Source organism: Gorilla gorilla, chromosome 4 (assembly GCF_029281585.2).
Source record: "Gorilla gorilla gorilla isolate KB3781 chromosome 4, NHGRI_mGorGor1-v2.1_pri, whole genome shotgun sequence".
Taxonomy (NCBI): Eukaryota; Metazoa; Chordata; class Mammalia; order Primates; family Hominidae; genus Gorilla; species Gorilla gorilla.
Genome location: NC_073228.2, coordinates 161,771,266 through 161,843,354, shown reverse-complemented (window position 1 = coordinate 161,843,354; position 72,089 = coordinate 161,771,266). Strand labels below are relative to the sequence as shown.

At 43.6% G+C, this 72,089-nt stretch overlaps 1 non-coding gene and 1 pseudogene across 1 annotated transcript; both read left to right on the top strand.

Annotated features, from left to right (window-relative positions):
- Nucleotides 1-24,355: 24,355 nt before the first annotated feature.
- LOC101135635 (hsp90 co-chaperone Cdc37-like) lies at nucleotides 24,356-25,501 on the top strand (annotated as a pseudogene).
- Nucleotides 25,502-35,095: 9,594 nt separating this feature from the next.
- LOC115934901 (U2 spliceosomal RNA) lies at nucleotides 35,096-35,284 on the top strand. The gene has a single exon (XR_004070634.3). It is a non-coding gene; the product is annotated as a U2 spliceosomal RNA (small nuclear RNA).
- Nucleotides 35,285-72,089: the final 36,805 nt, after the last annotated feature.

The following is a 72,089-nucleotide window of genomic DNA, read 5'->3' as shown; positions in this document are numbered from 1 at the left end:
TAATAGAGTTCAGATAGAATGAACCCAGCGGAGAACATTAAGAAAAGAAGGAAGGCTGGCCGGGTGTGGTGGCTCATGCCTGTAATCCCAGCACTTTGAGAGGCTGAGGTGGGTGGATGGCTTGAAGCCAGGAGTTCGAGACCAGCCTAGGCAATACGGCAAAACCCCATTTCTACTAAAAATACAAAAATCAGCCAGGCGTGGTGGCAGATGCCTATAATTCCAGCTACTCTAGAGGCTGAGGCTAGAGAATCGCTTGAACCTGGGAGGCAGAGAGCCAAGATCACACTACTGCATTCCAGCCTGGATGACAGAGTGAGACTGTCTCAATTTAAAAAAAAAAAAAAAAGGAAAATATTTTAATAATAATAGTAAAAGTATCAGGGAAGAACAAGCCTAGATAATTTTGATTCATTTATCACCCTACAATCATTATTGACCATCTTCTATGTGTAGGCAGGATTCTAGGTGCTATGGAAACAACAATGAACAAAAAAGACAAAATTATGTGTTTTCATGGAGCTTACATTCTACTCTGGGGAGACCAATAGTAAACAATAAATATAATAATGAATCATGTGGTATGTTAGATGGTGATGAGTGCTATGGAAAATAACAGATAGGAGTAATGAAGGCAATCAGGAAGGGCTTGCAATTTTAAGTTGAAAGTTCAAGGTAGGTCTCATTTCAGCAAAGACTTAGCAGAAAAGAAGGAGTGAGCCTTGCAGATTTCTGAGAGAAGAGCATTCCAGGTGTGACTGGCATTTTGAGGAACAGAGAGGAAGCTTGTGTGTCTGGAGCAGAATGATAGAACAGAAGAGGAGAAGGAAAGAAGGTCAGCCAGGAAATAGGAGTGTGGATTAGGTAAGGCCGTGTAAGCTGTTGTAAAAACTTGAGCTTCTACTGAGTCAGATGGGATATCAATGGGGAATTTTGAGCAGAAATGTGACACAATCTAACTTATATGTTTCAACAGGACAACTCTAGCTGCTGTTTGAGAATAGGCTCTTCGGGGTAAGCAAGACTGGAAGCAGAGAGATCAATTGGTAGATTTTTGCAATAACGTAAGTAAGAAATGACAACAGCTTGGACCAGGGTGGTTGAAGTGGAAGGGGTGAGAAGTAGTCAGATTCTGGATAGGTTTTGAAGATAGTGTCATCAAGATTTGTTGATGTTTTGAATGCAGGGTATGGCATAAAGAAAGAAATCGAGAATAATACCAATGTTTACAGCTAAGCAACTGAAACATTGGGGAATATGTAAGTGTAGCAAGTTTATGGGAGGAAGATCAATAGTTTGTTTTGTACACATTGGGTTTGAGAGGTCTATTAGACAGCCAGATGAGGATGCCAAATAGAAGACTTCAGAGTTGAGGTCCTGAGCAAGAGATATAAACTTGGGAGTTGATGGCATATGAAGGTACTTTAAGGCCATGAGATTGAACAAGAATCCCTAGAGCAGAAGTAGAGATTGATAAGAGAGCCAAAGATAGCCTGAGGCCCTCCAAGAAGAGGTTGTGGAGAGGAATGACTGGAAGAGGTTGAGAAGGAACAACCAATGAGATAGGAAGAGAGCCAAGACCCAGCCAAGCAGGACGAATCATTTTATTTGTCCATTTTATGGCAAGATAAAATGTTGAAGAATTAATCAGTGGACTGTTTCATTTTATTTCTGTTTCTCTGTATCAGAAGGTTGATGTTTTCCCCTTTTTTACTCTTCTGTTCAAACAAGACCTTAACCTTTACTCTTGAAGGGAAGGATGGTCACAGAAGAAACACTATGAGAAATAAAGTTCAGCTTTAACCTTCCAAAAGCAAAGATCCTGACATAAACAAGTGTTTGGGGAGGGGTGTATTGCTTGGCTACTTTTTCATTGACACAAAGAGAGGTGAAAAACTTCTCTGTGCTGGGGCAGGGCAAAGAGTTCGAAGGGATGCAAGAAATATGGAAGCTTTCGAAGAGTTTGAGTGCCAGTTCCATAACTTACTGGTGTGTAACTTGGGGGAGGCACTTGACTTTTATAGGCCTTAGATTCCCCATCTCTGGGAAGCAACACTGCATTCAGTCCCTCCCACTGTAGTCCAAAAGTGAAGAAATTATAGAGACACATACACACCAGATAAGTCTGGGAATTTGGGAATAAATAACATCTATGCCCCACTTTATGCTTGGAATCCTGGGAGACAGTAGTTTTGCAGTATTTTGCATGCTACCAATGCATGTGAGCTATAGACTATAGAAGGCATAAAGGGTAGTAAGAAAGGACAGATGAATTTTCTCATGCATTCAAAAGAGACATAGAAATTAAGAGACCAATAAAGGGAGCCAGCAAATCTGAACAGGCCTTGCAAAAGGAATAAATGGGCCCGGGTGCGGTGGTTCATGCCTGTAATCCCAACACTTTGAGAGGCCAAGGTGGGCAGATCACCTGAGGTTAGGAGTTTGAGACTGGCCTGGCCAACACGGTGAAATGACGCCTCTACTAAAAATACAAAAATTAGCCAGGCGTGGTGGTGGGCGCCTGTAATCCCAGCTACTCAGGAGACTGAGGCAAGAGAATCACTTGAACCCAGGAGGTGGAGGTTGCTGTGAGCCAAGATCATACCACTGTACTCCAGGCTGGGCAATAGAGGAAGGAAGTCTTCCTCTACTTTTTATGAAGTGTAAAAAAAAAAGGAACAAATGAACATCATAATGGAATGTACCATAGACATTGTCAGTCAGAATAGGCTGTTACGTTGCAATATAATACCAAAATTTCAGTGGCTTAAAACAACAAGAGCATATTTCATACCCATGTTACATGTACATCATGAGTGGGTGGTAGAACTCCGTTCCTTGTAATCCCTCAGAGACCCAAGCTGATGGAGTAGCTGCCATCTTGAACATTGCCACTTACTTTGCAGAGAGGAAGAGCTCTTGAGGGTGTCACCAGCAACTAAATGTTTAGTCCATGGATGGCTAAGTGTTAACAGCTCAGTGAAGGGTCAGGGTGACAGCCTCCTGCACCTGCCCTTTTTGACAGCCGAGTTCTTATTCGGTTTCCAGGAAGAATCAGGTCACATGAACTCTTTGAAGGGCAGTGTATGTGGAGGATTTTACTGGGCAATAAAAGTGACTCTCAGCGGGATGGGGAATTAGAAAGGAGATGCTGTGGGAAGAAGGTGATCTTTACCTGAAGCTGCACTGTCTGAAGTTAGCCACGTCTATCCATAGTCTTCAATGCTCAGCAGCATGTATCCTGATCACTTGCATCAGCCTCTTTTTGTTACTCTGCCAGCTGAAGTCTTTTTATGTGCACAGAATAGGGGTGTAGCAGGCCAAACAGGCAATCATTTGGGTGGAAAAATGGAGTCAGCTGTCTTCACTTAGGGCCGAGGTTCCAGGCTTGAAGGTAGAGTTTAGCATGGAGCCCAGCCCTTCTGTATCAGGGTCAGCTGTTTTCACTTAGCGCTGAGGTGCCAGGCTTGAGGGTGGGGTTTAGCCAGGAGCCCAGCCTTTCTGTATTAGCTTCACGTAATAATAACAGGGCCAAATCCTACCGTGCACCCAGAAGAGAGAACTGGACATATTTAGCAAACAGCACTATTGACAAAACGTCGTTTAGGGACAAAATTAATACAAACAGCTCAGGAAAAGTCATCACAAGGAGAGTGATAAACTGGATAGATGAATATCTCAGCAGAAGCTTGAGACCCAACGATGAAAGAGAGATTGTTCAGAAGCATGTGTTCTTCACATTAGAGCATGTTTTTTCTCATGGTCTTCTTGAAGATCTACCTCTTTTCTTTTAATGACATTCTACTATCACATTGTATGAATCTACCAAACATATTTAATGATCCCCCTTCAAAAAGACATTAGGATGCTAATTTTCTCATCTTGTTGCATACCAAGGGTTCTAATTTTCTACCATTACATGAAAGGTCTTGATGGACATCTTTTAAGTGTATACTACGATTACACAGAAGTTTTTCTATTGGATAGCTTCCTGAAGTAGCTTGCTATATCACACTTTTTCCTTTGACCCTTCAACTCTTGGCATAGTAATTGTAGAATACAAATAAATTGAGAGATATATCACCTTTTGTGATTAGAAGCATTAATATTGTTAAAATGTCCATTCTTTCCAAAGTAATCTACAGATTCAACACAATTGCTATCAAAACTCCAACGGCATTTTTCATAGAAATAGAAAAAACAGGCTGGGCATGGTGGCTCGCACCTGTAATCCCAGAACTTAGGGAGGCTGAGGCGGGTGGATCACCTGAGGTCGGGAGTTCAAGACCAGCCTGACCAACATGGAGAAACCCTATCTCTACTAAAAATACAAAATTAGCCAAGGGTGGTGGCACATACCTGTAATCCCAGCTACTAGGGAGGCTGAGGCAGGAGAATCGTTTGAACCCAGGAGGCGGAGGTTGCAGTGAGCCAAGATCACACCATTGCACTCCAGCCTGGGCAACAAGAGTGAAACTCCATCTCAAAAAAAAAAAAAAAAGAAAAAGAAAAAGAAAAAAATAATCATAAAATTTGTATAAAATCACAACAGACCCTGAATAGCCAAAACAATCTTGACAAAAAGCAAAGCTGGAAGCATCACACTTCCTGATTTCAACTATATTACAAAACTGCAGTAGTCAAAACAGTATGTTACTGGCATAAAACAACAGACACATAAACCAATGAAACAGAATAGAGAGCCCAGAAATAAATCTATGCAAACATGGTCAACTGATCTTTGAAAAGTATGCCAAGATTGCACAATGGGGACAGGAAAGTCTCTTCAATAAATGGTGTCAGGAAAACTGGATATCTACGTGCAAAAAAATAAAATTGGACCCTTATTTTATACCATATGCAAAAATTAATTCAAAATAGATTAAAAACTTAAACGTAAAAATCTGAAACTGTAAAACTCCTAAAAGAAAAATGGCAAACGGCAAAAGCTCTTTGACATTTAGTCTTGGCAACAATTGTTTGGATATAACACCAAAAGCACAGGTGAGCAAGCAACAATGAACAAGCAGCACTACATCACACTAAAAAGCTTCTGCACAGCAAAGGAAACAATCAATGAAATGAGAAGCATCCAGAAGAGTGGGTGCTTCTGTGGCAACCTATGGAATGGGAGAAAGTATTTGCAAATCATATATCTGATAAGGGGTTAAGATCCAAAATATATAAGGAACTCATACGACTCAACAGTAAAAAAAAAAAACACCAAATAACCTGATTTTAAAATGGGCAAGGTTCTGAGCAGACATTTTTCCAAAGAAGACATACAAATGGCCGACAAGTATATGAAAAGGTGCTCACCATCACTAATCATCAGGGAAATGCAAATCAAAAACACAATGAACTAGCACCTTACACCTGTTAGGATTTGATAATGGCTATTATCAAAAAGGCAAGAGATAATAAGGCAAGGGTGTGGAAACAGAGAACTTCTGTACATTGTTGATGGGAATGTAAATGGGGACAGCCATTACAGAAAACAGTACAGAAGTTCCTCAAAATTTTATAAATAGACATGCCATATGATTCAGCAATCCCACTTTTTGTTATATATCCAAAGGAAATGAAATCGGTATCTCAAAGAGATATCTGCACCTCCAATCTAAGTGTCTATCAACAGATGAATGAAGAAAATGTGATATATAAAATATTTCATTGTGTGTATATATATATACACATATACACACATATACATATGTATATATACACCTATACAAACATATATACACATACACACATATATACATATATAATATGTATATAATACATATGCAATGGAATATTATTCAGCCACAAAAAAATAAGGAAATCCTGTCATTTGTGACAACACAAATAAACCTGGAGGACATTGTGCTAAGTGCAATAAGTCAAACACAGAAAGACAAATACTGGATGATCTCACTTACATGTAGAATCTAAAAAGGTCAAACTCACAGACGCAAAGAGTGCAATGGTGGTGACCAGGGCTGGGGAATGAGAGAAATGAGGAGATGTTGGTCAAAGGGTACAAATTTTAAGTTATAAGATAAAACAAGTTGAGGATTTAATGTACAGCATGGGTGGTAATAGGTATGTAATTAATTTGATGGTTATAATCATTACACAATGTTTATCAAATTATACTGTACACCTTAAATATATAAAATCTTTGTCAATTATGTATTTAAAACTAATAAAAGACATGCATATTTAAAACATGTTTTTTTAAAAAAATTTAAGATACTTTTAAAGAGAATACTTTGAACATTTTGCATGCTTTTTTATTTTTACATGTCAATGAGACTGAATTCTTACATCTAAAATCAATTTTTAAAAATTTAAAGCTCTAATTCTATTTTGTAGATGTATATTATACTCGCTTGAGTTTATTAAAAGGCTGCTGAGGGCTTTCCCATCAACAACTTGGAAATTTTAACGTGCTCTCATTATTAATAAAAATCTGTGTTTTAAGGAACAAATGTTCAAACTGGCTTTTGAAAAGGTCCCCAGAGAACTGCTGTGGATAGCTACTGATGTGAGGAAAAACCAACATTGACCATGTAAAATTATCATCTGCATATCCACAGGGTCCCTTTTCAGAGGCTGCTTAGGGACTAAAGTGTTGGACCCTGGCTGGTGTAGGGACCAGCAAGAAAGACGACTTCCTCCATTTCTCCCCTTGAGACCCACTCTGTCTGATGTGGGTGCCAGTTAATGACAAATGAGCCCAACGGGTCTGTTTAATGGGATCGATGTGGGCTATCTCCTATTAAAACACCTATTAAATGTGAATTTTTTTGGTCATTTAATAACTAAGGGGAAGTATGTACTTCCAGATTATGAACAGAACTTCAAAAGCACTCAGTGCTCACCAACCAGATTTTTGCAAAAAGCTTATAAGGTCAGTCAGTGATGGCTGTGAGAAGGCCAAAAAATGTTGCACTTGGGGGCATTTGTGAATTATGAACTTGGAGGATGAGAGGAACTTCCACATATTTAAGAATGCAGCCTCCAGATTAGCTGGAACTACAGATGCATGCCACCAAACCCAGCTAATTTTTACATTTTTTTTGTAGAAATGAAGTCTTGCCATGTTGCCCAGGCTGGTCTCAAATTCCTGGACTCAACTAATCCTGCTGCCTTGGCCTCCCACAGTGTCAGGATTACAGCCTAAGCCACAACACCCAGCCCTTAATGAATATTTTTAAAAGTCAAAATTACTTATGATACTTGGAGATCATATACACAGTAAGAAATTGCCCTCACAGGAGCAAGACTATTTCAACAAGATGGAGGAGAAAAAAAGAGTCAGAGATGGAGCGAAAACAAAGTAGAATTTAACAGGAGCCATGAGACATCCTATATTTAGGTTTTAACAAAGGTATTGGATAAGGTAAACCTGGTTTAAGAACTATACACTTTTTTAAAAAAGGATGTGGGGGTTTCAGTTAAATAACTGTGTGGCTGCTTTAACGACAACAAAAAAAGCAAAGTTAGGTTTCACTGACAGAAGTAGATGCCTGGGAAAAGGGAGATAACAGTCCCAACGGTGCTACATGTAAAGAGAGACACGAATCTACTGTAACATAGTCAAAGAAGAACAGGTTGACAAGGCCTCTAGGCAAAATATTCCAAGAAAAACGTCCACGGAACAGAAAGTAAAGAGAACACGACACAAAGAAAATTAGGGGTTATGTTCTAAATGATTAAATAAGAAAATTGGCCGGGCACAGTGGCTCATACCTATAAGCCCTGCACTTTGGGAGGCCAAAGCGGACAGATCACTTGAGGTCAAGAGTTGGAGACCACCCTGGCCAATATGGTGAAACCCCATCTCTACTAAAAGTACAAAAATTAGCCAGACCTGGTGGTGCATGCCTGCAATCCCAGCTACTCAGGAGGCTGAGGCAGGAGAATCACTTGAACCCGGGAGGCAGAAGCTGCAGTGAGCTGGGATCGTGCCACTGTATTCCTGGTGACAGAGCAAGACTTTCTCAATTAAAAAAATAAAAAAGAAAGAAAATTGTATACAGCCAAAATAAACAACAAAAAATCCTCGAAACCACCTAGAGAATACATACATACAGTTCTACATATAAATCCCTTATACACACTGAAGCTTGAAAACCTCAAAGGGAACAGACACAACCAAAATGTCTTGTCTGTACAATTGAATAAGCTGCCAATCTTGAGGAAAATTCTCAAACTCCTTTTTTTTTTTTTTTTTTTGGAGACTGAGTTTAGCTCTGTCACCCAGGCTGGCACGATCTTGGCTGACTGCAACCTCTGCCTCCCAGGTTCAAGCCGTTCTCGTGCCTCAGCTTCCCAAGTAGCTGCGATTACAGGTGCCCACCACCATGCCTGGCTAATTTTTGTATTTTTAGTAGAGACAGGGTTTCACCATGTTGGCCAGGCTGGTCTCGAACTTCTGACCTCAGGTGATCCGCCCACCTTGGCCTCCCAAAGTGCTGAGATTACAGGCATGAGCCACCGCGCCCAGCCGAAAATTCTCAAACTCCTAGAAGTGAACAAGAGGTTGTATTAGTTTCCTAGGGATGCAGTAACAAACCAGGGGGCTTAAAATAACTCAAATTTATTCTCCCACAGTTGTGGATGATAGAAATCTGAAATCAGAATGGTAGCAGGGCCTTACTCTCTCTGAGATTTTACATAAAATCCTTCCTGGCCTCTTCCTAGCTTCTGCTGGTGGCCAGCAGTCCTTGGTATTGTCTCTGTTGTCACATGTCATTCTCCCTTTGTGTCTCTGTCTTCACGTGGCATTTTCCTTTTCTTAAAAAGACACCAGTCATATTAGCTTAGGGCCCACCCTACCTCTTCTTGACTTGACTACATCTGCAAAGATCCTATTTCCAAATCGGGTCACATTCATAGGTTCTGCGAATCAGGACTTAAATACATTTGGCCAGTGGCACACAATTCAACCCATAATAGAGGTGTATGTAGAATAAATTCCAAAGTAAACTTGCACACAGCAAAGTTTCCACTGTTAGGTTTTAACAGTAAGCCTTTATAACATCAATAGATGCCAATAGATACATTTGTTTATATGATCCTTAATGTTTGCTAGATTTTCATCTAAATTTTGCTTGTTCCAACCCACACATACACACTATGAAACTCTGAAAACCTTTGGAAAGGAACTTGGCCAGCTGCTTTCTGTCTTTCTGAGTTGATCATTTTCTATAGTGACCTCACTGACCTTCTGTCCTTGGGCATCTTTCTTTTTTTTTTTTTTTTTTTTTGAGACAGAGCCTTGCTCTGTCACCCAGGCTTGAGTGCAGTGGCACGATCTCAGCTCACTGCAGTCTGAGCCTCCTGGTTCCAGTGATTCTCCTGCCTCAGCCTCCTGGGCAGCTGGGATTACAGGTGCCCACCACTACGCCTGGCTAATTTTTCATATTTTTAGTAGAGATGGGATTTCACCATGTTGGCTAGACTGGTCTCGAACTCCTGACCTCAGGTGATCCTCTCAGCTCAGTCTCTCGAAGTGCTGGGATTACAGGCGTGAGTCACTGCGCCCAGCACCTTGGGCACCTTTCTAGGGAGGTCAGTTTCTAAAGTCACCAGGTAAGTACCTGCAGTGACATGGGACTATCTTGGCCTCTCTACTTAATAGTGACAGTCCTCAGTCACGTCATATATAAGATGGAGATAATAATAGCACCCCCAACAAGGTCATTGTGCAGAAATGAGGTTATACCAGCAAAATTGCACCAAGAAAAAATGCTGGCCTCTTAGAAATGCTCAACATATGGCAGCCGTGTCCATTGTTAGTATAGAAACATTGCAAGCTCTCTCATGCAAAAATGAGTTAGTAAATTCCATGAATGTTATAATGATTTTAAGTGAATTCTTACTTACAGAAGCAAGCAATTAGAATGATGAATAAGTGGTTCGGTCTACTTTGCAAAGCGGAGAGTTCTCCATTCATAGATACTTGGTAGCAGTGACTACGTCGATCTGTCAGGGATGCCACCAGGTGTTTCCTGTCATCTAAATGTGGGGCGATAATATCTACCTCACAGAGTTATTGTAAAGATTAATAAAATCACAAAGGAAAAGTGCTTCACATATAGGGAGGTATTCGAGGGGTGTTATTACTATGGTAACTATTTCTGTTGTTAAGTCATCGGTAGAGAAGTTTCTTGCCCAGGATAGAATGATCAACCTGATGACTCCCTTCCAATTCTCAGCCAGCGTGGCTTTATAAGATGACCTACTGCCGAGCATATATATTTCTGTTTACCTAAGAATATCTATCTCATTAATATTTCAGGAAGAGATGGAGTCTAGAGGCCTAAGGGCTGGGATTTTGACAACTCATAAACACATGTTTTCTGGGATATTCATCTCAGCATTGTTTATAAAAAGTTAAGACTGAGAAATAAGCAAAACATATAAAGTTAGAGAACTGCATAAAAAACAATCACAGCCAGCCAGCCAGGTTTGAGCTCTATTCAGCCTTTGGCAAGTTACTTAATCACACTCAGCCACACGTTCCTCTTATTCACAGAGCAGTTGTGATTTTGTAGTAAAGCAGGTAAAGCATGTACACAGCACCCAACATAGAAGTCTTGCATGACGGTGATGTGATGATGGTGATAATGGTGGTAGCAATACCACCATAACGAAAAATAATGCTGTAGGTCTCGCTTTTCTTGCCTTAAAAAAAATAGCATATGTTATTAAATGTTTAAAAGCATGTCATACCACAGGGAAACTGGACAATACCTTGACCCAGTGATGAAAATTACCATCATCAATGGACATTGTGTACCCACAGATGTGATTTCCGGGGACAGACACAACATCCTGGCCCAGTAGCATTCTGGCCAGGAAGACCTAACCTGAACATAGCCAAGAGAAAACTTAAGATAAACCCAAGTAGAGGAACATTCTGTAAGATAAATAGCCTTTATTCTTCCAAAATGTCAATGTCATCAAAGGCAAAGAAAGGCTAAAGAACAGTTCCAATGAAAGGAGACCAACAAGACATGACAGCCAAATGTTATGCATGATCTTGGACTAGATCCTGGACTAGGGGTTAAAAAAGTATTATAAGGGACATTATTGGGACAATTGACAAAACTGGAATACAGACCATAGATGTTAAGTATTGTTATCAATTAACTTTCCTCCATTTAGTTACTACGGCTATGTAAGAAAATATCCTTGTTCTCAGGAAATGGACATTGAAGTGTGAAGTAAAGCTGCCTTAGCCATGCAGCCTACTGTCAGATGGCCCAAAAATTAATGAGTTTATGTATATATATATATATATATACACACACACACAAGTATTACACATACAGATATATATATACATATATAGAGCAAATCAGAGACAGAGAACTATAAAGCATATATGGCAAGAGGTTAAAAATTAGTGAATTTGGATAAAGGGCATTTGGTATTTTCTTTTAAAATGGAGTCTCCCTCTGTCACCCAGGCTGGAGTGCAGTAGTGAGATCTTGGCTCACTGCAACCTCCACTTCCTAGACTCAAGCGATTCTCCTGCCTCAGCCTCCCAAGTAACTGGGATTACAGGTGTCCACCACCACGCCCAGCTAATTTTTTGTATTTTTAGTGGAGACGGGGTTTCACCATGTTGTCCAGGCTGGTCTCGAACTCCTGACTTCAGGTGATCCACCCGCCTAGGCCTCCCAAAGTGCTGGGATTACACGTGTGAGCCACCACGCCCAGCTTGGGTATTTTGTTTTTTTTTTTTTTTTTTTTTTTTTTTGAGACAGAGTTTTGCTCTCATTGCCCAGGCTAGAGTGCAGTGGCACAACCTCAGATCACTGCAACCTCTGCCTTCCGGTTTCAGCCTCGCAAAGTGCTGGAATTACAGGCGTGAGCCACCACACCCGGCCCAGCTGGGTATTTTCTATACTAGTAATACTCCTGCAAGTACGAAGCTATTTCAAAGTAAATAATTCCAAAAAATCTATACAGAGGAAAAAGTACTGGAAGTAGAGATGAAACAAGATGAGTCATCAAATTATTATTGAATCTGAGTGACTGGCACATGTGGTTGTAGTGAGTGCTAAAAACTAAACATTCACACTGTGGTTGCATCATTGAAGCCGTGCCTGCAATCTGACCCTGGATAGCAAGGCCACCACAAAGGAACCCAAGCCAGTATTCCCCTTGCTGGTCCTCTTCTTTCTGGGCCTCTCAGGTGCTGGAGACAGTAAAGTTGATTGTTTCACTCAAAACAGGGGTTCATTAAACTCTCCTGCCTACTTTTGTATGTAAAACATGAGTCATGAAGCACTGTATTAGTCTGTTCTCACACTGCCATGACGAAATATCTGAGACTGGGTAATTTATAAAGGAAGAAGGTTTGATTGACTCACAGTTCCACATTGCCAGGGAAGCCTCGGGAAACTTACAGTCATGGCGGAGGGCAAAGGAGAAGCTGGAACCTTCCTCACTGGGCGGCAGGACAGAGTGAATGCAAGCAGGGGAAACGCCAGACGCTTATAAAACCATCAGATCTCCTAAGAACTCACTCGCTATCACGAGGACAGCATAGGGGAACCGCCCCCAAGATTCAATTACCTCCACCTGCTCCCAACCTTGACAGGTGGAGATTATGGGGATTACAATTCAAGATGAGATTTCGGTAGGGACACAAAGCCTAACCATGTCAACTGCCATAAATAAAATGATTGTTTTGTAAAATGTGGATGTGCTCATATGTGTGTTTGTGACATGTATGTGCACATGTCTGGGTATATGCATATGATCACGTGCTTGATTGTATATGTGTGCACTTGTGTGTATGTGAGCAAGAGTGCAAATCTGTACAAAAGAATATTTACCAAAGGGTTCGAAGTGTCTTTTTCTCAGCAAGGTGGGGTAGGATAGTGGTGAAGAGCACAGGTTTTAGAGTCAGATTGCCTGAGTTCGAATTCAAGCTCTTACAACTCTTAGGTGGAGCTGGACTTTCATCTTAGGAAATTTACTCAACCCCTTTGTGCCTCAACTTCCCCACCTGTAAAATATGAATGATAGTAGAAACTACTTCCTTGGGCTATTAGTAAAGTATGAATGTGTTTAGAACAGTGTTTTGTGCTGTTTTCACTATTATTTTTAGAATGTAACGTCGTGGATAATTTTAATGTCTTCTTTACCCCTTTCATTATTGTCTGAACTTTTTTTTACCGTGACTTTATAATCTGAAAACAAGAGCTTTTTAAAAAATTTTAGCAAACTAGGGAAAGATGAAGGAAGAAAGGAAGGGAGAAGGGAAAGAAAAGATTTGTTCTCTTGGGCTAATTTCATTTCCTCTACAGCTGAACTGTATGCCTTCATTGGATCATTTTAATTGCTATTATTTGAAGAAGACTTGAGGAGATATTTTTCCCAGAAAATGAACATTTCTTTATAATGCAAATAGTTTTTCCGTAATTTCCCTGAATTATAGGAAATTCGGGGATCGGAAATTTCTTTTTTTTCTCTTAAGATGGAGTCTCACTCTGTCCCCCAGGCTGGAGTGCATTGGCGTGATCTCGACTCACTGCAACCTCTACCTCCTGGGTTCAAGGAATTCTTCTCCCTCAGCCTCCTGAATAGCTGGGATTATAGGCGCACACCACCGCACCCAGCTAATTTTTGTATCTTTGGTAGAGACGGGGTTTTACCATGTTGGCCAGGCTGGTCTTTAACTCCTGACCTCAAGTGATCTGCCCGCCTTGGCCTCCCGAAGTGCTGAGATTACAGGCATGAGCCACCATGCCCAGCCATGATTGGAAATTTCTTAAAAGCAGGGTGATCACGACTGCACATCAAGACAATGGTAATATTTTTTCTTTTCCTATTTTTTATTTTGATAATTTTTAAATACATAGAAATTGAAAGAATAGTACAATGAATACCTCTATAGCCACCACTTAATTTCAATAATGGTTAACATTTTGCTGTATTTGTACTCTCTCTCTCAACACACATATACACATACATGAAGTAAAGAGGTCTTAGCCATGCACCCTACTGTCAGATGGTCCAAAAATTAACGATTTTATGTCTACATGCACATATATCTGTAAACACATACAGATATATATACACAAACATTGCACATGTGGGAGCATGATAAGATTTTTAAAAATAGTGAATTTAAATAAAGAGTATTTGGGTATTCTCCAAACTATACTTGCAATTTTTTTGCAAGCTTGAAATTACTTCAAAGTAAATAATTCCAAAATAAGTCTATAGAGACAGGAAGGTAGTAGGAGTAGAAATGAAACAAGATGGCTCATCAGATCATTATTGGATCTGAGTGATGGGTGCATGGGGTTGTAGTGAGTGCTAAAAGCTCTTAAACTTTCACATTGTGGTTGTGTCATTGATATACACATACAGATAATACTTTTTTTTTCCTGAACCAACTAAGTTGTGGCAGATATCATCCAACTTTGCCCATAAACCCTTCAGCATGACTAGCTAAAGAATAAGCACATTCCCCTAGATGGCTACAATAGTATTAGAGAACGTAAGTTACCTTCTCACATCAGTAAACATTGCCATGCAACTATGTATTCATTCCACAAGTATTTATTGAAGACTTACTCAGCTAGACAGTGAGCTAGACTGATGAGCAAAACAAATATGGCTCCTGCCTCTATGGAATGAGAGAGACCAACATTTAGAAACAGAAAAACAGATCACTATATAGTGACAAATGTGGTTTCTGCCATAGAGTGTCATTGTGTATCTACCTCAAACTTACTTTTGATCAGTACCACTACTAATAGTGATGGCTAGCACTGATTGAAATAGTAATTAGGAGATTTCCAGTTGCAAGCAACAGAAACCTAACTGAAACCAGCTTAAGAGAAAAAGTTATTTATTGGCTCAGTCTAAGCCCAAACCGAAGCAGGAGCTTAAATGATGGCTCCCATCACATCTCCAGACCCCACCTTCCTCCTCAGTATTGATTTAAATTCTCAGGAAGCCTCCCTTCGTGTGGCCAAAGAGATGGAGACTGGCAGTCCAAGTATAAAAGGACATTATAACTTCAAATGCCAGGTAAAAAGATGCTCTGTCTCCCAAGGTCCCTGTACCAATGCTTAGGGAAGACCTGACTTGCCCAGACTGGGTCATGTGCCCTTTCTGAGCCAATCCCTGAGGCCAAGAGGTGTTGGATGGTCAAAAGTCATTGGGCCATCCCATGGCAGTGTCTGAAATCCTGTCCCTCCAAAGGTCCTGAAAATCTGAGGAGGACCTGAGGTGCTGGAGGCCTTCATAATACATCGCACACTCCCAGCCAAATGGAAGAAGGAGGCAAGGACTTCCACATTCCCATTTGGTCTATGTCTTAACAGGCCGATTCCACCAGAGGTCAGGGCAGAGCACGACATGGAACGGCCCTGGGGCTGGCTCTTCAACTCCAAATCAGCAGCTCTCACCAGCGGTCCCTGAAAACACCAGGAGCTGCAAGCCGCCAGAAAGAAAACCTGGGTGCAGCACGGAACTGCTGTCTGCTTCAGAACTGGCTCTCAAAAGGCACAGGTCTAAACAGGCAGGATGAGGAAAGTGATTTTGAAAACACTGTATTTTGTAGCTGCAAATCGTACAAAGTGGGCCCCAGAATCGTACAAAGTGATATACAAAATGTACCAACGCAGAAGCCACCAGAAAAACAGGATTCTCATCTCTGCTTCCACCTGTCTCTCTACATGGACCTTCTACCACCCTTCTGCCTGCTCATTCAGACTCAACCGCACTGATTGCCTTTCTGCTCCTGGAACATGCCCAGCTTATTCCCACCTCGGAGCCTTTGCACTTGCAGTATCCCCTGCGTGGAAAGTCCTCTTTCTACACCTCTACCTATCGGGCTCCTTTCTCCCAATGTTAGCGCCCCACCTAAAGTAATGCCCCACCCAGTAGGACTAACACATCACCCTGTTTATTTCCTTCATATCATTTATCACCCTCTTAGATTTCCCGCAACCCACAACAAAGCACAACAAACTCAGAGATTTGGTTTTGTGGTTTCCCCAGCCCCTAGAACTGTGCCTCCTCAGAGAGTTTAATAAGGGCTCAGTAAACATTTGTTGAATGAACAAACAAATGAATAACCCCGAATTTTCCACATCTAAAATGTGATGGTTAGATTATATGATGTTAATAATGGCTAATATGTACTGAATGTGTATTGCGGGTTGGGCACATTGTTGAGGGCCGTGGGTAGCACTGTAGATTATTTACTTTATATTATTTCAGCCATAACAAGACCTCAAATATTCTCAGGACCTCAAACATTTAAAGTGATGTTTCTGATGCCAAAATTCCTCTCTTAGCAATTTATTTCTTTGGCTTAATTTGGAATCTTTCAAAATACCTTTTATTGCAAGAACAGGAATCATAAAGTCATCTCTCATCCCAAGTTAAGTGAGTTAGAAGTTTATAACAATGGATGACACATTTCTCTTTGTTAAAGTATTCCAGCCAATAATTAAAGAAGGGATGATAGATTTATTAATTTGCCTTTTTTTTTTTTTTTTGGAGATGGAGTCTTGCTCTGTTGCCCAGGCTAGAGTGCAGTGGCACAATCTCGGTTCACTGCAACCTCTGCCTCCTGGGGTCAAGCAATTCTCCTGCCTCAACCTCCCAAGTAGCTGGGACTACAGGCGCATGCCTCCACGCCCAGCTAATTTTTGTATTCTTAGTAGAGATAGGGTTTCACCGTGTTGCCCAGGCTGGTCTCAAACTCCTGACCTCAGGCAATCTGCCTGCCTCGGCCTCCCAAAGTGCTAGGATTACAGGCATGAGCCACAGCGCCTGGCCTTATTTTGCTATTGTATTAGTCAGGGTTCTCCAGAGAAACAAAGCAAATAGGATATATGTAGATCTATAGAAAGAGATTTATTATGAGGGATTAGCTCACATGATTATGAAGGCTGAGAAGTTCCATAAATTGCCATCTGCAAACTGGAGGCCCAGGAAAGCAAGCAGTATAGTTCTAGTTCAAGCCTGAAGGCCTGGGAGCCAGAAAGCCAATGATATAAGCTCCAGTCTGAGTGCCAAGGTCCAAAAACAGGAAGTAGGAGATCTGATGGTGAAAATCCCTGCCTGAGTCTGAAGGCTTAAGAACAAGGAGCTCCAATGTCGCAGAGCAAGAGCACTGGATGTCCCAAATCAAGCAGATAGATTGAATTCACAATTCCCCTGCCTTTTTGTTCTATTCAGGCCCTCACCGGATAGGATATTGCCCACCCACATAAGGGAGGGGGATCTTCTTTACTCAGCGCTATGGTCTGAATGTGACAACCCCTCCAAAATCCAGGGGTTGTCAAGGTAATAGTATTAAAAGACGGGCCTCTAACAGGTGATTACACCACGAGGGCTGCTCTCATGTGAAAGAAATAAAGGCCCTTATGAAAAAAGGCTTTTTATGGCATTTGTCTAGGTCTTTAGCTTGCTCGTTAGCTTTTTTGCCATGCAAGGACACAGCATTCCACCTGTCTAAAGGACGCAGCCTCACCAAACACCCTCAACTGCCAGAGCCTTGGTCTTGAACTTTCCATCCTCCAGAACTATGAGAAATAAATGTCTGTTCTTTATAAATTACCCAGTCTCAGGTATTTTGGCCAGGTGCGACAGCCTCTGCCTGTAATCCCAGCACTTTGGGAGGCCAAGGTGGGAGGATTGCTTGAGCCCTGGAGTTCGAGACCAGCCTGGGCAACGTAATGAGACCCACCCCCCCGATCTCTATTAAAAAAAAAAAAATAGGCCAGGTGCGGTGGCTCACACCTGTAATCCCAGCACTTTGGGAGGCCAAGGCAGGCAATCCCTTGAGGTCAGGAGTTCAAGACCAGCCTGGCCAACATGGTGAAACCCCATCTCTACTAAAAATACAAAAATTAGTCCAGCATGGTGGCACGCAACTGTAATCCCAGCTACTTGGGAGGCTGAGGCAGGAGAATCGCTTGAACCAGGGAGGTGAGGCGTAGGTTGTGGTGAGTTCAGATCGCACCATTGCACTCCAGCTTGAGCAACAAGAGCAAAACTCTCTCTCAAAAACAAATAAATAAATAAATACAAAAATAAAAATAAAAAATTACCCAGTCTCAGGTATTTTGTTGTAGCAGCACAAACAGACTAAAACACTCAATCTACTAGTTCAAATGCTAATCTCTTCCAGAAACGCTCACACAGATACATGCAGAAATAATATGTACCAGCTATTGGGGCATCCCTTAGCCCAGTCAAGGTGGCACCTAAAATTAACCATCATGTTACTGATCATGATTTAATAGATCTAGGAAATTAGAATGAAAGTCTGCTAACATCACAAGAAGAGAGCTCATCAGACATCATGTGGCTCCTAATAAAAGAGCAGAACACCACCTGTGAAGAAGTCTTACCAAAATAAATTCACATCTAAATCTGATCAAACCTCAAGATTCAACCATCAATGTACAGAAAATACAGAGAAACTGGTTAATCTATACCACGAATACAATCAGCAAACTCCAAAGAGGAGGATGCTGACAATCTGGATTTCTCAAAGATAAATTATAAAGGAGATTAGAGTGAAAACTGATAGATTTTTAAAGCCTTTTAAAGGACATAATCAATCACAATATATGGACTTTATTTGGTTCCTGATTCGAATAGACAATCTGAAAAACAAAAAATTTCAAAATGACCAGGCACAGTGGCTCACACCTGTAATCCCAGCACTTTGGGAGGCTGAGGCAGGTGGATCACCTGAGGCCAGGAGTTCGAGACCAGCCTGGCCAACATGGTGAAACCCCATCTCTACTAAAAAATACACACCTGTAGTCCCAGCTACTCAGGAGACTGAGGTGGAAGGATTGCTTGAACCCGAGAGGCGGAGGTTGCAGTGAGCCGAGATCACACCACTGCACTCCAGCCTGGGTGACAGAATGAGACCCTATCTCAAAAATAAATAAATAAATGAATGAAAACAAAATTTTTTAATAAAACAAAAATTTTTTAATTCAAAATATATGGGACAATTAAAATTTTTAACACTGAAAATATGTTAATATTGAGGAATTATTGTTTTTAGAATGATATTTTAGTTATTTTTGTTTACACAGAGTCCTTTTATTATAGATACAAACTAAAATATGAATAAAATTTAAAAAATAATAAAAAGATAAATTAAAAATCGCCACATATTTGAACATTTAAAAACATAATAAGCCAAAAGCTTTTCGAGCTAGAAATGAAAAAGCCACTGAAGCATCATATCAGTTTTAATTTCTAATAAGGCAAATAGCAAATCTATAACTTACATAAAGGAAAAGCTGTTGCTATTTAGGGTTCTCAAAATTTTTTTAACAGTAAGGCTTTCTTGAGACCAAAAAATGAGGAAACCACTGTGGATTATCATCAGCCATGATAGGTCCCTTTCTTGCTATGACCTCCTAAGAAGCCACTGTTCTAGAATTCCAGGCACGTATATAAGTCCCTGGTTGGGCTTAGGTTTCTGGGCTTTCTAGCTCAGGAGGCTGGTTTTCAATGACCTAAGGGATTTTGCCCAAAGTTTACTTGTTTTCTTTTTGGCATTGTAGGCTTTCTGTCTTTTTCATTTGTTATTAACTTTCGCTCTCTCTTTTTTTTTATTCTTTTTCTCATTTTCCCATTTGTATTCTTTCTCTTTTTTTAGTTTTCTCATTTTTCCCTTTTTCTTGGTCTTCTTTTATTTTTCTCATTGTTTTCTTTTTCCTTATCCTTTTTTCTTTTTCTCACTTTTTTCTTTCTTTTTTCTTTTTTTTTTTTTTTTAATTTTTATAAATAGAGATGGGGTCTCACTATGTTGCCCAGGCTGGGCTCAACCTCCTGAGCTCAAGTAATCTTCCCACCCCGGCCTCCCAAAGTGCTGGGATTACAGGTGTCAGCCACCGCACCCAGACTGTTTTTTTATCTTTCTCTTGTTCTTTTTTATTCATTTCCTTTCTCTCATTATTATTTTTTTTGTTTTTTTTTTGAGACAGAGTCTCGCTCTGTCGCCCAGGCTGGAGTGCAGTGGCACAATCTCAGCTCACCGCAACCTCCACCTCCCAGGTTCACGCCATTCTCCTGCCTCAGCCTCCCGAGTAGCTGGGACTACAGGCGCCTTCCAGCATGCCCAGCTAATTTTTGTATTTTTAGTAGAGATGGGGTTTCACTGTGTTACCAAGATGGTCTCAATCTCCTGACCTCGTGATCTGCCCACCTTGACCTCCCAAAGTGCTGGGATTACAAGCGTGAGCCATGGCGCCCAGCCCTTCCTTTCCTCATTTAAAAAAATTTTGTTAGTATTTGATTTTTGTTTATTTTTAGTTTAGCATTGTGTTTTGATCCCATTATAAAGATCAGTTGGTCGGGTGGTCTTTGGGAGTGATTTTTCTTTTGACGTGATCTAGACCAAGCTTCTCTCTAGCTTTTCTCAGTTTTCAGCTGACCTTGGGGCACTCTGCCTTCAAGCCCAGCAGTAAGTCCAACGTACGGCAGGGCCTCTTGTCCATCTCGGCTGAGAACACCCATGTTAGCAAACACCAGCTCCTCAACACCATCATCAAGGGTACCTTTGCCTGTCAAAGCTGGCCTGGCACATCCTTACTGGGAAATATGCAGCCATGGGGGATCATTGACCAGACTCAACAGAATTCCTCTAGCTTCCAGAGACAATCCTGTGAAGTAAAAAGCATGAAGGCTTAGAATCATCTCATCATGGTGAAATTATTTGAAGGGGTTGAGACTGAGAAGAAGATTCCTTGTCACGGACTACACCGCTGGAGAAGAGTCCTCCTGCCTCATGGAAGTATGAAAGAAAAAGAGTGAAACTGTGCCCCAAAGAGTTCAAGAAACCAGTGACTAACAGAAATTCTTGAGTTTACAGGATGGCAGATAAGAAATAACTTGCTGAATTGCTGAAATTCCTTCTGCTTATGAGATTTAAAAATTGACTGAAATTGGTTGGAACCAATATGGCCAAATGGAATCTGTGTAAAACAAGGTTGCTTACATCGCAGTCTGGATCTCCACCAGATGTTTCATACTAACTCCTCCCAAATTTGCACATGCGACCCACGAGGAAGCGTGAAGAGATAGCTGCATATGCTGGAGGACTTCCCAGACCTCCCCTTTCCTTCCACCAACCACCTGCTAATCTCAGAATTCACCCCCAAACCTTTTCTAATAATATTGCCTTAAAGCCAGCACAAGCAGACAGATTTGAGCTGGACTCCTATCTCCTTATTGGTCAACCTGTAATAAAAAGCTTTGCTTTTCCTCAAAACCTGGAGTCATTGCATTGGCTTGTAGCGCATTGGGCAGTGAGCCCCTTTTGCTTGGTAACAAAATGACCAAGTCAAATTCCGCCAGATAGTATCTGCTGTACATTACTGTCACCAGAAGTTTGTTGTCCATAGAGACTCAAAAGCAGATGGTTGGGCACAGTGGCTCACACCTGTGATCCCAGCACTTTGGGAGGCCAAGACGGGCAGTTCACACAAGGTCAGGAGTTCAAGACCAGCCTGGCCAACATGGTGAAACCCTGTCCCTACTAAAAACACAAAAATTAGCCAGGCGTGGTGGCAGTCGCCTGTAATACCCGCTGCTCGGGAGGCTGAGGCAGGAGAATTGCTTGAACCCAGGAGGCAGAGGTTGCAGTGAGCCAAGATCATGCCACTGCACTCCAGCCTGGGTGACAAAAGCAAGACTCCGTCTCCAAACAGTATATAGCCCGGGAGCGCTGGCTCATGCCTGTAATCCCAGCACTTTGGGAGGCCAAGGTGGGTGGATCACCTGAGGTCAGGAGTTCAAGACCAGCCTGACCAACATGGAGAAACCCCATCTCTACTAAAAATATAAAATTAGCCAGGCATGGTGGCGCATGCCTGTAATCCCAGCTACTCAGGAGGCTGAGGCAGGAGAATCGCTTGAACCCAGGAGGTGGAGGTTGCAGTAAGCCGAGATTGTGCCACTGCACTCCAGCCTGGGCAACAAGAGTGAAACTCTGTCTCAAAAAAAAAATTACATATATATACATATATACACATATACATATATATACACATATATATCCATATATACACATATACATATATATACACATATATATCCATATATACACATATACTTGTATATATCCATATATACACATATGCGTACATACATACATACATATATACATATATACATACATACATATATACATACATATATGCATATATACACATATATACATATATACATATATACACATATATACATATATACACATATATACATATATACATACACACACACACACACACACACACACACATATATATATATATATATATGGCAGAAAACCTGCCCTTGGATGCTGACATGAACATCAAGATTGCAGACTTTGGCATCGGCAACAAATTCGCTTTTGTCAACAAGGTGGTTATCTTCCGGTTATCCCTTTTGCTGCCCTGGAACTCTTCATGGTCAAAAGTATGATGGACCCACCATGGCTCTCCCTCTCCCTCTCCCCCTCCCCCTCCCCCTCCCTCTCCGTCCTTTCCACGGTCTCCCTCTCATGCCGAACCCTCTCCCTCTCTTTCCACGGTCTCCCTCTCATGCCGAACCGAAGCTGGACTGTGCTGCTGCCATCTCGGCTCACTGCAACCTCCCTGCCTGATTCTCCTGACTCAGCCTGCCGAGTGTGCCTGCGATTGCAGGCGCGCGCCGCCACGCCTGACTGGTTTTCGTATTTTTTTGGTGGAGACGGGGTTTCGCTGTGTTGGCCGGGCTGGTCTCCAGCTCCTAACCGCGAGTGATCCGCCAGCCTCGGCCTCCCAAGGTGCCGGGATTGCAGACAGAGTCTCGTTCACTCAGTGCTCAATGGTGCCCAGGCTGGAGTGCAGTGGCGTGATCTCAGCTCGCTACAACCTCCACCTCCCAGCCGCCTGCCTTGGCCCCCCAAAGTGCCGAGGTTGCAGCCTCTGCCCGGCTGCCACCCCGTCTGGGAAGTGAGGAGCGTCTCTGCCCGGCCGCCCATCATCTGAGATGTGGGGAGCGCCTCTGCCCCGCCGCCCCGTCTGGGATGTGAGGAGCGCCTCGGCCCGGCCGCGACCCCGTCTGGGAGGTGAGGAGCGTCTCTGCCCGGCCACCCCGTCTGAGAAGTGAGGAGACCCTCTGCCTGGCAACCGCCCCATCTGAGAAGTGAGGAGCCCCTCTGCCCGGCAGCCACCCCGTCTGAGAAGTGAGGAGCCCCTCCGCCCGGCTGCTACCCCGTCTGGGAAGTGAGGAGTGTCTCCGCCCAGCAGCCACCCCTTCCGGGAGGGAGGTGGGGGGTCAGCCCCTGCCCAGCCAGCCTCCCCGTCCGGGAGGTGAGGGGCGCCTCTGCCTGGTCGCCCCTACTGGGAAGTGAGGAGCCCCTCTGCCAGGCCACCACCCCGGCTGGGAGGTGTACCCAACAGCTCATTGAGAATGGGCCATGATGACAATGGCGGTTTTGTGGAATAGAAAGGGGGGAAAGGTGGGGAAAAGATTGAGAAATCGGATGGTTGCTGTGTCTGTGTAGAGATAGGTAGATAGACATGGGAGACTTTTCATTTTGTTCTGTACTAAGAAAAATTCTTCTGCCTTGGGATCCTGTTGATCTATGACCTTACCCCCAACCCTGTGCTCTCTGAAACATGTGCTGTGTCCCCTCAGGGTTAAATGGATTAAGGGCAAGATGTGCTTTGTTAAACAGATGCTTGAAGGCAGCATGCTTGTTAAGAGTCATCACCACTCCCTAATCTCAAGTACCCAGGGACACAAACACTCTGCCTAGGAAAACCAGAGACCTTTGTTCACTTGTTTATCTGCTGACCTTCCTTCCACTATTGTCCTATGACCCTGCCAAATCCCCCTCTGCGAGAAACACCCAAGAATGATCAATAAAAAATAAAATTAAAAAAAAAAAGTATGATGGACCCACCATGGATCTCAGGAGTCAGCTTCTATACACTGGTCAATGGATCTCTGCCTTTGATGGACAGAATTTCAAGGAGCTGTAGGATGAAGTACAGGGTGGAATGTATCACATTCACTTCTACTTGTTCATGGAAGGTGAAAACCTGCTTAAGAAATTTCTCATTGTCAATTCCAGCAAGAGAGACACTTTGGAGCAAATAATGAATGCTCCATGGATAAATGTATTCCATATCCCTCATAAAGATGAACTAAACCCTATGTGGAGCCATTTTATGACTACAAGGACCTTCCCCCTCACTTGGCAACAGACAGAGTTGATGGTGTCAGTAGGTTCCACACATGAAGAGATTTAAGACTTGCCTTGGGAGTCTCCAGCGCTGCTGCCACTGCCACCCAAGCCAGAGCGGGCTGGGCCGCCAAGGCAAGATGGTGGACTACAGCATGTGGAACCACATAGAGGTGTCTGATGATGAAGACGAGACACGTGCCAACATCGACACGGCCAGCCTCTTCCACTGGCAGCACCAGGCCCAGGGGGAGCGCATGGAGCAGTCCCAGAAGGAGAAGAGGAACCGGACAGGGGCTGCCACGAGCGCAAGCACAAGGTGGCCAAGTGCCAGAGGAAACTGAAGGAGCTGAAGGTGGCTGAGGGTGGCAAGGCAGAGCTGGAGCAGCTGCAGGCTGAGGCACAGCAGCTGCGCAAGGATCAGAGCTGAGAGCAGAAGCTGGAGGAGATGCACAAGAAGGAGAAGAGCATGCCCTGGAACGTGGACACGCTTAGCAAAGACAGCTTCAGCAAGAGCATGGTCAACACCAAGCCTGAGAAGACGGAGGAGGGCTCAGAGGAGGTGAGGGAGAAGAAACACAAGACCTTCGTGGAAAAGTGCGAGAAACAGACCAAGCACTTTGGCGTGCTCGCCACTGGGATGACAGCCAAGAGTACCTGTCGGACAACGTCCACCTGGTGTGCGAGGAGACAGCCAATTACTTGGTCATCTGGTGCATTGATCTAGAGGTGGTGGAGAAATGTGCACTCATGGAGCAGGTGGTCCCCCAGACAATCGTCATGCAGTTTATCCTGGAGCTGGCCAAGAGCCTGAAGGTGGACCCCCGGGCCTGCTTCCAGCAGCTCTTCACTGAGATTAGGACGGCCGATCGCCAGTATGTGGAGGGCTTCAACGACGAGCTGGAAACCTTCAAAGAGCATGTGCTGGGCCGTGCCAAGCCGCCCATCAAGAAGGCCATGAAGGAGTACGAGGAGGAGGAGCGCCAGAAGCGGCTTGGCCCTGGCAGCCTGGACCCCATTGAGGTCTACGGGTCCCTCCCCAAGGAATTCCAGAAGTGCTTCCATGTGAAAGACGTGCAGATGCTGCAAGATGCCATCAGCAAGACGGACCCCACCGACGCGAAGTACCACATGCAGCGCTGCTTTGACTCTGGCCTCTGGGTCCCCAACTCTAAGGCCAGCCAGGCCAAAGTGGGAGAGGAGGCGGGTCCCGGGGACCCGCTGCTGGAAGCTGTTCCCAAGATGGGCAATGAGAAGGATGTCGGCGTGTGACCTGCCCCAGCTGCCATCGCTACCTGCTTGCAGGCCCCTACGTGCCCCTTTTCAGAAAACAGATAGATGCCATCTCACCCGCTCCTGGCTTCCTCCACTTGTGCTGCTTGGCCGGGCCGGGAGGCCTGCCCAGCCCTCCCTGGCCTCTCCACTGTCCCATTTTCCAGCACCCATTCAAATCTCTGCTTTGAATCAAGGGGCTTCACTGCCTGCAGCCCCTCATCAGCATTATGCCAAAGGCCCAGGGTCCGGGGAGGGGCAGAGGTTGCCAGCTGGTCCACCAGGTAGTAGGGGAGGGTCCCCAGCCAAGGGGCTGGCTCTGGTCACTGGGCTCTGGTTTCACTGGCTGCTTTCTGTGTCTTCTATTTGGCAAACAGCAATTATGTTCGAATAAAAGATTTCAGATGCTCAAGAAAAAAAAAAAAGACTTGCAACAGGCCAGAGGTACAACGAGGTGATGCCTTTCGATCTGCTCTTGGGCTACAAGAGGTCCAAGCTGGAGGTCTGCACCATCCCTTTGCATCCCCAGCCTTTGGCTGATCTGGCCAACAGCAGCACACTTTCCCATCCCACAAGGTACAGCACAGGATCTCTGCCAGCCCCAAGCATGAGTTTCAGGGAGCCTACCATTCCCACCTTTAATTGTTGTATTAGTGTGCAAGGGCTGCCATAATACCACAAACTGAAAGCTTAAACAACAATTATTTTCTCATAGTTCTGGAGGCTGGAAGTCCAAGATCAAGGTGCCAACAGGGTTAGGTTCTTCTGAGGCCACCCTCCTTGTCTTGCAGAGTCTTCTCACTGTGTCCTCACACGGTCTTTTCTCTGTGCCCATGCATCCCTGGTGTCTCTTCCTCTTTTTATAAGGAAGCCAGTCCTGTTTGATTGGGACCCCATCCTTATGCCCTCATTTAAACTTTAAAGGCCTGGCTGGGCACGGTGGCTCATGCCTGTAATCCCAGCACTCTGGGAGGCCAAGGCAGGTGGATCACCTGAGGCCATGAGTTCAAGACTAGCCTGGCCAACATGGCGAAACCCCATCTCTACTAAAAATACAAAAATTAGCTGGGCTCGTTGGCACATGCCTGTAATTCCAACTATTAGGGGGGCTGAGGCAGGAGGATCACTTGAACCTGGGAGGCGGAGTGAGCCGAGATCGTGCCACTGCACTTCAGCCTGGGCAATAGAGCGAGACTCTGTCTCAAAAAAAAAAAAAACTTTAAAGGCCTTAACTTTAAGTTAAACTTTAAAGGCCTTAACTTTAAATCACCTCTTTAAAGGCCTTATCTCCAAATACAGTCACATTAGGGATTAGGGCTTTGACATATTAATGTTGGGGACACGGGGGACACAATTCAGTCCTTAAAAATTGCTGCACTAAGAATATTCAGAGGAGCAAGGCAGATCCTCAAGAGGTTCTGGAGATAGGGCAGAAGCCAGGGGCATAGCCAATGTGCCTGCCAGTCCCCCATGCAGCCTGGAGCCCTCTCCACAAACAGCAAGTTCTCCTTCAAGTTTATACAGAGGCATCTTTGTTTCAGGTTTGCCAAAAGGAACCTAAAAAAACCGAGTGGAGATGTTCAAACCTAAAGAGGCCGACCTATACTTGCTACACTTTATATGTAGTATGAAGATCTCAGGCTCCATGGAGCCCAATGAGATAACGTGGGAATTTGACAAGGTGCTCAACACAAACAGCTGCCAGGGCAAGCTGAGCAAGAAATGGTGCTGCTGTGCATGCATGGTGTGCCAGGCCAGGAGGGCTTTGTGCAGCAGAAGGTGGAGGTGTGCAAACTCCCACAGCAGTCTCTCAGAGTTCAATGGAAACGCATGCCTGGCACCTCCCTGGCCTTCTAAAGTATTGCCTCCAAACTCATGACAAAGATCCTCTCGATGAAACTTTACTCAGGCTCCCCTGGACTCTTTCTCACCTAGGCCTGACTTTTGGACTACCGTGTCCATCTCTACATTGCCCAGTTTTAGCAAGAATCCTGCTGAGTTGGTTTAGATAGAATTCCCCCATCCTGCATGTCTAATCACCCCTGATATCTAACCTGTTTTCTCATCCTCCACCATCCCCCTGATGTCTGATCACCCTGGTCTGTCTGCAGCAAGAAGCCTGGTTAGGTCAGTACAGTCAGAATCTCCCTTATCACTGATGTTTTCTCTTAGTAATTTTCCATCCACTGACCCGCCTACCCTATTCCTTGGCTATAAATTCCCACTTGCCCCTGCTGTATTTGGAATTCAACCCAATTCTATCCTGAAGGCTCTTTTTCCCTATTGCAATAATACTGAACAAAATCTGTTTTTACCACTTGAACTACTGTCCAGCTCTGGTTTTCTTTAACAACGAAGGAGATTAAGGTTTACAAAGCTGTCAGGAGCCACGTAGGAGACAAGAGGAAGAGCCAACTGGCCACCAGCCACTCAACTCCACCCCAGGCTGCAGAGATTAAATTGGCCTGTTTCTGGGGCACTTCTCCCGTCCCATGCCCTGCATCTTTTTTTCTTCCATATTTGTAGGGGAGGGAAGATGGTTCTGTAAAATAAAGATTAAAAAAAAAAAACACACACTTCTCTTCCCTCCTTCCTGTTTCCTTTCCCTGTTCCTTCTCCTTCCTCTCTCCCTCATGTGCTTCTGACCTACGCTATAAGACTTTGATTACATACAGGGAGAACTGGGCAAATAATTGAACACATCTAAGATAATGGGAACCAGGTTTCTCACTGGAGGAAGTTACAAATATGGAAAAGAGGAGGACAAAAATAAATCTGATGTTGGATTGGAATTGGAGATATTGGTGTGGACTCATGGTTTTTAATATAAAGAGAAATAAATATATATGTGTGTATGTGTCCATTCAAACCACTAAGATGGCCTAGGAGCATGGCATACCAGTATCAGTGAGTACTCCTAGTGCTCAGATCTTTGTTCCTACATACCATTCTCCACTTAAGAAAATCAAGGCTCTTTGGAGAAATGGCGGATTCCAGGGCTAGGTAGGGAAATACAAGATAAACTTGAAATATTTTTTGTTTCAGAAAGAAAGGAAGGGCTCAAAGAATGATGAGAACATACCAAGAAGAACAGAAGTATCTATAATTAATCTAGAGCAAACATTATTCTAAATGGGGAAATGCTAAAATTATTCCTTTTAAAATCAGGAATGGGACAAGATCCCACTAATACCACTACTATTCACATTGTGAAGGTCTGAGCCAATATAGATGTAAGAAAGAAATTGGAGTTTTAGGAATTGGAAGAAAAAATAAATCCATACTCAATTGTATATTAAATGATTGTTTAAAAAGAAAACTCAATAGAATAGACAAATTATGAGAATTAAAGTTTAGCAAGAAGCCTGGTTATAGGATTTTTTTCACATTTTTTATTTTTTTATTGAGGTAAAATATACATATATAATTTACCATTTTGGCTGGGTGCGGTGGCTCACGCCTGTAATCCCAGCACTTTGGCAGGCCGAGGCGGGCGGATCACGAGATCAGGAGATCGAGACCATCCTGGCTAACACGGTGAAACCCCATCTCTACTAAAAATACAAAAAATTAGCCGGGCGTGGTGGCGGGCGCCTGTAGTCCCAGCTACTCCGTAGGCTGAGGCAGGAGAATGGCGTGAACCTGGGAGGCAGAGCTTGCAGTGAGCCAAGATGGCGCCACTGCACTCCAGCCTGAGAAACAGAGCGAGACTCTGTCTCAAAAAAAAAAAAAAAGATAATAATAATAATTTACCATCTTTACCATCTCTAAGTGTGCAGTTCAGTGGTAATAAATTCATTTATATTATTTTTTCCCTTTCATCCATCCCCACCCCACCTCCCCTTCTCAGCCTCTAGTAACCACCAATCTACTCTCTACCTTCATGGGATCCACTTTTTCAGTTCCTGCGTATGAATCAGAACATGCAATCTCTCTGTGCTTGGCTTATTTCACTCAACATAATGCTCTTCAGTTTCATCCACGTTGTTGCAAATAACAGGATTTAATTCTTTTTATGGCTGAATAATATTCCATTGTGTATATATACCACATTCTCTTTATCCATTTATTCACTGATGGCCACTTTGGTTGATTCCACAGTTTGGCTATTGTCAATAGTGCTGCAATAAACATAGGAGTGCAAATATGCCCTTGATATACTGATTTCCTTTCTTTTGGATGTATATCCAGAGGTGGAATTGCTGGATCATATGGAAGTTCTACTTTTCATTTTTTGAGGAGCCTCCATTCTATCAAGGCTCTTTGGAGAATGGTGGACTCCAGGGCTAGGTAGGGAAATATAAGATAAACTTATCAATAGAATCAATATTTTTATGTTGTATTTCCATATACCAGAAACAAACAATTATAAAATATAATTTTTTAAAAATCCATTTACAATAGTTAAGAAAATACTTTTTTTCTACATAGAAAAAAACTAAAGATATGTCAGAACTACAGAGGAAAGTATAAAACTTTATTAGGATATTAAAATCTAACTAGAAGGAGAAATATACCATGTCCATGGGTAGAAAGAGAAAATTGTAGATATGCATTCTCTCCAAATTTATCTACATATTCAATACAATACTTCAGCAGGGTTTTACATGGAAGTTGATAAGATGATTCCAAAATGTATATGGAAGAGGAAAGGACAAAGAATAACTAGGATCCTCCAAAGAAGAGCAGGGCAGAGGACTTGCCACACAAACTATGAGGAAGTATACGAAACCTATAGTAATTACGACTTTATTAAGTATTATAAACCTATAGTAATTAGTAACTCAGTATTATAAGCCTATAGTAATTACCTATAGTAATACTTTATCATTATTAAAAACCTGTAGAAATATAATCATATTGGTGCAAGGTCAGATAAATTGACAAATGGGATGAAGGGAGTGGAATGGAAGGGAATGAAATGGAATGGAAGCTTCAAAACAAACCCACACATTTCATAATGTTGATGCACAACAGAGGTGGCATGTCACATCACTGGGGAAAGGAATAGCTTCAAGAAATGAAGCACCTTTTAAAAATGTAATCCATTTGGAAAAGGAGAAATTAGATTCCTGCCTCACACTATATCCAAAAATCAACTTCAGATGTAATAAGGACATAAATGTCAAAACAAAACTTTTTTTTGTTTTTTTTTTTTTGAGGCGGAGTCTCGCTCTGTCGCCCAGGCTGGAGTGCAGTGGTGCAATCTGGGCTCACTGCAAGCTCTGCCTCCCAGGTTCATGCCATTCTCCTGCCTCAGCCTCCCGAGTAGCTGGGACTACAGGTGCCCACCACCACGCCCGGCTAATTTTTTGTATTTTTAGTAGAGACGGGGTTTCACCATGTTAGCCAGGATGGTCTCAATCTCCTGACCTCGTGATCTGCCCGCCTAGGCCTCCCAAAGTGCTGGGATTACAAAAACAAAACTTTTAAATAAAAAATATAAGCAAGGTTTTGGCTGGGCGCAGTGGCTCACACCGGTAATCCTAGCAATTTGGGAGGCCAGAGTGGGAGAATCGCTTGAACTCAGACTCTGTCTCAAAAAAAAAAAAAAAAGAACTCCTATACAATTACAAATGCACAAACAATTCTCTGTAGGGATAACCACACTTTTTCTTAAAGGGACAGATAACAGATATTTTTGTCTTTGAGGTCCATACAACCTCTCTTGCAACTACTCAATCATTGTTCAAAAGTAGTGAAAGAAAATACACAAGAGATTAACCACGTTTCAGTGAAATTTTATTTACAAAAACAGAGAGCCAGCACAATGGCCTTAGCTTCCCAACCCTTCTAGTAGACTAAGAATTTGAGTTGAAAATATTTTAAAATTAGAATTTAAATCAGTTCGCTTTGTTATATAATAAAATACTGCAAAACCTAGTGGCTTAAAGCAGCAAACACATTATGTCTATTATGTCTCTCTCTCTCTTTTTTTTTTTGATGGAGTTTTGCTCTTGTCATCCAGGCTGGAGTGCAATGGCAGAATCTCAGCTCACTGCAACCTCTGCCTCCCAGGCTCAAGAGATTCTCCTGCCTCAGCCTCCCAAGTAGCTGGGATTACAAGCATGCACCACCATACCCAGCTAATTTTTGTATTTTTAGTAGAGATGGGGTTTCACCATGTTGGCCAGGCTGGTCTCAAACTCCTGACCTGCAGTGATCCTCCCGCCTCAGCATCCCAAAGCACTGAGATTACAGGCGTGAGCCACCGCGCCTGGCCAAAGTCTCTGGATACTATGGGTCTGCTGGGCAGTTCTTCTGTTCTGGATCAGCTTGGCAAATCTGTGCTGTCGGTTGGAAGCTTGGCTGGGACCGGAAAGTTTAGGGTGGCTTCACTCCCATTAATGTTCCTTTAACCAAAGCAGGTCATATGTCCAAGCCCAGATTCAAGATTCAAGAAGTAGATAAATAAACTAAACTTCATCTTTTTTTTTCTCTCTCTCTCTTGAAATAGAGTGTTGCTGTGTTTCCCAGGCTGGAGTGCAGTGGCGCAATCTCAGCTCACTGCAACCTCTGCCTCCCAGGTTCTAAACGATTCTCATACCTCAGCCTCCTAAGTAGCTGGGACTACAGGCATGCATCACCACATCCAGCTAATTTCTTTATTTTTAGTAGAGATGAATGGGGTTTCACCACGTTGGCCAGGCTGGTCTGGAACTCCTGGCCTCAAGTGATCCACCTGCCTCAGCCTCCCAGAGTGCTGGTATTACAGGTGTGGGCCACCTTCATCACTTGATCCTCCCACTTCAGCCTCCCAAAGCACTTGATAGAAGGAGGAGCAAAGTCAGAGGCAAAAGGGAATGTAATCCAAGATGGGAGGCATTTATAGCCACTTTACAATTGAATTGTAAACCTTTAAGCAATCATGATGTGAATTCATAGTCTAGGTAATAATCAGTGGCTGTACAATTGAAAATCACTAACTTATGTTAGCCTCTGTGGCTTGGCTCCTAAAGGAAAAGTTTCCATCAATAACAAGTTTATAGGCCAGAGGCAGTGGCTTACACCTGTAATCCCAACACTTTGGGAGATGGAGGCAGGCAAACTGCTTGAGCTCAGGAGTTCAAGACCAGTCTGGGCAACATAGTGAGACCTTGCTCTACTAAAAATTAAAAAATAATAATAATAATAACAAGTTTATAGAACAGTCTCCTATTTTATTTTTCACAGAACTCTTTTGTCCAAATGCAACAACTAAGACACTTCTATAACCACAGTATTTATATTAATGACTCCCAAGAGAACAAGCATTCCTTGTCCCCTGGTCCTACCCAGAGAGATTTTTCTAGAATTGGGGTAGGGGAGGGAAAGGTAAGGAATATCATTTGACAATATTTATTCAGATAAACCACAAAATTTTATAGTCAATGAAAAACATATATAACTACGTCTTTTAATACAAATTATAGAAAGCATCACGTTTATAAAATAGAGACAAGGTTTTTAAAAATTGAGAGGCTGGGTGCAGTGGTATGTGCCTGTCACTCCAACGCTTTGGGAGGCCGAGGCAGGTGGATTGCTTGAGCCCATGAGCTCAAGGCTGCAGTGAGCTAGGGTCATGCCACTGTCCTGCAGCCTGGGTGACGGAGCAAGACCCTGTCTCTTAAAAAAAAAAAAAAAAAAAAAAAAAGGCCATGCACAGGGATCACGCCCATAATCCCACAGGGCTCACACCCGTAATCCCAGCACTTTGGGAGGCCGAGGCGGGCGGATCACGAGGTCAGAAGATCAAGACCATCCTGGCTAACATGGTGAAACCCCGTCTCTACTAAAAATACAAAAAATTAGCCGGGCGTTGTGGCGGGTGCCTGTAGTCCCAGCTACTCAGGAGGCCGAGGCAGAAGAATGGTGTGAACCCGGGAGGCAGAGCTTGCAGTGAACTGAGATCATGCCACTGCACCCCAGCCTGGGCGACAGAGCGAGACTCCGTCTCAAAAAAAAAATATACACACACACACACACACACACACACACACACATACATACATAGAGAGAGAGAGAGAGAGAGAGAGAGAGAGAGAGAAACACCAGACAGTGGAGAGTTTCCAGTTTCCAGGTATACCCTGAGTTTGGTAGAAGCCATTTCTCTCCAAAAGAGACCCTGTAGGCCACAGTCAGAGAGCAAGCATCCCTGAGAAAGCCACAGAAAGATTATTCTCCTGGCTGAATCCATTCCCTGACTGGCTGGCACTTGGCAACCTGACAAGTGTTTTACATTCAAAAGGTCAAGCTCTGAGTGAATCTGCCCAGAGACTCTAGTGAAGAGTGCCTTGCCACTCACGCCTGGATGCCCAGGCCTGGCGCCTGTCCCCTGCCCCTGCCATTCTGACAGCTGTGGAAGAAGGACCCAGGTTCCCAGCTTGGGCTGTCAGCACATGCGGGGCAGCCCTTTTGTTGAAGGTCAAAGTCTAATTCTCACTCCAGGAAGCCTTCTCTCTGGCTCTCTTTCTTCCAGCATGTCCATCTTAATAATTGCTTATATTTTTCTGTTACTTTATAGTCTTCAAGACATTTTCCCCTTCACAACCTCATTTGATCCTCTCAAACAGAAGCAGGGTGTCAGAACAATCATGAGTCTTCGTTTTGTAAAAAGAAAGACTAGGCAATTGAGTGCTGGGAGAAAAGCGTAGGGACAGAAAGATGTGATATTTTTCCTCCCCCATCATAAGGGTCACGGCTGACACTCCTATAACAAAGACAGGTTAACAGGAGAAAAGCATAACAAATTTATTTAATCAAAGTTTTATGTGACACAGGAGCCTTCAGAATGAACATCCAGAGATATAGGGAAAGTTGTCTGGTTTGTTTTTGTTTTGTTTTTGTTTTTGTTTTGAGACAGAGTTTCGCTCTTGTTGCCCAGGCTGGAGTGCAGTGGCGCAATCTCAGCTCACTGCAACCTCCATCTCCCAGGTTCAAGAATTCTCCTGCCTCAGCCTCCTGAGTAGCTGAGATTACAGGTGCCTGCCACCACGTCCGGCTAATTTTTGTATTTTTAGTAGAGATGGGCTTTCACCATGTTGGCCAGGCTGGTCTCAAACTCTTGACCTCAGGTGATCCACCCACCTTGGCCTCCCAAAGTGCTCGAATTACAGGCCTGAGCCACCATGCCCGGCGAGCTGTCCATTTTTATGCTTTGATTGGATGAAAAATGGACAGCCGTGCAGAAATATGACTGGACTAAAAGAGTATGACCCAATGCTAATAGACTGCGTGGAGAAGCCCAACAAGGCCTACGCAGTTTCTTCTTGCCCTCTCTGTTGTAGCATTTCTTCCTCCTAGGTATGGATGAGGCAGGACCCCTCTGGAATGACAGTCTTCTGACCTAATATTGCACAAGGATAAGACAGAGAATTTCTTTATGGCCAGCTCCTAGCCAGAACAGTAAAGAAAGGTTACAGTAATTATTCTAGTTTTTATGGCTGGCTTTGGAAAAGAGAAGTTCTAGTTTCTATGACCCACCTTGGGGAAGAGGAATTCTGGTTTCTATGACTTGCTTCAAGACAGAATGAAGGGTAAGAGACAGCAAGGCAGAAAATCTAAGAGACCTTGGTTCTGAGATTGCTTCTGAGGCCTTCTGACATCCTTTAATTTATTGCTTCTCGACATTTTGGCTAAGATCAAGTGTAGTATCTGTTCTTATCTTTAATATTTGATATGTCCTCTATCCAAGGGCAATATATTAAATGGATTTTTGGAGCAGGGAGATAGAATAGGAGTTTGCTCCATCCACTCCACACACTGACTTGGTATTGCAGTACCTCCAGGAATGATGCAACCCTCCAGGATATTTTTATTTTTAATCCTTTAATTTAAAGTGCTCAGCATGCCAAAGTGCCATACTTTGAAGTATCACTTTCTGAGCCCCAATAGAAGTATAATATAGTAGTTAAAAACAAAGGCTCCATAGTTAGCCTTCTGCCCATTACTCACCAGGTAATCTTGGCACACTAATCTCTCTGACTCCGGTTTCCTATATAGAAACTAGACATAATAATCTCCCTATCTCCTAAGTCTTTTTGCAAGAACAAAGTATAAAAATATAAGTAAAATGTCTACCATATAACAATAGCACAAGAAGTCACCAGTATTGTTTTTATTATTTGTATTGCTTTTGTTGTTATCACATAGCTAGTGATCCAACACTAGCTATGTGATAACGCCAGCTGTGTGGCAAAGTGGAGACACACATCCATGACCTGAAAGTCATACTACCTACCTCCAACTTTCAATAAAGAGAGTGGGAACTCTGGCTGTCCTGCTCTCCCAAATGAGAAGCAAGCTATCCCATGATGTGTGGTCTAGGGTTCCTCATTAGACTGCTGTTGTTCTTCTTCTTCCTCCTCCTCCTCCTTCTCCCTTCTTCTCCTCCTCCTCCTCTTCTTCTTCTTCCTTCTTCTTCTTCCCTCTTCTTTTCTTCTTCTTCTTTTAGAGACAGGGTCACACTCTGTTGCCCAGGCTAGAGTGCAGTGGCACAATCATAGTTCACTGCAGCCTTGAACTCCCAGGCTCAAGCAATCTTCTTCCCTCCACCTCCCACATACCTAGGACTGCAGACATGCACCACTACACCCAGCCAGACCCATCTTCTTAAAAGAAAACTTTTTCCTTACAGCTTGCTAAAACTTCAGAAAATAACCCTAGGGTCCAAAATTCTTTTAGGTATGGGCAAAAAACAAGTTTTACCCGAAACTGGATCTGTCTTTAGAATCCTGTTAGCCTTTCCCTCCACAACCTAGTAGTCTAATCCAGGAAAGTCAGTATTCCCAAATAAATCAACTCCACTGATGATCAAACTTCTTCTTATAGCCAGGAGTTTCAAATCCTTTTCTCACTAAACTTTCATCAAATTTGCTCAAAAATCACCAACTTTTAACTATTCCAGTTCTTTTTCCTCCTTGGGTAATTACCAATGGATATGTCAGTGAGCAGCAAATGGAAAAAGAAGGTGGGAAACTGAGGGTCCATGTGACCCAGTAGTCTGGTTGCAAATCCATGAATAATTCACAGCTAACTATGCCCATGTGAAAGAAAATGAGAGATGTTTAGTTACAGCATGCAAAAATAAACAAATGAAGAAAAGAATTAAATTTCAAATATGATCATAACTATATAAGGAAAAAAAAAGCAAATGAGAGAAAAAATGAAAATGAGAGAGCAGGATCCCAGGAAATACATTAAACCGTGACTGTGAAAGACAAAGAGAATATGAGAGAAAATAATAACAATATAGAAATCTACCTTACTACACAGTGTATAGCAAAAGAACAGTAAATAATGAATCTCCCACTACCATTAAATTAACTTCAAATTGTTTTTGTTTCTAATTTACATATGCCTGAATCAAATGTGATAGTGGAAGTCTTTTTTTAATGCTATTTACATGCCACAGAAATACTGCAACCAGAATGAAAGATTATTGATCATTTCCAATAGCTTCCTCTAAAGTATATGCCAAACTCATGGAAGGTATATGTGAGAGTCATTTGAATTTCAAATGCATTTACAAGGGTCAGCGCTATCACAGTACGTAGCAAATGAATCCGTAATGAGGAGGTATTCCAGACCGATTGTTTCCAAATTATGCTTTTAGATTATCTTCATTTCTCTCTTGAAAATATGTCCTATTATTTATAGCATGGAATGAGAAACCCTTGACTTTTCTGACATCGAATTATATCTCTGGTTTTTACGATTGCTCTCTCATGCTTTTACACACCAGCCTAGCCACAACAGACTCATACGCTTATTTTTTCTAGTAAACGCCTAGAAGCCTTCAAACCCCAGCTCAAATGTCACCTGCTCTGCAAAACCTTCGCCAGCACTCCCAGGTGGAGTAGAAATCCCTACTCAGCACTCTCATCACCCTATGTGCATGCGTCTATTCTACATGCAGCTTCAGCAAGCGTCTTCTTTTCCGGCACCTAAACTCATCAGGTTAAGATAGAACCATGGTGCAGCAGGGCACGGTGGCTCACACCTATAATCTCAGCACTTTGGGAGGCCGAGGTGGGTGGATCACCTGAGGTCAGAAGTTCAAGACCAGCCTGACCACCATGGAGAAAAGCCGTCTCTACTAAAAATACAAAAAATTATCCAGGTGTGGTGGCTCATGCCTGTAATCTCAGCTACTCGGGAGGCTGAGGTAGGAAAATTACTTGAACCTGGGAGGCAGAGGTTGCAGTGAGCCGAGATCACACCATTGCACTCCAGCCTGGGCAACAAGAGCAAAACTCCGTCTCAGACAGAAAAAAAAAAAAAAAAAGATACAGCCACAGTGCGGTATGTATGGATGGTACTAGTAGTTAAGTAACAGAGACCTATGGGAGCTAACTTAAATTCAAAGACAGGGAGGGAGGCAAATTATTACAAGCCTATATGGGAATCTCATGGAATCCAAGCCAAGCTTCAGGGAAAGACTGGTAAAAAAACATGGAAGCCATCTGGAACCTAACTCACACTCCCATCTTCTTTCTTTCTTTTCTTCTTTTTAGAGACAGAGTCTCGCTCTGTCACCCAAGCTAAAGTGCAGTGGCGCCATCTTGGCTCAATGCAACCTCCATCTCCCAGGTTCTAGCAATTCTCCTGCCTCAGCCTCCCAAGTAGCTGGGATTACAGGAGCACGCGCCACATCCAGCTAATTTTTTGTATTTTAGTAGAGATGGGGTTTCACCATGTTGCCCAGGGTGGTCTCAAACTCCTGAGCTCAGGCAATCCACCCGCCTTGGCCTCCCAAAGTGCTAGGATTACAGGCGTGAGCCACCATGCCCGGCCACACTCCCATCTTCTATAACCAATTCTTCCTAACATCTGCTTTACTCTTTAAACTATAGACAACACAACAAAAGGAACAGGGTGGTGGTGGAGAGACTGAGTTTCACCACAATTTTAGCACCTACATGGGGCAAATCCAGTGATGCTAAAAGATCAATCTCTTTTTGTCTCCCCTTCAGTCCCAATTCCAAATTCCAGGGAGGAAATGGAATTGCCCAGCTTGAGTCGAGTGTCCACAGTGATCCCATTTGCTATGTTCAGGTGGCCAGGCATATGTAGTTCAAACACAATTAGTGGGGAACACTGGGAAGGGGAGCAGAAAAGAAGGGAGAATCATTGTGAGTTAAGCAGACAGCCCAAAAAGTGACTCCTACGCAGGTATTTTGTTGGAAAAAAGGGAAGAAGGGAAGGAAGGGAGGGAAGGAAAGAGGGAGGGTGAGAAGGGAGGGATGAATCAAAATACATTTTAGAGGCATTTTTCATGGTGATGAGTCAAACCAGAAAGAACTTAGTGTCTTACTGGGGATGTTCATGAAATCCAGCGGCAGTGACATCATCAAATATATGTGCATATGATGATGTGCATCTGCCTGTAGGTAGCCACTGATATGGACTCTTACATTTGAGAACATGTAACCTAATCAATCACTTGGATTTGCAGTTTAGGAAAAATCAAAAATACGTGAAGAACCCAAAATCCCAAATCTATACTGTCAGTGGCATCTTCTCGAAACAATCCAGAGGGCTGTAGCCTTCATGCTTAGTAAGCATCAAAACCTACGGGGAGGTAGAAGAGAAACCCATTTCTACTCACTGAAGTAAATGTGTGCTCACAGCAAACAATAGCAGCCCTTTGGGCATCAGACTGTCAATAAGACTAAAGCCTCGGTATGGCCAAGGTTTCCCAAAGTATGGTCCACATTGGAATCTCAGCCAAGAAATCTGCACTTTTTTTTTTTTTTTTTGAGACAGGGTCTTGCTGTGTTGCCCTGACTGGAGTGCAGTTGTATGCTCAGGGTTCACTGTAGCCTTGACCTCCTGGGCTCAAGCAATCCTACTACCTCAGCCACCCACGTAGCTAGAACCACAACACCCAGCTAATTTTTGTATTTTTTGTAGGGACGGGATTTTGCCACGTTGCCCAAGCTGGTCGTGAACTCATGAGCTCAAGTGATCCTCCTGCCTTGGCCTCCCAAAGTGCTGGAGTTACAGGAGTAAGCCACCAAGCCCAGCCTGGGAAGCTTCTTATGCCCAGCACCACTGTGTAGCAGTGTGGTAAGTGGCCTCTAAAATGACTTCCAATGATCCCCAAGCTATATGCTTTTGCAGCTCCCTCCCACGTTATACTTGGTTTGATCTGATTCCTCCCACATTATACTTGGTTTGATTTGTATTACCAATAGCATATAGCAGAAGTGATAATACATCACTTCCAAGATTAGGTTATAAAAATATTTTGGCTTTCATCTTAAGAGCTTTGTCTCTCTTTCTCCCTCTCTTTGTCTCTCTCTCTTTGTCTCTCTCCCTCTCTTTCTCTTTTCTTAGGTAACCATTCCCACTGGGGAAAGCCATGTCATGAACAGCCCTATGGAGAAAAAACACGTGGCAAGCAGCTGAAGCTCCTGCCAACAGCCTCATGAGTGAGATTAGAAGCGAATACTCCAGCTCCTTCAGAAACTGCAGCACTGGCTGACAGCTTGACTGCAGCATCCTAAGAGACTCTGAAATCAGAACCACTCGGCTAACCATTCCCAGATTCCTGACCCTCAGAAACCATGTGAGATCATAAATGTTCATTGTTTTATTGTTTTAACTGGCTACATTTGGGGGTAATTTATTACACAGCAATAGATAAATAATACAGGTAGCTAGTCTCCAAAGAGGCCCCTTCCTGTCCTTACATACTGCTCCTCACATCAAGAGATGGAGCTTATTTTTCCTTTCTTTACATTTGAGCTGGCCCCGTGGCTTGCTGAACAATAGAATGCAGCCAAAGTGACATTCTGGGACTTTTGAGCCCAGCTTTTAAGAGAACTGGCAGCTAGCTACCTCTTGGAATCCAGACACATGCTGTGAGCAACCAAAGCCACATGGATCGGGTATGGAGAGGAGAACAGAAGTGCCTGTTTGGCAGCTCCAGCTGAGCTCCCAGCCAGCAGCCAGCACAGACTGTCTGCCTTGTAAGTGAGCCCTCTTGAATGTCCCACCCAATTGAGCCCCCCAGGTGACTGCAGTCCCCACCCACACCATGCGAAGCAGAACTGCCCAGTCAGTCCAAAGAACTGTGAAAAACAAAGGGTTGTTATTTTAAGTCACTAAATGTGGGGGGTAGTTTTTAGGTAGCAATAGATAACCAAAACATATTGTCTTTTTTGTTGTTGTTGTTGTTGTTTTTGTTGTTGTTTTTGAGACGGAGTCTCTCCCTGTCGCCCAGGCTGGAGTGCAGTGGCGCGATCTCGGCTTACTGCAAGCTCTGCCTCCCGGGTTCACGCCATTCTCCTGCCTCAGCCTCCCGGGTAGCTAGGACTACAGGCGCCCGCCACCACGCCTGGCTAATTTTTCGTATTTTTAGTAGAGATGGGGTTTCACCGTGTTAGCCGGGATGGTCTCGATCTCCTGATCTCGTGATCCGCCCGCCTCGGCCTCCCAAAGTGCTGGGATTACAGGCATGAGCCACCGTGCCTGGCCGACATATTGTCTTAAACTGATGAATTTGTTCTCTAATGATTAGATTCCCAGCACCCATCTGTAAGTGGAGTATAGATGTCTGTTCAAGGGACTTTTCCAGGCAAAGAAGTCATGCCTTGTAAGATTGTCTTGTACCTTGCATTTCCTTTCTATTCACCAGGATGCTGGGTATCACTAGAGGCCTACTAAGGCCTTTTGACATTGGTTCCTCCAATTTCTGTTCTGCTTCAAATAACAGCAGGAAGAACTAACATTTACTGAGCTCTACTAGGTCCCTGGCACTGTCCTCATTTACCTCTATTAATTTATTAAATTATTGTCTGGGCACGGTGGCTCACGCCTATAATCCCAGCACTTTGGGAGGCCGAGGCGGACGGATCCTTTGAGGTCAGGAGTTCGAGACCAACCTGGCCAATATGGTGAAACCCCGTCTCTACTAAAAATAAGAAAAAAAAAATTAGCTAGGTATGGTGGCAGACACCTGTAATCCCAGCTACTGGGGAAGCTGAGGCAGGAGAATCACTTGAACCCGGGAAGTGGAGGTTGCAGAGAACCAAGATTGCACCATTGCACTCCAGCCTGGGTGACAGAGTGAGATTCTACCTCAAGAAAAAAAATAAAAATAAAAAACAGCAACACTAAGAGCTAGGTCTTGTTGTTACCTCCATTCTCCGTATGGGGAAACTGGGGCCTACAGAGGTAAAAAACTTGATCAAGCTCACACAGAACCCATAGGCAATCAAGCCAGCAGTAGGGCTGGGTGCGGTGGCTCACGCCTGTAATCCCAGCACTTTGGGAGGCCCAGGCAGGCAGATCACATGGTCAGGAGTTCGAGACCAGCCTGGCCAATATGGTGAAACCCGTCTCTACTAAAAATACAAAAATTAGCTGGGCGTGGTGGCACACACCTGTAGTCCCAGCTACTCGGGAGGCTGAGGCAGAAGACTTGCTTGAACCCAGGAGGCAGAAGTTGCAGTGAGCCGAGATTGTGCCATTGCACTCCAGCATGGGTGACAGAGTGAGACTCTGTCTCAAAAAAAAAACAGCCAGCAGTGCGTGGGAATCAGTCAGTTCAGCTCCACATCCATGCTTCACCACTGCTCCACACTACACTCAATCACAGGAGGTAGGATGCTCCCATTACCTCCATTTTAGGGACAGGAACCTGAAGCTTATGGACAGTGAGTCTCTGGCACAGAGTTCACACAGTTAATAAAGGGAAGACCTAGAAGGAAACTTCCCCTTTCACCTATGCTCTTAAACACAATCCTATTTTGCATCCCCACCTTTGCAGAACATGCTGATTGTAGGGGGGGTCTGGTCCAGTCATGTAATCTCCACTCTGTTAGGCCCTACCTTCCAGGCTCTTCTAGGCTATACCTTATGAACAGTATTTTAAGGAAGAGACAGGTCAAGGAATCACACACCTATGGTGTCAACTTGGCAGCTCCTGGAATTGCTTTTGGTTTTGTTTGTTTTTATTTTTTTGAGACAGGATCTCCCTCTGTTACCTGGGCTAGAGTGCAGTGGTACAATCACAACTCACTGTAGCTTCAACCCCTTGAGCTCAAGCAGTCCTCCTGCCTCAGCCTCCCGAGTAGCTGGGATCACACGTGCAACCATCACACCTTGCTAATTTTTCATTTTTAATAGAGGCCAGGTCATATCATGTTGCCCAGGCTGGTCTCAAACTTCTGGGCTCAAGTGATCCTTTCACCTCAGCCTCCCAAATTGTTGGGATTACAGGCACGAGCCACCACTTCAGCCTAGCTCCTAAATCTTCTCTGCCCCCATTTTGGAGGAGATCATCAGAACTTAGAAACATTATCTTGATTTCTTTACAAACACCTGGCCCAGGCCGGGCGCAGTGGCTCACGCCACTGTAATCCCAGCACTTTGGGAGGACGAGGTAGGCAGATCACAAGGTCAGGAGTTAGAGACCAGCCTAGCCAACATGGTGAAACCCCATTGTCACATGCGTCCGTGTGAAGAGAACACCAAACAGGCTTTGTGTGAGCAACAAGGCTGTTTATTTCACCTGGGTGCAGGCAGGCTGAGTCCGAAAAGAGAGTCAGTGAAGGGAGATGGGGTGGGGCCATTTTATAGGATTTGGGTAGGTAGTGGAAAATTACAGTCAAAGGGGGTTGTTCTCTGGTGGGCAGGGGCGGGGGTCACAAGGTGCTTAGTGGGGGAGCTTCTGAGCCAGGAGAAGGAATTTCACAAGGTAATGTCATCAGTTAAGGCAGGAATCGGCCATTTTCACTTCTTTTGTGACTCTTCAGTTACTTCAGGCCATCTGGATGTATACATGCAGGTCACAGGGGGATATGATGGCTAGCTTGGGCTCGGAGGCCTGACACCCATCTCTACTAAAAATACAAAAATTAGCCGGGTGTGGTGGTGTGCGCTTGTAATCCCAACTACGCAGGAGGCTGAGGCAGGATAATTGCTTGAACCTGGGAGGTGGAGGTTGCAGTGAGCCCAGATCACGCCACTGCACTCCAGCCTGGGAGACAGAGCGAGACTCCATCTCAAAAAATAAATAAATAAATAAACTGCTGGCCCATTTTCAGGGACTCAAGAAACTAACCATATTTAGAAGTTCAAAAGAAAAAAAAAAAGTCAGCAAATTCACAGATCTGCAAGAGAGCAATATTTCCTGTTTAACTCCTCCCATCCTGAAACAAATGAAAAGAAAACCCATTTGATCTCTGCTCATTTTTCTATGAACATTCTCCATCAAGAAAATTGAGTATTTTTGACATCCATGCTTTACAGACAGTGAGGAAGAAAAAGAAAGCAAACTTTCCTGTACACAATCTCACTTGATTCTCATGAGGGTTTTTGTTTGTTTTTTGTTTGTTTGTTCGTTTGTTTGTTTGTTTTTGGAGACAAAGTCTCACTCTGTCACCCAGGCTGGAGTGCAGTGGCATGATCTCAGCTCACTGTAACCTCTGCCTCCCAGGTTCAAGCGATCCTCATGCCTTAGCCTCCCAAGTAGCTGGGATTACAGACATGCACCATCACACCCAGATAATTTTTGTATTTTTAGTAGAGACAGGGTTCACGGTGTTGGCCAGGCTGGTCTCAGAATCCTGGTCTCAAGTGATCCACCCACTTCAGCCCCCCAAAGTGCTGGGATTACAGGCGTGAGCCACCCCACCCAGGCCTCTAATCAGTTTCTTTTAATAGCAAAAGGTATTTTACATATGTAGCATGAAGATTTATTGAGAATTTACGGTAGCAGGAAAATCTACTGATATTTTTGTGCCTATTTCTTCTTGTCTTTCAGGAAGGAATTAATAGTATTTGCCCCATCCTGATGTTACCGGGGGTCCTTGCTCCCAGAGTTCCCAAGATGGTGGCAGGCTACTTCCAAAATGGTGGCGGGCCACTTCCAAGATGGTGGCAAGCCTTGTGTTCTCTCACCTGGGGTTCTTGGCCTCACGGATTCCAAGGAATGGAATCTTGGGCCATGCGGTGAGTGTTATAGCTCTATTAGAAGCCGTGGGTCACAGAAGAGAACCGTGGAACCCAGTGACTAGTGTTCAGCTCGATTAGGATGAACCCAGGCACTTAGCCATGCAGGAACAATGGCAAGCCGTTAGCCCAATCGGGAGCAGCAATGGGCGCCTGGCTGGATCAGGAGCACAGAGGGCACCCTGCCGGTTCCGGAGGGATGGAAGTCAGCGGCGGGTCTGTGACGGTGGCAAAAAACAGTGGTGGATGGCGAGCGAAAGCTCAGCTCAAGCCGTAACAAACACGGACCAGAAGAGTGCAGTTGCAAGATTTAATAGTGTGAAATAAGAGTGAAAACAGAGCTCCCATACAAAGGTAGGGGACCCAAAGGGGGTTGTCGTTGCCGGCTCAAATGCCTGGGTTTATATCCTGATCATTGTCCCTTCCGCTGTGCTCTCAGGCAACAGATGATTGGCTATTTCTTTACCTCCCGTTGTTGCCTAATTAGCATTTTAGTGAGCTCTCCTTACTATCTGATTGGTCAAGTGTGAGCTAAGTTGCAAGCCCTATGTTTAAAGGTGGAAGCGGTCACCTTCCCAGCTAGGCTTAGGGATTCTTAGCCTAGGAAATTCAGCTAGGCCTGTCTCTCACTGAGGGGCATTTGTTCCAGGGTCAAAAAAGAAAGCTGACAGCAGTGGGGCCAGGAGAACACCCTGATTATATCCCCAGATCAGACTTGGCATCCTGAAGGACTTGCCCAGGGGTCAGGCCTTTAGTGGAGATACGTCCTTTCTAAATAGGGTCATATTCAGCTGGCTGCTCAGAGGGATTTGGGCAAAACAGTCTAGGAACAACTACTTTGCAAGTAGCTATGTTGTTGTTCCAGAGTGGGGAGGACTGGCTGGGTGGTGCTTTGGTGCTTTGAGGGCAACCTGAGGTAAGATTCCTCCGGCTTCGGGTTGAGAGTTGGTGCCTCCTCACCCAGGAGAAGTGACTGAGGCCTGAGTCCCAAGTGCTGTGGCTTCAGAAGCCTTAGCAACAATCCCATAGCAGAGCTGGACACCATAGTGACCATCTCGCCTTGAGTGCCAGAAACCTTCGCCATTTTCCTGGACTGCATAAGCCATTGATAAGCCTCCAGTGAGTGGAGGAACACCAGGGCTCTTGTCTTATCTTGAGTTAGATAAAACAACATGGACACACGTGGAGTGGTTTTAAGGAGCGGAGAGTTTAATGGGCAAGAAGGGGCAAGAAGGAAGGGAGAAGGAAAAAGCTCCCCTGTACAGAGACAGAGGGAGTGGGATTCCAAAGCCGAGAGAGGGAACCCCACCTGCCACAAATATACAGAGGCTAGAGGAGGCGGTGTTTTATTTGCATAGGGCTCAGGGGATTGGTTTGAGTAGGCAGGTCATTCACGTCGCCCGCGAAAAAGCTGGCCCTTCCACCCTAGCCTTTTAATACGCAAATGAAGGGTGCCATGATGTTCTACACACGTGGGGATATGTGGGGGCGGTCATGTTGCCAGCTACATCCGGGGCAAGGACAAGAAGAGGGGGGAAATCGCCATGTTTGGGTGGACCCAGTTTCTAATGGCCTGCATTTGCATATCAAAGGTTGCCTGCCTGGCTCGAAGAGCCAGGGCTTTACAAGAAAATTTCCAGAGATGCTTTAAAACACGAAAACTTCCCAAGGACCCCTTTTTCTCTCTATCTGCCTAAAATAATGTCTTAATAACTCCTACAATACCATGAGATCTCAAACCAAACTAGGAAATGAGAGGGAACCCCTGCCTCCCTGGCCCATGGAAACACACAAATGACTGCATCTACCTTGTCAACCTTGGCAAGTGAAGCCTGAGCCAGATTTACTATTTTTAAAATAATGTAAAAACATGATATTGCGTGCACCCCTCCATCATAAAACAAATCATATCTTTTGCAGCACACATTTCCATTTCCCACCACAGAAAAGAAAAAAAAAATCACAAATAATTTTACTTAAATCTCAGTTTCTTAGATATTAACATTTTCTCCTCTTTCCTCCTGTTTTTTTCTCTGACGTCTTTCCTATTGCATAATATTAGACTTTAAGCAGGTCAGCTCTTATTTCTTTCACACGCTTACTTGTTTTATTTACCCTCTCTGCTCTTCCAGAAAGTCATTGTTTCCATTGCACAGCATTTTTCCTCCCTCAGGTCCACGTTTACAGAATGCCTGCTAGCCTCTGAGCACTGGTCAGCAAACCAAGACCCACAGGCCCAATTCTGCCCATAGCCTGTGTTTGTAAATAAAGTTACATTGGAATATAGCCTCACTCATTCAATCAGGTATAAACCAAAAATAAAATTCTAAGCCCCACAACTGACTGACGGATGCTCCACCCTTTGCCAAGAGTATTCCAAAGTAAACCTGAATATCCAGTTTGGACCATGATGGAAGTGGAGGATGGAATATGCCTCACTATGCTCTTCTCCCTTTGGAATTCGGGGAACACTGACCAGCATTAACATTAAAACAGAGATTTTGAGACAGAACAGACTCTTTGTAGTAATAAGATACCACCAATTCCAACCTGACTCTAGTATAGCATCACAAGGCAGAGAGCAGGCCCTGAAAGAAACTGAAGTGTTTTGCCCTGAAATATACATATATATATATATATATATATATTTTTTTTTTTTTTTTTTTTTTTTTGAGACGGAGTCTTGCTGTCGCCCGAACTGAGTGCAGTGGTATGATCTTTGCTCATTGCAAGCTCTGCCTCTCAGGTTCACGCCATTCTCCTGCCTCAGCCTCCCGAGTAGGTGGGATTACAGGAGCCTGCCACCACACCCGGCTAATTTTTTTGTATTTTTAGTAGAGACAGGGTTTCACCATGTTGGCCAGGCTGGTCTTGAACTCCTGACCTCAGGCGATCTGCCTGTCTTGGCCTCCCAAAGTGCTGGGATTGCAGGCGTGAGCCACCGCACCCAGCTGAATGTTATTTTAATAGTGGTCTCTGCAAAGTGTTCTGGAAGCACCATTAGGTTTTAAATCATCCCATGGCTTATAGCTGCCATCCTAGTTGAGGCTTCATATTGCAGATAGCAAACAACCATTCAAGCCACATTATGCCAAAAAAAGAATTTTTTATAAAGTAATATGATGTTGTTTTCTTTTCTTTTCTTTTCTTTTTTTTTTAGACAGAGTCTCGCTCTGTCCCCCAGGCTGGAGTGCAGTGGCGTGATCTCAGCTCACTGCAACCTCCACCTCCCGGGCTCAAGCAATTCTCTTTCCTCAGCCTCCCAAGTAGCTGGGATTACAGGCACCCGCCACCCCACCCAGCTAATTTTTGTATTTTTAGTAGAGATGGGGTTTCACCATGTTGCCCAGGCTGGTCTTGAACTCCTGACCACAGGTGATCCACCCGCCTCAGCCTCCCAAAGTGCTGGCATTACAGGCATGAGCCACTGCGCTTGGCCGGCTGTTTTCTTCTTAGTCAGAATTCAATCAGATAACAAAAGCACTACCAGTATTATGGAATAAAACGTTTATTAAATTTATGATAGAAATGATACTTTACACAATTGTGGGAGGAGCTAGGGAAGTAAGGTCTAAAAACAGCAACTGGAGAATCAGTGGCAAGTTTCTAACCAACTTGGCCTCAGAGGAGACAAGCCAGAACAGAGTGAAGAAGCAATGAGGGCACAAGCTTGAAATACAAGCAAAGCGTGTATCGACTCATGTCCATATTGACATCATCTGTTACGTCTCTTCCCTTTTGCAAGATTCCCGCTTGTACCCATTCAAAGAACAGAAATGCAGCTCAAAATTCCACCCTTTTGAGGACTTGTAATGCTTTGCTTTACGTTGCTGTGAGAAGGATCCTCTTTCAAACCCTCATCTTCATCCCTGTATGTAAGAAGTGACAATGATATTCTATAGGTTGATGCAAAAGTAATTGGGTTTTGTGCCTTTAAAAGTAATGGCAAAAACTGCAATTACTTTTGCACCAACCTAATAGGTTTTCTTCTCTGCAGTAGTTCCTGTCTCATTCAGAATAAGGATTCAAGTCGCAACTTTATTGATTTTGATCACAGGTTATTTCAAATTTCCAGAACAGTGATTGGGTGAGTGAAGGTTCTAAAACACATTTGCAAATTCATTGACATTGCTCCCACAAAAGGTGGAGTCCAATTCAACCTCTCCTTGATTATGGGCTGGCCACAATGACTTCTTCAAAGAGATAGAAGGCAATGGAAGGATGCTGTGCAACTTACGAGGCTTATCACAAAAAGTAATACAGGCCAGGCATGGTGGCTCATGCTTGTAATCCCAGCAGTTTGGGAGGTTGAGGCAAGGGGATTGCTTGAGTCCAAGAGTTCAAGACCAGCCTAAGCAACATAGTGAAACCCCATCTCTACAAAAAATGTGCTGGGCATGATGGTGCACCTATAGTCCCAGCTACTTCTGAGGCTGAGGTGAAAGGATTGCTTGATCCCAGGCAGTCGAGGCTGCAGTGTGCTGTGATCGTGCCACTGCACTCAGCTTGGGCAATAGAGTGAGACCTTGTCTCAAAAAAAAAAAAAAAAAAAAAAAATGGGCCGGGCACAGTGGCTCACGCTGGTAATCCCAGCACTTTGGGAGGCCGAGGTAGGCGGATCATTTGAGTTCAGGAGTTTGAGACCAGCCTGGCCAACATGGCGAAACTCCATCTCTACTAAAGATGCAAAAATTAGCCAGGCATAGTGGCAGGAACCTGTAATGCTAGCTACTCAGGAGGCTGAGGCAGGGAGAACTCCTTGAACCCGGGAGGTGGAGGTTGCAGTGAGCCAAGATTGCGCCACTGCACTCCAGCCTGGGTGGCAAAGCAAGACTCTGTCTCAAAAAGAAAAAGAAAATGAAATGCAAATTCCATGTGGCTTTTTCTCTGTCCTTAGTACACACATCTCTGGAGCCCTGAGCCATCACGTAAGCAGTTTGATTACCCTGAAGCCACCATTCAGGAGAGATTACTTAGCGACATCACATAAAGCTCAAGAAAGATGTCTGAGGAGCCCTGCTTGATCCAGTCCCTGGCCATTCAAGGCTCCGAGCCTAGGCTAGGAGCAGCATCCAAATATTTCTACTCTCCAGCCTCCTACCTACCCCAGCCAACACAAAGAAGAGCAGAAATGAGCTTTCTCCACCAAACCCAGTTCAGACTGCACATCTGTGAGGGAAAAAAAAAAAAATGTTGTTGAGTCTTAGGCCATAAGTTTTGGGGTGGTTTATTATGTATCCATAGTAACTGAAGCAGATGCAAAGCAATTTTCCAAATAAGCAATAGAGTTTCAACTCAGAACAGAGTTAGGTTGAGCTGCCAAAGATAAAAATGCATATATACCAATATATCACTTTGGAATTTCATTCATCCATGTCATTCAGCTATCCATCCAACAAATATTTATGAAGTGCCTCCTTTGTGTGCTGGGGATTCAGTGGCAAAGACAGACATGATCTCTGTCCTGATGGAGCTTCCGGGCTTTAACCGTGGGTTAAAGAGACATTGACAAGTAATTTATGAGTGTTAGAAAAGGGAGAAGCCCAGGATGCTTTGAGCCCTTGTCAGATAATAAGTCACATGTCTGTTCTGGAAATTTCTTAAAGATACGTTTTCCTTAATTGCTAAGCATTGTTTGGGTTCTGGCAATGTTCCAGATATACAGAGCAAAAGAAAAGATATCAATTTACAATTTCAGCAAATGCAGGCTGCTAGGTTGTAGGGGTTTTTGGTGGCTGCTTTCAACTCCAACAGTCAGCTGTCCTTTCTCTGGATCAAACATACATAGACAAGATGCTAATTGTATGCTTTTTCCTGCGCCTACTTGAAATTATTTATAATGATGAAACTATAAGATCATCTTGTCTAAGAAACACTGCCATGCAAAGTGGCTTTAGTTGGGTTGCAAATTGAAATTACTCACAAGAACTATATTAGAAGCTAAAAGCTTTCTTATCAGGCTGCTGGTAATGAAGTTTGCTAACCATTCTAGTACATAAAGTAGAATTATGAAAACTGATTCAGTCTAATTATCAAAGGGTCAGGTTTTTTCTGCTGTTCTCAAAATGTAGCCATTGAAGCAGCTTGAAAATTCATTGTCCAGAATTTAAATTACCCATTGCCAAAGCTCAGTGACTGCTCCAGGAATGAACGAAAGTGCTTAAAATCTCCGGACTGTTTGATTACAGGTACCCGTCCGCCGTTTGCTCAGTCATGTACAACTGTGCAATTAAAACAAATGGTGGTGTATAAAAGGCTGACTGAGGTAAATTTGGCCTATGGGTAGAGTGCCAGTCTGTTAGAAGGAAGTGCCAGCCATGATGGGGAAAGCAATGAACAAAAAAGACATGGGCCTCTGTGCAATGCTCTCCTGGTGCTTAGAGTCTAGCAGGGGAGAAAGACAGCAAGAGGGCACCAGGGATAGAGTTTGTAAGAGCTGAGTTGCAGGGGGACAGTTCAGTGTGCTGTATCACAGAGAACTAGCCCAAGGATGTGACCTCTAAGCTGAAGTTCGTGTAGGAGTCAGAAGGTAAAGCTGAGGGGGACAAAGGAGAAAAGAAAGTATGGTTCAGGCTGAGTCAGGTATGGGCTAAGATGCTTGAGATACTCAGAATTTTACAGAAACAGAAAAAATTCAGTATGGCTGGAAGACTAAGAGGCAGAATAATGAGAGATAAGGTTGGGCAGGTAGGGAAAAGAGCCAGCCAGTTCCCGAAGGGCCATGTAAGCCATTTCAAAAGGTTCAACTTTCTATTCCTTAGATTTCAAAAATAGCACGAAATCAACATGTTCAGCTAGCACCTTTTAAAAAGAGAGATTCAGGCCGGGCACAGTGGCTCATGCCTGTAATCCCAGCACTTTGGGAGGCCAAGGCGGGCGGATCACAAGGTCAGGAGATCGAGACCATCCTGGCTAACACGGTGAAACCCTGTCTCTACTAAAAATACAAAAAAATTAGCCAGGTGTGGTGGCAGGCGCCTGTAATCCCAGCTACTAGAGAGGCTGAGGCAGGAGAATGACATGAACCCAGGAGGTGGAGCTTGCAGTGAGCCGAGATCACGCCACTGCACCCTAGCCTTGGTGGCAGTATGAGACTCTGTCTCAGTAAAAAAAAAAAGAGAGAGAGAGATTCACGTTTTTTTTCTTTTGAGACAGAGTCTTACTCTGTTGCCCAGACTAGAGGGCAGTGGCACAATCTCAGCTTGCTGCAACCTTTGCCTCCCGAGTAGCTGAGATTACAGGCATGCACCACTACACCTGGCTAATTTTTGTATTTTTTCAGAGATAGTGGGGGATGGGAGGGGTTGTTCATCATGTTGGCCAAGCTGATCTCAAACTCCTGGGCTCAAGTGATCCGCCCACCTCAGTCTCCCAAAGTGCTGGGATTGTAGGCATGAGCCACCATGCCTGGCCAAGAGATTCACTTTTATGAGGATCTCTAAACATCAAATGAATGGAAGAAACTGTTTTTCTCTGGCCTTAGGTCAAGAAGGCAGAGAATATGGATCTCCCTTTCTCATGCTCAAGATTTTTCTTCCAAAGACTGGTAGCTATTTCCTCCTGTACCCACTCAGTCTTGACCTCTCTCTGCCCAGCAGATAAGAGACAAAGGCCACAAAATTAAGTCCGAAACATTAGGAAACAGCATTCTCTATTCTTTAGAGGAAATTTTCCAACAAAAATGATAAGGATTACTGTTTCAGACAAGCACAAGAATAGGTAAATATTGAGAGTTTAGAATTGTCAGATTTTCTTCCTAATCTAAGAAAGATTCCTGCTTACAACATTTGTACCATTTTTCTGGATCTAAGAAAAATTGATGTATACATGGCACATGTGAATACAGCACCAGCACTTTGTAGCAACCATTTTTACTAGGGAGAAAGTAGTTACGCATATTTAACTTTGCTAAGTAATAGAAAAGCCACTTCCCATGAAAGTTGCCTTGTTTGCAAAAAGGGCCTGAGCCAAGTGTACATCTCCTAGATTAAGTGCTAGATATTTAGTGCACCCAGCATGGTGCCAGGAGGTGAGAAAACAGATGAATTAAATACATCCTACAGTCCATTGAAAGTCCAGGCACAGGCCCAGTGACATAAAACAGGCAGAGCTTCTGGAGCAAACACAATTCTGTCATCTGGAAAAACTTCCCATTTCCTGTTTGCTGAACCAACCACTGGAAACTCACAATATAAAAGGTCTGCAACTTAAAACTGCTGAAGCAAAAAGGCAAGTGTATGAGTTTCCTATTGCTGCTGTAACAAATTGCCAGAAGCTTAATGGCTTAAAACACCATAAATGTATTCTCTTGTAGTTCTGGAGACCAAAAGTCCCAAATGAGTCTGAAAGGACTAAAAGCAAAGGGCCAGGAGACCTGCACTCTTCTGGAGGCTCTAGGGGAGAATCCATTCCTTGTCTTTTCCAGCTTCTAGAGGCCGGCCTTGGTTTACAACTCTCCCTATCATTCTGCACCCCTTGTCTCATCTCCTTTTCTTCCTTTTCTCTTTTTTTCTTTTTCTTTCTTTCTTTCTTTTTCTTTTTTTTTTTTTCGAGACAGGGTCTTGCTCTGTCACCCAGGCTGGAGTGCAGTGGCAAAATCTCAGCTCACTGCAACCTCCACCTCTGGGGTTCAAGAGATTCTCTTGCCTCAGCCTCCCAAGTAGCTGGGACTACAGGCGTGCACCACTACACCCAGCTAATTTTTGTATTTTTAGTAGAGATAGGGTTTCACTATGTTGGCCAGGCTGGTCTCGAACTCTTGACCTCAGGTGATCCACCCACCTTGGCCTCCCAAAGTGCTGGGATTACAGGTGTGAGCCACCACATCTGGCTTCATCTCCTTTTCTGGCCCTTGCCTCCCTCTTTCCTTTATAAGAACACTTGTGATTACACTGGGCTCATCTGGATAATCCAGGATCCTCTCATCATCTCAAGGTCCTTAATATAGTCACATCTCAAACTCTCCTTTTGCCACATGAGGTAGCATCTTCACAGATTCAGGCATTAGGACATGTACATCTTTGGAGAGCCATGATTTTGCCTACCACAATAAGAAGGGAAAAATCTGTAAGATCAGAGAGGACAAGGCCATCTGATCTGTTTAACATCATCCCAGCGCAGTACCTGGCTCATGATCAGTACCCAGTTAACACCTGTTGAATAATTCAGTGAGGCCAGGAGCAGTGACTCACTTCTATAATCCCAGCACTTTGGGAAGCCAAGGCAGGAGGATCGCTTGAGTTCAGGAGTTCAAGACCAGCCTGGGCAACATGATGAGACTCTGTCTTTATAAAAAATTTTAAAAATCAGCCAGGCATGGTGGTATGTGTCTATAGTCTCAGCTACTTGGGAGGCCAATTTGGGAGGATCACTTGAGCCGAGGGGGTCAAGGCTGCAGTAGCCCTTAGCATGATACTGAACTCCACCCTGGGCACCAGAGCAAGACTCTGTCTTAAAAATAATAATAATAAAATAAATAAATAAAGATAGAAGCTATGCTACTTCCTGTGAAGTCTTGCTCTGTTGCCCAGGCTAGAATGTAGTGGTGTGATCATGGCTCACTGCAGCCTTGACCTCCTGGGCTCAAGTGATCCTCCTCCCTCAGCCTCCCCATGTAGCTGGTACCACAGGCACACACCACTGGGCCCGGCCAATTCTTTAACTTTTTGTAGAGACAGGGGTCTCATTTTGTTGTTCAAGCTGGTCTTGAACTCCTGGGCTCAAGTGGTCCTCTTGCCTCGGCCTCCCAGAGTGCTGGGATTACAGGTGAGAACAACTGCGCCCAGGTGCTTCATGATTTTAAACTCAAACTCACACACACTCTCTCCCTGTCTCTCACACACACACACACACACACACACTTGCATGTGCACACCTGTGCATGCAATTGGTATTCACATGGTACCAAAATACCCTATGGGTTCATAAACAAAAACCTGCCAGATTGCTTGAGTGGGCTTTCCACAGACTCTACAACCAAGATATAGAGTGAATTTTCACTAATGTATCAGTTCCTTTGGGCAAATTGTAGATACTGCCTCAAATAGGCCATTCTCAGAATAGATGGGTCAACTTTTATCCCAAAGCAACAACTAGGAACCAATTACAGCTCTCTTCAATGGGATTTATTTAATATTGGTGCTAATCTGTGAATAGAATAATCCAATTGTGAGGAATGTTAGCAACACCAAATACGGCACCTCTGTGGTTTCTTAGGCTTCTGCCAACTTCTTCACGCTTCACGCTGCCTTAATTGCTTCTGTAGGGGTTGGTTTCACACGGGGAATGGAGTCCTTTCCAGTATTCCAGTCAAACTCTCAGAATATCAGGTGTAGAAGACTGAGAAGGGCACAGGAAACTTAGGTCCCTCTACTAAATCTGTTTCTACATTATCTCATTTGATCTTCACAACAAGCTTGTTAGAGAGATATAATTAAGAAGCTTACACAAAGTTGCACAACTGAAATCAATGGGATAGAAACTAGAGCCCAAATCTGTCTTCCTCAAAGTCCACTACATTTCTATCACATCACACAGTGACCACAGCTAAACAGTCAGCCCTCAGAAAAAGAGCCAGCCAATATTCGTCTTCAAAATTCTACTGTTTTTCCTACATCCTCCCCCACTTTCAGCAACCATCTCTCTCATGTTCCTACAAGAGTCCAGTTCCCCTACCACACACACCTATTAAGGAATAAAACATTTCATTAAACAAACTTTCATGTGCACTACAGCTAGAATTTACTAGGAACTAACTCTATGACCGGCCATGTGTTAAATGTCTTATGTGCATTATGAAATGCAAAATCTTTTTCTTAGATATGATTGATGATGCTGAGGTCTGAGGAGTCATTAGCAAAACCAGAACCTGAATTCATTGCATCAGACCAAGTTCTGGGCATTTCTATTCTGCCACATTGCCTTTAGGGCCACCAGTTACAACTCAATCTTCCCTACCATAATGAGTGTCAGTAAGTGGAGTACAATATTGACTTTGTCATATAAACAAAGCAGTCCAAACAGGGAGTGGAGATAGCAAAAGAACAAGGAGCCTTTAGCAAAGGGAAGAAAAGACTTTCTATGAACAAAGCTCTCTTACATTTTGCCTTCAAAGAATTTCTTTATAGTAGCAAAGACTCTATGAAATAAATTTGTGTTGGAAAGCACAAGAATGCATCAATGTTTCTTCTGTGTTTTCTATGCCTTCGGTTGAAGGAGCTTGGTAGAAATTGTTCCTTCCAGCGTGAAGCTTACCCTGGTCCTAAGGGATACATAAAGATGGGAGCTGGGTGTGATGGCTCACGCCTGTAATCCCAGCAACTTTGGGAGGCTGAGCCATGTGGATCGCCTGAGCTCAGGAGTTCAAGACCAGCCTGGCCAACATAGTGAAACCCCATCTCTACTAAAAACACAAAAAATTAGTTGGGTGTGGTGGTGCCTGTAATCCCAGATAGTAGGGAGGGTGAGGCAGGAGACTTGCTTGAACCCGGGAGGTGGAGCTTGCAGCGAGCCGAGATTGTGCCATTGTACTCCAGCCTGGGCAACAAAAGCAAAACTTGGAAGGAAGGAAGGAAGGAAGGAAGGAAGGAAGGAAGGAAGGAAGGAAGGAAGGAAGGAAGGAAGGAAGGAAGGAAGGAAGGAAGGAAGGAAGGAAGGAAAAGAAAGAATAGAAAGGAAAGAAAGGAAAGAAGGAAGGAAAGAAAGAAAGGAAGGATCCACAGTCTCCCTTCATAGCGTCCTAGAGTCCTTTTACTCTTCTCTACAATCAAACATCCTGGAAAATTTAGAGGTTTCCTAAGAGGTTTACTCATAAGAGTTGAATGAGTCCAAGTTAAAATCCTCCTGTGAAAATAGCCTTCCCCTGCATAGTTGAATATTCTTACTTCCTGCTGACTCATGAGCATTCTTTGCAAAGTCTGGGCAGGTGTGTGGTGTGCAGGGACACAAGACTTATTTCTTTTTTTGTTTTGTTTTGTTTTTGAGACAGTCTCACTTCATCGCCCAGGCTGGAGTGCAGTGACACAATCTCAGCTAACTGCAACCTCCACTTCCTGGGTTCAAGCAATCCTCCTGCCTCAGCCTCCAGAAGAGCTGGGATTACAGGTGTGAGCCACCATGCCTGGCTAACTTTTGTATTTTCAGTAGAGATGGGGTTTCACCATGTTGGCAAAACTGGTCTCAAACTCCTGACCTCAAGTGATCCACCTGCTTCAGCCTCCCAAAGTGCTGGGATTACAGGTGTGAACCACCACACCGGGCCAGAAGACTTCTTACAGTGGTTCACCTCAGGAGCAAAAGAAAATTCAAGCTGGAGCATGATTTTTCCTTTCATTTCTTTTCTTTCCCTCAGACAGTAAAATCACCGAAGAGATTGCTGAAATTCTTCTACAGACCAAAAAAACGAGGGATTGAAAGGAGAGAGTCTAAGCTCTTTATTTTCAGCTTTGTGAAAAGAAATCTTTCTTTCTAAAATTAAGCAGAAAAGTTAATGCCACCCTACTAGTGGTAAACAACCTTGAAAGAAATTGATCAGGGTGAATTAATATGGCAGGGATATTCACTATCTTTTGAGAGTGAGAAAATCTTGTAGTTATCAAAGTAAGTCTCAGTCTGCAACCCAGGACAATGCAGGAAACTCCTCATGGATGAAATTAATACACAGAAAATTCCTTAGTGGGCAGCCTGTACATTCCAGTGAAGTTGGTGCCTGAGCTTGGGAAAAATCACAGTCAAATGCATTGAGCAGCTCCAGGATGAAACTAAGCCAATAGACAACATGTTTTTTTGGTTTTTGGTTTTTTTTTTGTGTGTGTGTGTGTGTGTGTGTGTGTGTGTGTGTGTGTGTGTGTGTGTGTTTGAGACTGAGTCTCGCTCTGTCGCCCAGACTGGAGTGCAGTGGCATGATCTTGGCTTGCTGCAACCTCTGCCTCCCGAGTTCAAACAATTCTCCTGTCTCAGCCTCCCGAGTAGCTGGGACTACAGGCGCCTGCCACCATGGCTGGCTAATTTTTGTATTTTTAGTAGAGACGGGGTTTCACCATGTTGGCCAAGCTGGTCTCGAACTCCTGACCTCAGGTGATTCCACCCGTCTCGGTCTCCCAAAGTGCTGGGATTACAGGTGTGAGCCACCGCGCCCAGCCAACAATATGGTTTTTATACCTACTGTTTTAGCTGACAAAATTTGAAGAGTTGAAGAGAAGTATTAAATCTCCCACTGACAAGTCTCCTAGACAGCTTGTGTCTGTTCACTTGCTGATTACAGCATTTGAAAATCCCCAAGCCGAGTGGTCCTAGTGGGATGTGCAAGGAAAAATTTCACTTCCTCTGACTGACACCAGGCCAGGGTCAAAGTGTGAATTAACTGAAGCCTTACAGTATGATTGGAAAATTTAAAACCTTGGTCCCCACATCAGCCCTACCACCATCTCCATGGGTAATCAATCCTAGACCTTATATTACTTCCCTCTGCAAAATGAGGGTTTTCACTAGATAATCTCTAGGGTTGCTTTAAGCTCTCATAATTCATATATATACATACATATATATGTATGTATATATATGATGCAGTCTCCCTCTGTCTCCCAGGCTGGAGTGCAGTGGCACGATCTCGGCTCACTGCAACCTCCACCTACCAGGTTCAAGTGATTCTCCTACCTCAACGTCCCGAGTAGCTGGGATTACAGGCGCCTACGACCACACGCAGCTGGTGATCCACCCATCTCGGCCTCCCAAAGTGCTGGGATTACAGGCGTGAGCCACTGTGCCCAGCCCATAATTCGTATTTCTAAATTTCCCTCTGGTCCCTTTTTATTCCCCACTACTTCAAGTCCCTCTCCCCCAGTTTATCACTTGCTTACTACATTCCTGGAGAAAATACTGTCTGGAGGACTTCTATAAATGATAATACCTGTAAACATTTTCTGATTTCAAATACACACACACACAAGTCAAGAGCATACATAAGGGTGCTGTTATCTTCAATTAGCAGATGCAGAAACTGAGACTCAAAGAGATTAAAGCACTTGTCCAAGATCGAAGAGCGAGAAGAAGGTCTTGTCTGGATTTGAACCCAGGACCATCTGACTGAAGCTCACATTCTCCGCACTACACACCACAGTCTCCTGTAGCCCTAGACCTCATCCATGAGCTCCACAGCAAATGACTCTTTTACTCAGCTTGAAACCCCTAGGCAGTGAGCCTTTGTTCCCAACCAAAGCTTAGTTGCCCTATTTCTTTTTTTCTCAAGAGCTTACTGTTTTGCACACGTTTTCATTATAACTGATAAAGGACTTGGTATCTATTCCAATCCTTTTATACAAAAAAAGGAAGAAACCAAAGTTCAAAGAAAGCGGTTCGCTCAATCTCATAGACTATTTACAAGTAAGGCCTAAATACAGCCCAGGCTCAAAACCCACTACTTTTTTTTTTTTTTTTTTTTTTTTGAGACGGAGTTTCACTCTTATTGCCCAGGTTGGAGTGCAATGGCGCAATCTTGGCTCACCGCAACCTCCACTTCCCAGGTTCAAGCAATTCTCCTGCCTCAGACTCCCGAGTAGCTGGGATTACAGGTATGTGCCCCCACACCCAGCTAATTTTGTATTTTTCGTAGAGATGGGGTTTCTCCATGTTGGTCAGGCTGGTCTCGAACTCCCGACCTCAGGTGATCTGCCCGTCTCGGCCTCCCAAAGTGCTGGGATTACAGGCATGAGCCACCACACCCAGCCCAAAACCCACCGCTTTTTAAGTTGTCACATTAAAGTCACCAGCCACTAAAATGTCACTGAATTATATCAGAATAGTGTATTAACTATTGTGGGTACGTTTTTAAATAAACAAATATGTTTTCTTCTACATAAAAGACATACAAGTTTAGTTTGAACAATTTGGAAACAAGCAAAGTAGAACAAAAAAGAAATTCAAGAGAAGTGAACCATTAATCCTATTTCATTTACTTCCAGTCCTGTCTTTCTTTTCCTTGGCATCATTTGTTTTATTTTTTATAAAGCTTTTTGTTCTGATTATAAAAATAATACATGATTCACAGTGAGATGCCACTACATACCCATGAGAATAGCTACATTTTTTTTAAAAGACTGACACCATCAGGGATTAGTGTGGGTGTGGAGCAACTGGAATTTGCTTACCTCATTGGTGACAGTATAAAAGGGTACGACCACTTCGGAAAAGGTTTGGCAGTCTCTCACAAAACTTAACATACCCCTATGCTAGAAATTCCAGAAATGCCACTGCTAGATATTTATCCAAGAGAAATAAAAACATACATCCACAAAAAGACATGTATAAGACTATTGATAATTAACAGCTTTGTTATAAAGCCAAAAACTGGAAATAGCTCAGGTGTCCATCAATAGGAGAAAGGGAATACAAACAGTGGTACATTCATACCACCTTCAGCAATAGAAAGGACCAAATAATTCGTACACACAACAGCATGGGCAAATCTCAGAAACATTACGTTGAGTAAAAGAAGCCTTACAGAAAAACTACACACTGAAGTTTACATGAAGTTCTATAATAGGAAAAACTAATCTATGCTGAAAACAATTAGGAGATAGCTACTCTTGGCACACTGCCTATGGGTTAGCCCCACGCTGAGAGGAGAGGAGAGGAGAAGAGAAAGGAGGGGAGGGGAGGGGAGAGGAGGGGAGGGGAGGGGAGGGAAAGGGAAGGGGAAGTGAAGAAAAGGAGCTTGGATTGCACAGGTGAATGCATTTGTCAGAACCCATGAAATGGCCCATAAAATTTGTGTGTTTCATCGTGAGTAAATCTTACCTCAAAAGAAAGAAAGTAAACCGATGTTGAATTTTAACAACGTGCATGATGAAGTATTTAGGGAAAACTACATGATGTCTACAACCTACTCTGAAATACATCAAAAAATAAGATGGAGAAAGAGAGGAATGGATAGACAGGTAATAAAGCAAGTGTCATAGAATGTTAATTGTATAATCTACGTAGTAGGTATATGGGTATTTGCTGTAAAATTCTTTTTTTTTTTTTTTTTTTTTTTGAGATGGAGTTTCGCTCTTGTTGCCCAAGCTGGGGTGCAATGGCACAATCTCGGCTCACTGCAACCTCCACCTCCCTGGTTCAAGCAATTCTGCCTTAGCCTCCCGAGTAGCTGGGATTACAGGCATGCATCACCAGGCCCGGCTATTCTTTTGTATTTTTAGTAGAAACGGGGTTTCTCCATGTTAGCCAGCTGGTCTTGAACTCCTGATTTCAGGTAATCCGCCCGCCTTGGCCTCCCAAAGTGCTAGGATTACAGGCGTGAGCCACTGCACCTGGCCTTGCTGTAAAATTCTTTCAAATGTTCTGTATGTTTGAAAATTGTCCTAAAATGTGAGGGGGGGAGAGTGTTTTTTTAAGGTAGAAAATAGGGAAATCTTCAAAAGCTCAAAGAAAATAAGACTCTCCCAAAACCTAACAAAAACTGCCCAATAATAAAAACTTAACATTTTAATGACTTGCTTTCATCCCTTTTTCTATATTTATGAATGTGGAGGGAAGTTGTTTTTTTGTTTTATTTATTTATTTATTTATTTATTTGAGACAGAGTCTTACTCTGTAGCCCAGGCTGGAGTGCAGTGGCGTGATCTCAGCCCACTGCAAGCTCCGCCTCCCGGGTTCACGTCATTCTCCTGCCTCAGCCTCCCAAGTAGCTGGGACTACAGGTGCTTGCCACCACACCCAGCTAATTTTTTGTATTTTTAGTAGAGAGGGTTTTCACTGTGTTAGCCTGGTTGGTCTCAATCTCCTGACCTCATGATCCTCCCACCTCGGCCTCCCAAAGTGCTGGAATTACAGGCATGAGCCACCGCGCCCAGCCTTGTTTTATTTTTTGAGATGGAGATGGAGTCTCACTCTGGTAACCAGAATGGAGTACAGTGGCAAAATCTCAGCTCACTTCAACCTCTACCTCCCAGATTCAAGTGATCCTCCTGCTCAGCCTCCCGAGTAGCTGGGCTTACAGGTGCCCACCACCATGCCCAGCTAATCTTTGTATTTTTAATAGAGACGAGGTTTTGCCATGTTGGCCAGGCTGGTCTCAAACTCCTGACCTCAAGTATCTGTCCGCCTTGGCCCCCCCAAAGTGATGGGATTACAGCCACCATGCCCAGCCAAATTTGAGTGTTTTATAAAATTAGTATCAAACAGATCAATATCACCATTTTATGAAGTGGCATTTTAACCACAGCATTTTCCCAATTGATTAAATATTCTTCAAGTATATTGTGCTATAATTTACTTCAATATATTTTGGCTATTTTAGGATTTTTCTACACTGTAAATAACATTTTGATGACCGTCCGTGCACAGATAAATATGCATTTTACCTAAGGACATGACGCTACCTAATGCCTTTACCAAAAGAAAATACTTTTCAAGACAGTATCGCATTGGCCGGGCATGGTGGCTCACACCTGTAATGCCAGCACTTTGGTTTGAGGGTTTAACAAGACAGCACATGGGAAGAGCCTAGCACCGTATCTGGCACATAGCTAACTCTCAATACCTGGTAGCTACTATCGTTTCACCCAGTCAAGGTACTTGTGCACTGTGACAGCTAGTTGAGGATATCTCTGGCAAAGGAAATATTCAGGGAGACATAGCAAGAACCATCGACATAAGAAGATCTATGTCTAATTTGACATAATATCACCACTACTTACACAGTTTCAGTCATGTAAGAGGTGCTTAATAAAAGTAAGCTGAATAAATGAGTGAAGGAATGAATATATAAATGAGAGAGTGGCCACCTGGCTTTAATTCATTTAGGCATGAGGCCAGCCTCAACCTCCCTTGTAAGTTTTTCTTGCCTCTGTCCCTCTAGTAGCAGCTGAACACATCTCTCCTTGGTTAGCAGAAATTGTATGATACATCTCAACTGGGAACCAGGAGTTCAAAGTCCAGCTCTATCTCTAAATAGCTGTGTGTCTTTGGACCAAACATTGATAACACCATCCCCATTAGTTAATTAGACTATTAAAATAGTTTCTGAGGAAGAAAAGGAACAGAGCGTGTCATTATGGCCCTTGTTCAGATGAGGAAACTGAGGCCCAGGGAAGTGAAATAATTTGTTCAAATTCCCTCCTGTAGACCAAACACGGTGGCTCACACCTGTAATCCCAGCATTTTGGGAGATCAAGGAGAGGGGACTGCTTGAGCTCACAAGTTCGAGACCAGCCAGGGCAACAAGGCAAGCATCCCCCCCCACCCCGACTCCTATCTCCCTCACCCCGATCTCTACCCAAAAAAAATTAAAAATTAGCAGAGCAGGGTGGCAGGCGCCTGTGTAGTCCCAGCTACTCGGAAAGCTGAGGTGGGAGGATCGCTTGGAGCCCAGGATTTGGAGGCTGCAGTGAGCTGTGATCACACCACTGCTCTCGTGACAGGGCAACACCCTGTATCAAAACAAAACAAACCAAAATAAAACAAAACAAATTCTCTCCTCCAGACCAGGAGGCAGTCAGGTAGATTTCCCCCACATGTCATCCAGCTTTAAGGATCTTATTGCAAGATTTCTTCCAATCACTTCCAGGTTGCAAACGGGTTTCCCCATAGCAGCATTTTTCACGCTACTTTCTTCTGGGCTCGCTCTCCTCCCTGCTCGCTTCCCCAAAGCCCGCTCAGCTAGACTGAGCTAGGGATTTTTGACAGCAGAGGGGGCTGCTGAGACACACTGAGTTTTCTCCAAATAAGGAAGAGCATTGTGCCTGCGGGCTGAGAGGCAGTTTGATGATCATTCCATGGTGAGTTCTGCAAAGACTCTTAGATCGCAGTAGTACAAAATATAATCCAGGAGGAACATGTGCTCGAGTCCTAGCTCTGCCAGTAATAACATGTCACCCCAGGAAAGTCCCATCCTTGAAATGTAAAAATGTTTTAGCTCAGGAGTTCTCAAACCTGGCCGCACATCAGAAATCCCTGGGCTACTTACTAAAAATACAAAATCCGGGGCCTCCGTCCCAGATCTATTAAACTAGAATCCCCAGGGTGGGAACCTGGAAATCTGTAATTTTATAATTTAAGATCGCAGAAGTTTCTAATGCACAGACATGTTTGGGAAACACTTAACTAGATAAACTCAAAGGTTCTTTTTCTCTCTTTTTTTTTTTTTTTTTTTTGAGACGGAGTCTCACTCTATCGCCCAGGCTGGAGTGCAGTGGCGCAGCCTCCGCTCACTGCAATCTCCCCCTTCCGGGTTCAAGCGATTCTCCTGCCTCAGTCTCCCAAGTAGCTGGGATTACAGACGTGCACCACCACACCTGGCTAATTTTTTTATTTTTAATAGAGACGGGATTTCGCCAGGTTGGCCACGCTGACCTCAAGTGATCCGCCTGCCTCGGCCTCCCAAAGTGCTGGGATTACAGGCATGAGCCACCCGTGCCCGGCAAATGGTTCTTTTTTTTTTTCCTTCTAAGATTGAAAGCTCAAAATCTGTAGACCTCTCTCCCATTCCCGTAAAATACTACTGCTTTTGTTTCTGGTTTGTTGGTAGTGACTGCCTAAGGAACTGTCTTAAGTAGGATTTGAAGGCAGTGCTGTCCTGTAGAAATACAACTTGAGCCACGAATGCAAGCCACATATAGAATTTTACATTTTCTAGTAATCACTTTTTTGAAATTGAAATAAATAAAATTAATCTTAATAACATTTGGTTTAACCCAGTATATCCAAACTATTACAATTTCAAGTTGTAATCAATACAAAAAATTATTAATGAGATATTTTACATTCTTTTCTTGTGTGCCAGGTCTTCATAATCTGGTATGTATTTTACCTGTGTAGCATACCTGAATTTGGACTAACCACATTTCAAATGCTCAGTAGCTACATGTGACCTGTGGTTACCATATTAGCACTGTTCAGCAATATTGATCGGACAGGGCAATCATCAATTAGCAGTGGCCACGATAAGCAGAGAATTGGAGTGAAGGTACTTGTGCCATATAGTTGTCATCAGCAATGCCAAATAACCTAATTTCTAGTTCTCTACAGATCAGGCAAAAAGAAAAAACTCAGAGGTAACTCAGCCTCGGACTCATTATACATTGGGGGTGGGGCAGGGGGAACACAGGAAATTCACACAAGGAGTGTTAGGAACACTGCAACTGAATATGACATACTTAAAATAAGTAAAACCAAGATTTAGCCAGAACTAGCAGTAGTAGGCTCAGGCATGGCACTTGAGAATATATGTTGTATTCATTCTACGAAAATAATCTTCCTGGCCAGCCGTGGTGACTCATGCCTATAATCCCGGAACTTTGGGAAGCCGAGGTGGGAGGATCACTCGAGCCCAGGAGTCTGAGAACGGCCTGGATGACATGGAGAAACCCTCTCTCTACAAAAAATACAAAAATTAGCCAGGCATGGTGGTACATGCTCTAGTCCCAACTACTAAGAAGGCTGAGGTAGGAGGATTGCCCTCAGGTTGATCCAAAGCCCAGCAGTCTAAGGCTGCAGTGAGCCGTGATCATCGTGCCACTGCACTCCAGCCCGGCAGACAGAGCGAGATCCTATCTCAGACAAAAAAAAGGAAGGAGGTTGGTGTGTGGTGGCTCACGCCTGTAATCCCAGAAATTTGGGAGGCCGAGGCAGGGGGATCACCTGAGGTGACGAGTTCAAGACCAGCCTGGCCAACATAGTGAAACCCCGTCTCTACTAAAAATACAAAAATTAGACGGGCATAGTCGCGCATGCCTGTAATCCCAGCTACTCAGGAGGCTAAGGCAGGAGAATCACTTGAACCCAGGAGACAGAGGTTGCACTGAGTCGAGATGGAGCCACTGAACTCCAGCCTGGGTGAAAGAGTAACACTCCGTCTCAAAAAAAAAAAAGGAGAAAAAAAAAAAGAAAATAGACGGGCACAGTGCTCACACCTGTGATCTCAACACTTTCAAAGGCTGAGGCGGACAAATCACTTAAGGTCAAGAATTCAAGATCAGCCTGGCCAACGTGGCAAAACACATTCTCTAAAAAAAAAAAAATAGGCCAGACACGGTGGCTCACACCTGTAATCCCAGCACTTTGGGAGGCCGAGGAGGGTGGATCACCTGTCAGGAGTTCGAGACCAGCCTGGCCAACATGATGAAACCTGTCTCTACTAAAAATACAAAAACTACCTGGGTGTGATGGCAGGTACCTGTAATCCCAGCTACTAGGAAGGCTGAGGCAGGAGAATCGCTTCAACCTGGGAGGCGGAGGTTGTAGTGAGCCAAGATCGCGTCATTGCACTCCAGTCTGGGCGACAAGAGCGAGACTCCATCTCAAAAAATAATTAAGGCTGGACGCAGCAGCTCACACCTGTAATCCCAGCACTTTGAGAGGCTGAGGCGGGTGGATCACGAGGTCAGGAGTTCAAGACCCACCTGGCCAACATAGTGAAACCCCGTCTCTACTAAAAATACAAAAATTAGCTGGGTGTGGTGGCCTGCACCTGTAGTCTCAGCTACTCAGGAGGCTGAGGCAGGAGAATCACTTGAACCCGGGAGGTAGAGGTTGCAGTGAGCCAAGACCATGCCACTGCACTCCAGACTGGGTGACAGAGCAAGACTCTGTCTAAAAAATAAATAAATAAAATAAAAAATAAAAATGAATTAATTAAAATTAAATTAATTAAATAAAAAATATATAAAGTAGGTAGGTGTGCTGGCACACACCTGTGGTCCCAGCTATGCGGGGAAGCTGAGATGGGAGGATAGCTTGAGCCTGGGAAGTTGGGGCTTCAGCGAGCTGTGTTCGCGCCACTGCACTCCAGCCTGGGTGACAGACGGAGACCCTGTCTCAAAAAAAAATAAATATATAAAAAAGAAGGAAGGCAGGAAGGGAGGGAGGGAGGGGAAGAAAGAGACAGAGAGAGAGAAGGAAGGAAGGAAGGAAGGAAGGAAGGAAGGAAGGAAGGAAGGAAGGAAGGAAGGTTGGTTTCATGCGCGTCCGTGTGAAAAGACCACCAAACAGGCTTTGTGGAGCAACATGGCTGTTTATTTCACCTGGGTGCAGGCGGGCTGAGTCCGAAAAGAGAGTCAGCGAAGGGAGATAAGGGTGGGCTGTTTTATAGGATTTGGGTAGGTAAAGGAAAATTACAGTCAAAGGGGGTTTGCTCTCTGGCAGGCAGGAGTGGGGGTCGCAAGGTGCTCAGTGGGGGTGCTTTTTGAGCCAGGATGAGCCAGGGAAAGGACTTTCACAAGGTAATGTCATCACTTAAGGCAAGGACCGGCCATTTACACTTCTTTTGTGGTGGAATGTCATCAGTTAAGGTGGGGCAGGGCATATTCACTTCTTTTGTGATTCTTCAGTTACTTCAGGCCATCTGGGCGTATACGTGCAAGTCACAGGTGATGCGATGGCTTGGCTTGGGCTCAGAGGCCTGACAGAAGGAAGGAAGGAGAGAAAGAGAGAGAAAGAAAGAGAAAGAAAGAAAGAAAGAAAGAAAGAAAGAAAGAAAGAAAGAAAGAAAGAAAGAAAGAAAGAAAGAAAGACAGAAGGCAGAAAGAAGAGAAAGAGAAAGAAAGAAGGAAGGAAGGAAAGAGAAAGAAAAGAAAAGACAGAAAGGCGAAAAGAAAGGAAGAAAGAAAGAATCTTTCTGACTCAGGGTCAATATAATGAGCCTATTGAAAGGCTACTGATTGATTTATACGGCATCATTCAAGGTGCAGTTGAATCTCCGCTATGAAAGATAGCAAATACACTGATACACTGCAGAAGTGGGGAAAGAGGGTACTTATGGCCACTGAAATATAATGTAATCAGTAATAATAATAGATCATATTTGAAATTTATGACTTTAAAAAGCACTTTATTATCCATTCTCATTTGTTCCTCATAATAATCCTATGAGGCAAGCAGATGGGATGCATGTCTCTATTTTAGACTGGAGAACTGAAGTTCAGAGAGATTATGTGTTAGCTTAAGTTTCAGTGCCAGTGAGTGAATAGCATAGTTTCTCCACAGGAAATTCACTGGTCCATATGGGAATTCAACCTTGGCCTCAGTATCAGCAAGCTTTCGCCAGCTACTTACCTGATGCAGCTATAAATATCGTTAATTCACTTTTCAAAGGCCTTTCCTCTTCTAATAGATAAAGTTCCAGTTAGCCTCCTACCGACCCCCTCCACTGTGTCTGCCTTCTCTAATCATGTATCTCCCTGGAAGGTGTAAATGCCTTTGCCTCGGGCAAGGATTGCCTTTTCTACAGCACCTCACAGAGCTGTAAGCCAGCTTTTAAAGCGGGAGCCACACTTTTCTGCTGGCTGAGTGGAGATAACAACTTACAAAGTTACTCAGGAAGGCATGGAAGTGTTTTGAGCGGGAAAATGTGATGTGACATGATGACACGGTGTGTAAGGCAGTGAGCAATTGAAGAGAAAAGAGGGAGAACTTACAATAGTTACAACAATAACAGTCAATATCAACTCTTCTTGTCCAACCTACCTAAAGTGGCCATGTCATCACCATCAGATTACTACCCTCTCATTTCTGCATAGCATTTGTCACTATCACACATTTTTTGTTTGTTATTACCGCTTCCCACCTGATATTGAATATAAGGTTCACAAAAGCTCAAACTCTGTCTGAGGCACTGTTCTATCTGCAGATATTACAGCCACACCTGGGCCCAGAGTAAACACTCAATAAATATTAATTGAATGAATAAATGATGAGCATTTTACTCTGTGCCAGGGGATGGGCCAAGTATTTAACACAATTTAGTTATATCACCGAATCTTTATGCTAATCCAAGGAATTAAGTTTTATTGTCTGCATTTCACAAGTTCTTACGGCCTAAGTGTGTAGTGACGCCTTTGTAATCTGCATGTTATAAAGTCACTAATGATTTCCTAGTCCTCGGATCCAAAATCTCGTTCTCAATGAAATTTTCCCTCATCATTCCGGCCTTGTTTCCACATTGGAGACTATTGACCTTAAGGTTCCTCCTAGAAAATCTTTCTTGGATTCCACACATTTGGTCATTCAACAAAAGTTGTTTGAGCACCAACTATGTGCCTGTCACTATCCTATGTGCTGAAGGTGCAAACATTTGATGGCCAAGCAGGAACTGGCAGGGTCCCAGTGCAGTGATGCTGGTTTTCTCCCCACCATTTCTTGTCAACCTCCTCCACAGGCTCGTCCTGATTTTCCCTCAGTCCCCAAAATGTGAGCATCCCTGAGGTCTCTCTCTGTGTACATTTCCACTTGACAATCTCAGCTACTATTCCCTGTTAAGCATGCACCTATATATAGATGCCTTATTAATCTGTATCTTTAATGTTGATCTTTCTCCTAAGTTCCAAATCTGCATCTCTTTTCTACCAGGACATACCCCTGCCACCTTATCTCAACCCAACAACTCTAAAGTGGAATCCATCAAGCACCCTATCCTCCCAAACTATCCAGAATTTGTGGCATCTATTCTCTCAGAGCAATTACAAAGGAGAAACCAAAGATACATCACAATTTTCGCTCAATGAATCCTATAAACAATAATAGAAGCAGCTGTTCCCTACCAGGGCTTCTATCTCTGTCTTTGACCCTTCTAAATATCATAGCAATCAAAAAAAAAAAACAGAAAAAAATAGTTCTGTATGGCTCAGCACAAAGAAAAGTATCCTTAATGCATTGGATCAGGCCAGTGGTCAGAAACAGCTGAAATAGCAAACTAGTCGTGGGAGAACTGACCTCAAAGGGTGACAGGCAGATTGGGCAAAAAGTAGAGTAGATTAAATTAGGAGACTTCTTCTCAACTCCTAACTCTACCTGGTGAGGCAGACTTAACTGTGACCTTGGACAAGGTACTGCCACTTTGAACTTTGGTTACATCATATGTACAATGATGTAACCAAAGGAGACTTTACAAAGCGAGAAGGGGAATTTCAGTCCCATCTATTATAGTGAATAAGTAATATAATATTGAATAATTGATATAGATGATATAAAGTTATTTGGACTGGAAAATGAGAGACAAAAGCAAGGAATTAACATCAACATTAATTTGGTTGTAACCACTCTTGTAATTATAAATACTGGCTTTCAGAGAACTTCAGAATGTATCCCCTTTGAGTTGAGGGTAAATTCACTATAGGTTATGTTGATGTGGGTTTAGCATCAGGGCTGATAGTACAATGGATACACTCTCAGCTGCACCTACAAGACAGCAAAAGGCCTAAGGCCTTAGGCTTCACCATAGGAGGTGGGATCAGGGTTTCTACCTGAACTTAAAACCTTCACAACTTAGTTATTATACCCTATTTAAAGCCCCTATTGCACTGATTTGGATTTAATCCCCAATCTGAGATGAGTTAGAATCAATATGGGAGACTTCTTAACCAAAACACTTTCTTGTACAAATCCAAAAGTTGTTGGCTGGGCGCAGTGGCCCACTCCTGTAATCCCAGCACTTTGGGAGGCCAAGGCGGGCGGATCACTTGTAGTCAGTCAGGGGTTTGAGACCACCCTGGCCAACATGGCGAAATCCCATGTCTACTAAAAATACAAAAATTACCCGAGCCTAGTGGCGCGCTGCTGTAGTACCAGCTACTAGGGAGGCTGAGGCAGGATAATCGCTTAAACACAAGAGGCAGGGCTTGCAGTGAGCCAAGATCACATCACTGTACTCCAGGGTGATGGAGTAAAACTCTGTCTCTGAAAAAAAAATTTTTAAAAAGTTGTCCATAGACTTGGAGTAGCAAAAACAAATGGAAAATCCTTGGCCCAGTAGACTCAGGTAAACGGAATGCAAAGGTTGACAGTTTAGCATAAAAGTATTTTGCAAGTTATCTCAACCCCATAATCACAGATAGAGGAATTCTCTCTACTTCAAGAAAGGCAGACTGAGTTCACCCAGGGCCACCACTCATCAAAAAACAGTGCCTAAGAAAAGAAACAAAAACAGTACCTGTATACACATTCTTCGAGAAACAGTGCTGTGATCCATTAATGGTTTCTGCCGTGGTAAGGAGGGAGATGCAAGGGAATAATGGGATTATCTCACATATTTGCCCTCTTAGGGGGTCAGTCAATTTTAGATGTGTTCCACTAATCACGGTCAATAGAGATCAACGTTTTCTTTTTGTATTATGCAAAACTGTGCATATAATTTTGACCAAACAAATTTTACTTGAAGCAAGCTAAGAAGCACCTGTTTTCAATACTGTGATGCTGAGGTCAAAGCTATGGGTTTAATCCCTCTGGGCCGTTAACTTTGCTCTGTTGAGCAATTCCTGATTTCATTTCTTCCCTCATCAAGGTCATACATTTACATTTCTTTTTTTTTTTTTTTTTTTGAGATGGAGTCTCGCACTGTCGCCCAGGCTGGAGTGCAGTGGTGCAATCTTGGCCCACAAAAATTAGCTGGGCGTGGTGGCGTGCGCCTGTAACCCCACCTACTTGGGAGGCTGAGGCAGGAGAATCACTTGAACCTGGTAGGCGGAGGTTGCAGTGAGCCGAGATCATGCCACTGCACTTCAGCCTGGACAACAAGACCAAAACTCCACCTCAAAATATAAAAATCCAAGTGGGGTGGACCTTCATTCTGAAGATGCCTGTGTATATGCATTAAATAAATTGGTATGCCTTGTCTCTAAGGCATTTAAAAAATCCAAGTAGATTTCTTTTTTTTTTTTTTTTGAGATAGAGTCTTGCTTTGTCACCCAGGCTGGAGTGCAGTGGCATGATCTTGGCTCACTGCAACCTCCGTCTCCTGGGTTCAAGCGATTGGCCTGTCTCAGTCTCCTGAGTAGCTGGGGTTACAGGTGCCTGCCACCACGCCTGGCCAATTTTTATATTTTTAGTAGGGACAGGGTTTCGCCATGTTGACCAAGCTGGTCTCGAACTTCTGACCTCAGGTGATCCACCTGCCTCGACCTCCCAAAGGGCTGGGATTAAAAACATGAGCCACCGTGCCTGGCCCCAAGTGGGTTTCTTTATATAAAATGACAAGGTTATTTTAAAATATATAGAGAAATATGAAGGATATGCAAAATAATTTTGAAAAAGAAGAACAAATTATGGAAACTTATACTACTTGACTTCAGGAGTTATCATAAAAAACTATCTTAAACAAGAAAATGTGATATTGGTGAAAAGACATGCTATTGGATCAGCAGAACAAAATAAAGAATCCAAAAAGCAGATTCACACATACTTGCTAAGTTCATTTATAGTAAGGTGTTAAAGCAATTCAATGGGGAAAAAATAATCTTTTCAACATTTCACACACAGAATAAACCTCACCCTTATTTTTATACCATATACAAAAAAAAAAACCTCAAAATTAAACATAAAGAACCAAAACTATAAAACTTTTAGAATAAAACAGGCCGGGTGCAGTGGCTCACACCTGTAATCCCAGAACTTTTGGAGGCTGAGGCATGCGGATCATCTGAGGTCAGGAGTTCGAGACCAGCCTGGCCAATGAGGTGAAACCTGGTCTCCATTAAAAATACAAAAATTAGCTGGGAGTGGTGACATGAACCTGTAATGCCAGCTACTCGGGAGGCTCAGGCAGAAGAATTGCTTGAACCCAGAAGCAGAGGTTGCAGTGAGACAAGATTATACCACTGCACTCCAGCCTGGGCAACAGAGCACAACTCCGTCTCAAATAAACCCCAAAAAACGGCAGGGC